This window comes from Triticum aestivum, chromosome 6B (assembly GCF_018294505.1).
Source record: "Triticum aestivum cultivar Chinese Spring chromosome 6B, IWGSC CS RefSeq v2.1, whole genome shotgun sequence".
Taxonomy (NCBI): Eukaryota; Viridiplantae; Streptophyta; class Magnoliopsida; order Poales; family Poaceae; genus Triticum; species Triticum aestivum.
The window spans coordinates 659286969-659359057 of NC_057810.1; the positions used below are offsets into that span (position 1 = coordinate 659286969).

Below are 72089 nucleotides of genomic sequence, written 5' to 3' on the forward strand. Positions count from 1 at the left end.
CATGTTCGTCCGGGTTTTGAATTTCGCTGCTGCAGACTTCATAAAACAGCCGAAACTCCCCTCAAGATGACCTCAGATCAAAAAACGTTCAACATGGAAGTTGTTCATCTCGTCGAAACAGTCAAGATTGCTTTTGGGCTTGTTTCCATCCGAGACCCTTTACTCACCCAAACATGGCCCGCAAGGTGCAGCCAGATTTTACCGAACAGTTTTGGAAAGTTCGGACCAAACCAATCCGAATTGGACTAGGGTTTTGGACATGAATTGAAGCCTTTTCCTTGCACGGGAAGTCAGCCGCCTCTTATATAATTAAGGGGTGACGGCCGATTGAACAACACACAATCGATCAAATCATCTACTAATTTTTCGTGTTCATCTACTTTTTATCCCTCCCTTGTATCTTTCTTCTCGTTCTTCGCTAGTTCTTCATGCTGGAGGGCTGCCGATCCACGAGGATCTAGGGGCGAGCGAATCGACCTAGGGCAGCCCATAGCCGCCGCACTCCCTGACGGGGTCCCTCCCGGGCGTGTGGGGTTTCGAGTTTGCAAAAGCACCCACCGACTGTCTTGCATATCGCGCTGTCGGTCGGGTCTCCTTCGACATGAGCTGCGGTGCATCACCCCCGGCGTCGAGGGTACACGTGACATGTTCGTGTGTCAACCACTTTCAATATTATTTCAAACACTATTATCAATCTCATATTCATCATGGGGCTTAAATAAATTTTCAAGATCATAAAAAGAATCACCCCAATCATGATCATTGCAACAAATAGTAGACATAGCAAAACTAGAATCCCCAATCTTAGGGTTTTGCATATTATTAGCACAATTGACATCAAGAGAATTTGTAGGAAAATCATTGCAATCATGCTTTTTATCGAAGGAACTACCAAGTATGGGTGCAATAGCAACGATCTCATGTTTAACATAAGGGACTATAGCAAATTCGTCTTCATAAATATTGGCATCATGGCCACAAGAATAGGAAGCATCATGTTCGTCAAGGGATATTTCAACCAAATCATCATTATCTATAGATTCATGCATATCATTATTTTCTTCCAAAGCAACAGTCATTCTTTCAATAAATTCTTGGACATAGACATTATGAGCAAAGTGTTCATTGCAATATTTAAGTATGACGGAATTTTCAGACTTGTTGAGAGTAAAATCATACTTTTCAATCAAAGAAGCAACTTCATGAGCACCCTTAAAAATGACAAATTCTTCAATTTGTTCGATATCATAGTAACTATAATCACCCTTTTCATAAGAAGATAAGATTTCATTATCATTGAACTCACATAGGTAGGGAAGGTGTTTTTTAGGGTTCTTAGAGCAACAAGTAAAATCACAAAGTTCACAAAGATTCCAAGCATAGCACAACAAACTATTTATATGATACCATAAGACCTTCCCTTTTTCAGACAAACGATGACGCACAAAGTGAACATGCTCATCTAAAGATTTCCCATCAACTAGGCTAGTTGGGGTTTCAACACGAGAGCATAAGGATCGAAGATGATCCAAATAGAACACTTTAAGTGGATCCATATCAATAGATGTTTAGCAAGCAAAGATGCAAGAACATAGAGGGCACATGGAGACACAAGCAAACAAAAACGCAAGTGAGAGAGAGAGAGAGATTGGGAAAGAGAGGGCGAATAAAACGGCAAGGTGAAGTGGGGGAGAGGAAAACGAGAGGCAAATGGCAAATAATGTAAATGCGAGGGAAATGAGTTTGTGATGGGTACTTGGTATGTCTTGACTTGAGCGAAGACCTCCCCGGCAACGGCGCCAGAAATCCTTCTTGCTACGTCTTGAGCTTGCGTTGGTTTTCCTCGAAGAGGAGAGAGTGATGCAGCAAGTGTAGCGTAAGTATTTCTCTCAGTTTTGAGAACCAAGGTATCAATCCAGTAGGAGGCTCCTCAAAAGTCCCACACACCTACACAAACAAACTGAGAACTCACAACCAACGCAATAAAGGGGTTGTCAATCCCTTCATGGCCACTTGCGAAAGTGAGATATGATAGAGATAGTATGATAAGATAAATATATTTTTGGTATTTTATAATATAGATGCAAAAAAGTAAAGATGCAAATAAAAGTAGATTGAAAGCAAATATGATAAGAGATAGACCCGGGGGCCATAGGTTTCACTAGAGGCTTCTCTCAAGATAGCATAAGTATTACGGTGGGTGAACAAATTACTGTCGAGCAATTGATAGAAAAGCAAATAGTTATGAGATTATCTAGGCATGATCATGTATATAGGCATCATGTCCATAACAAGTAGACCGACTCTTGCCTGCATCTACTACTATTACTCCACACATCGACCGACTCCTGCCTGCATCTAGAGTATTAAGTTCATAAGAACAGAGTAACGCATTAAGCAAGATGACATGATGTAGAGGAATAAACTCATGCAATATGATATAAACCCCATCTTGTTATCCTCGATGGCAACAATACAATACGTGTCTTGCAACCCTTTCTATCACTGGGTAAGAACACTGCAAGATTGAACCCAAAGCTAAGCACTTCTCCCATGGCAAGAAAGACCAATCTAGTAGGCCAAACCAAACTGATAATTCGAAGAGACTTGCAAAGATAACTCAATTATACATAAAAGAATTCAGAGAAGATTCAATTATTATCCATAGATAAATCTGATCATAAACCCACAATTCATCGGATCTCGACAAACACACCACAAAAAGAGATTACATCAAATAGATCTCCACAAGAGAGGGGGAGAACATTGTATTGAGATCCAAAAAGACAGAAGAATCCATCTAGCTAATAACTATGGACCCGTAGGTCTGCGGTAAACTACTCACAACTCATTGGAGGGGCAAGGATGTTGATGTAGAAGCCCTCCGTGGTTGATTCCCCCTCCGGCAGAGTGCCGGCGAAGGCTCCAAGATGAGATCTCGCGGATACAGAAGGTTACGGCGATGGAAATTGTGTTTCGTGGTGCTCCTGGATGTTTTCGTGGTACGTAGGTATATATAGGAGGAAGAAGTACGTCGGTGGCCGCCGGAGGGGCCCACGAGACAGGGGGGCGCGGCCCCCTATCTCGTGGGGCCCTCGGGAGCTTCTGGACTTGCACTCCAAGCTCTCCGGATCACGTTCGTTCCAAAAATCACGCTCCCGAAAGTTTCATTCCGTTTGGACTCCGTTTGATATTTCTTTTCTTCGAAATACTGAAATAGGCAAAAAAACAGCAATATGGGTTGGGCCTCCGGTTAGTAGGTTAGTCCCAAAAATGGTATAAATGTGTAAAATAAAGCCCATAAACATCCAAAAGGGGTAATACAGTAGCATGGAACAATCAAAAATTACAGATACGATGGAGACGTCTCAACTAGCATCACCTGGACTACGTTGACGAGTTTGACGTCCTTGTCAACCACGCTCTAAATGCGCGTCTGGAGCAGTGATAGCTCATCGGACGAGGATCAGTTCGGGCCCTTCTTGGTCCAGGACATGAGCCGCAGTGGAGCTCCGGATCTGAACTCAGGAGCTGCAACCCACTTTTTGCCGCGTGCTTCGGTGATATAAAACCACTGCTGCTGCCACTCCTTGACGGAGTCGTTGAAGGTGCCCTTCAACCAAATGGCCTTGGGCATCTTGCTCACCATGGCGCCGCTGCACTCGGCGTGTTCGCCACTCACCACCTTGGGCTTCACATTGAAAATCTTCAGCCACAGGCCGAAGTGAGGCGGAATACGGAGAAAGGCCTCGCACACGACGATGAACGTCGAGATATTGAGAAAAGAGTTGGGGAAAAGATCATGAAAATCAATCCCATAGTAATACATGACTCCACGGACAAATGGGTGGTGGGGAAACCCGAGCCCGCGGACGAAGTGGGGAAGGAACATGACTCTCTCGTGAGGCTCCGGAGTGGGGACGACCTGTCCCGCTGGCGGGAGATGATGGTCGATCTTCTTGGCCAGATACCCGGCTTCCCGGAGCTTCTTGATATCCTTCTCCCGGACGGTAGAGGCCATCCATCTGCCTCCTGTTCCGGATCTGGACATCTTTGGAAAACTTCTCTTCGATGGAAAAGAAGAGTGCTTGGGCGTTAGGGCTCGAACAGAGGGGAATGAGCTAGCGGAAGGAGAAGGCGTGGGTAAAGAGAAAGAGACCTTATCTCTTTATAGGGGCGGTAAATGCTTTTTGCGCCTCCCCACTTGCCTGGTGGAACCCGTTCGACTCCCACTCACCGCGATTAGCGGTGCGGTTGGATTACCCATACCCGTATTGATGAGAATCCCGTGATAAGGGGACACGATCTTTGCTTCGACAAGACGTGACAAGGAAACCGCCTCGCAATATACGCTGAGGCTGGATGTGGGAAAACGGGTCGGATAATGACCCGACCTTGATGACATGTCACGCTGTCTAGAAAGTTGCTAGCAGATTGCATTTGTGAAATATCATTCTCTCTATGGCGATATGTGAGGATCATTTTGCGGATCCGGACACGGTTGAAGTGTTCGATAATTACCTTGGAGTATTCGGAGAAGGAACCCGCCTTGCAATGCAGAAGACAAGACTGCATGCCGGACTCATCGTCATTGAAGCCTGGTTCAGGGGCTATTGAGGGAGTCCTAGATTAGGGGGTATCCGGACAGCCGGACTGTATACATCGTTCGGACTATTGAAGCATGAAGATACAAGACTCAAGACTTCGGCCCGTGTCCGGATGGGACTCTCCTTTGCGTGGAAGGCAAGCTTGGCGATCCAGATATTGTGTTTCCTTCCTTGTAACCGACTCCGTGTAAACCCTAGCCCTCTCCGGTGTCTATATAAACCAGAGAGGTTGGTCCTTTGAAGGACGATCACAATTATAATCATACCATCATAGGCTAGGTCTTAGGGTTTAGCCTCTACAATCTCGTGGTAGATCTACTCTTGTACTACCCATATCTTCAATATTAATCAAGCAGGAAGTAGGGTTTTACCTCCATCGAGAGGGCCCGAACCTGGGTAAACGTTGTGTCCCTCGCTTCATGTTACCATCAGCCTAGATGCACAGATCGGGACCCCCTACCCGAGATCCGCCGGTTTTGACACCGACACCCCCCTCCCCGTATATAAAGGAGTGGAGGAGGGGGGGCGGCCCTCTCTATGGCACGCCCTAGGAGGAGTCCTACTCCCACCGGGAGTAGGATTCCCCCCTTCCAAGTAGTAGGAGTAGGAGTCAAGGCAAGGGGAGAGAGAAGAGAAGGAAGGAGGGGGCGCAGCCCCTCCCACTAGTCCAATTCAGACTAGGCCTTGGGGGGGCGCCCAGCCTCTCCTCTCTCTTTCCCCTAAATCCCAATAAGGCCCATATACTCCCTGGTGAATTCCCATAACTCCCAGGTACTCTGAAAAATGGGAGCTCCTATACAGCGTTGCACGCGCCCGTTAACGATCCGGCGCCTGCAGCGCTGCTAGCATGGGCCGGCCCACGAGCGTGCTTCTCTAAGTTATTTTTAGTTTTTATTACGAAAATCAAAATATGAAATGAAGAAAGGTTTACAGATTTAAAGAAAAAATTTCATCCATTTGAAAAAATATGTTCATATCTTTAAAAAAGGTTCATAAATTTTGAAAAAGTTCATAAATTTGAAAAAAGTTCATTCGAATTGAAAAAAAGTTCATCCAATTTAGCAAAAGTTCATTAAATTTGAAAAACGTTCATAGAAATTGAAAAAAAGTTCATGTATTTTTAGAAAAAGTTCATGGAACTGAAAGAAAAGTTCATAAATCAAAAAAAGTTCATCCAGTTCCAAGACAAATTTTCATTAAATTTCGAAAAAGTTCATCAATCTCAAAAAAGTTCACAGAATTTTCCAAAAAAAAAATCATCAACCGGCGCCTAGATGGGCCGGCCCATTTACGGACGCCACAGGCGCCAGTTAGCAAAATGCACATTAACTGGCGCCTGCGGCGCCAAATAGGAAATGCCCCGAAAAATACCCGAATCACTCAGAACCTTTCCGATGTCCGAATATAGTCGTCCAATATATCGATCTTTATGTCTTGACCATTTCAAGACTTCTTGTCATGTCCCCAATCTCATCCAGGACTCCGAACTACCTTCGGTACATCAAAAAACATAAACTGATAATATAACTATCATCGGACTTCAAGCGTGAGGACCCTACGGGTTCGAGAACAATGTAGACATGACCGAGACACGTCTCCGGTCAATAACCAATAGCGGAACCTGGATGCTCATATTGGCTCCCACATATTCTACGGAGATCTTTATCGGTCAAACCGTATAACAACATACGTTTGTTCCCTTTGTCACCGGTATGTTACTTGCTCGAGATTCGATTGTCGGTATCTCAATACCTAGTTCAATCTCGTTACCGGCAAGTCTCTTTACTCGTTCCATAATACATCATCCTGCAATTAACTCATTAGTTTCAATGCTTGCAAGGCTTATAGTGATGTGCATTACCGAGTGGGCCCAGAGATACCTCTCCGACAATCGGAGTGACAAATCCCAATCTCGAAATACGCCAACCCAACAAGTACCTTTGGAGACACCTGTAGAGCACCTTTATAATCTCCCAGTTACGTTGTGACGTTTGGTAGCACACAAAGTGTTCCTCCGGTAAACGGGAGTTGCATAATCTCATAGTCATAGAAACATGTATAAGTCATGAAGAAAGAAATAGCAACATACTAAACGATCAAGTGCTAAGCTAACGGAATGGGTCAAGTCAATCACATCATTCTCCTAGTGATGTGATCCCATTAATCAAATGACAACTCTTTGTCCATGGTTAGGAAACATAACCATCTTTGATTAACGAGCTAGTCAAGTAGAGGCATACTAGTGACACTCAGTTTGTCTATGTATTCACACATGTATCATGTTTCCGGTTAATACAATTCTAGAATGAATAATAAATATTTATCATGATATAAGGAAATAAATAATAACTTTATTATTGCCTCTAGGACATATTTCCTTCAGTATGATCCATTCGCTTCCTTATCTTTTCTTTTTCTCGGCCTGATAGACATGTCTTTCACATAAAAAACCTGCGCCACATCATTGGCCAGGACGAATGGTTCGTCTGCATACACAAGATTTTTGAGATCCACGGTTGTCATTCCGTACTGCGGGTCTTCCGTTACCCCACCTTGTGTCATATTGACCCATTTGCACCGAAACAAAGGGACCTTCAAACCACCTCCATAGTTAAGTTCCCATATGTCCTCTATGTAATCATAATATGTTTCCTTTCCCGTGTTGGTTGTTGCATCAAAGCGGACACCACTGTTTTGGTTGGTGCTCTTCTTATCTTGGGCGATCGTGTAAAATGTATTCCCATTTATCTGGTACCCTTTGAAAGTCATCATATTCGAAGATGGTAACTGGGACAGCGAGTACATGTCATCTTCAATATCGCCATCATGCATGGCACGTTTCTGCAACCAACTGGCGAAAGTCCTTGTTTGTTCACGTGTAATCCAGTCGTCAGACTTCTCCGGGTGTTTGGAGTGTAGAAAATTCTTGTGTTCCTCCATATATGGAGCCACCAAGGCAGAATTATGTAGAACTGTGTAGTGTGCTTCAGTGAGAGAATGCCCGTTCATACATATTATTTGATCCCCTCCTAGCGTGCCTTTTCCATCCAGTCTACCCTTATGCCACGATTCGGAACACCAATCGGCTTAAGGTCAGGAATAAAGTCAATACAAAACTCAATGACCTCCTCATTTTCATGGCCCTTCGAGATGCTTCCTTCTGGCCTAGCACGGTTATGAACATATTTCTTCAAGACTCCCATGAACCTCTCAAAGGGGAACATATTTTGTAGAAATACAGGACCCAAAACGTTAATCTCTTCACAAAGGTGAACTAGGACGTGTGTCATGATGTTGAAGAAGGATGGTGGGAACACCAACTCGAAACTGACAAGACATTGCACCAAATCATTCTGTAACCTTGGTATGATTTCTGGATCGATTACCTTCTGAGAGATTGCATTGAGGAATGCACATAGCTTCACAATGGCTAATCGAACGTTTGCCGGTAGAAGCCCCCTCAATGCAACCGGAAGCAATTGCGTCATAATCATGTGGCAGTCATGAGACTTTAGGTTTTGGAACTTCTTTTCTGCCATATTTATTATTCCCTTTATATTCGACGAGAAGCCAGACGGTACCTTCATGCTGAGCAAGCATTCAAAGAAGATTTCCTTCTCTTCTATGGTAAGAGCGTAGCTGGCCTGACCCTGATGTATGTCGTCTTTTCCGTGCATACATTGCTGGTCCTCCTGTGCCTCTGGTGTATCTTTTGTCTTCCCATACACGCCCAAGAAGCCAAGCAGGGTCACGCAAAGATTCTTCGTCACATGCATCACGTCGATTGCGGAGCGGACCTCTAGGTCTTTCCAATATGGAAGGTCCCAAAATATAGATTTCTTCTTCCACATGGGTGCGCGTCCGTCAGCGTCCTTCGGAACAGGTTGTTCGCCAGGATCCTTTCCAAAGATTACCTTCAAATCCTTGACCATATCATGTACATAAGCACTAGTACGGTGCCGAGGCTTCGTTCGGTGATCTGCCTCACCTTTGAAATGCTTGCCTTTCTTTCTTACGGGATTCCTGCTCGGAAGAAATCGACGATGTCCCAGTTACACATTCTTCCTACAACTATCCAAATATATACTGTCGGTATCATCCAAACAGTGCGTGCATCCATGGTATCCCTTGTTTGTCTGTCCTGAAAGGTTACTGAGAGCAGGCCAATCATTGATGGTCACGAACAACAACGCCTTTAGGTCAAATTCTTCCTGTCCGTGCTCATCCCACACACGTACACCTTTTCCATTCCACAGTTGTAATAGTTCTTCAACTAATGGCCTTAGGTACACATCAATGTTGTTGCCGGGTTGCTTAGGGCCTTGGATGAGCACTGGCATCATAATGAACTTTCGCTTCATGCACAACCAAGGAGGAAGGTTATACAAACATAGAGTCATAGGCCAGCTGCTATGGTTGCTGCTCTGCTCCCCAAAAGGATTAATGCCATTTGCGCTTAGACCAAACCATACATTTCTTGGGTCACCTGCAAACTCCTCCCTGTACTTTCTCTCAATTTTTCTCCACTGCGAACCGTCAGTGGGTACTCTCAACTTTCCGTCTTTCTTATGGTCTTCTCCGGCCACTTCATCGCCTTCGCATGCTCTTTGTTTTGGAACAAACGTTTCAACCGTGGTATTATAGGAGCATACCACATCACCTTGGTAGGAATCTTCTTCCTAGGGCACTCGCCCTCGACATCACCAGGGTCATCGCGACTGATCTTATAACGCAATGCACCGCATACGGGCAAGCGTTCAAATCCGCATACTCACCGCGGTAGAGGATGCAGTCATTAGGGCATGCATGTATCTTTTGCACCTCTAACCCTAGAGGGCAGACAACCTTCTTTGCTTCATACATACTCTCGGGCAATTCGTTGTCCTTTGGAAGCATATTCTTTATCATTACCAGCAACTTTCCAAATCCCTTGTCAGATACACCATTCTCGGCCTTCCATTGCAGCAATTCCAGTGTGGTGCCCAACTTTTTTTGTCAGCTTCGCAATTCGGGTACAACAATTTCTTGTGGTCCTCTAACATGCGCTCCAACTTCTTCTTCTCCAAATCACTTGCGTAGTTTCTCTTTGCATCGGCAATGGCCCGACCTAGATCATCAGCGGGCTCATCTTATGCCTCTTTTTCAGCTTCTTCCCGCATTGCCGGCTCAGCTTCTTCCTCCATTGTTGTATCATCGTATTCAGGGAACCCATGGCCAGGATAGCTGTCGTCGTCCTCTTCTTCTTCATTGTCTTCCATCATAACCCCTCTTTCTCCGTGCTTGGTCCAAACATTATAGTGGGGCATGAAACCGGACTCAAATAGGTGGATGTGAATGGTTCTTGACGTTGAGTAATTGTGACCATTCTTACAGCTAGCCAGCACATGGACAAGGCATAAAACCATCCGCCCGCTTGTTTGCCTCTGCGGCAAGCAGAAAAGTATGCACGCCATTAATGAACTCGGGAGAGTATCGGTCATCATACATCCATTGTCGGCTCATCTTCATTACACAACACCGAATAGACCAAATTAATACAAGTTCATACATAAAGTTCATATACAACACTTAATTAAATGCAACATACAAATAACTCTCTATCTAAAGAATTTAAATGCAACAACAAATGTGATTAAGATCGCAACTAAGGTAACAATTGATCCAACAGCATAATGATACCAAGCCACACTATCAATGGCATATTTTCTAATCTTTCTAATCTTCAAGTGCATTTTATCCATCTTGATCTTGTGATCATCGACGACATCGGCAACATGCAACTCCAATTCCATCTTCTCCCCCTCAATTCTTTTCAATTTTTCTTTCAAATACTCGTTTTCTCTTTCAACTAAATTTAACCTCTCGACAATAGGGTCGGTTGGAATTTCCGGTTCACATACCTCCTAGATAAAAATATCTATGTCAACTTGATGGGCATAATTTTTCATAAACATGAAATGCAACAACTAGTTTTAAAAGAGAATATACCACATCCGAATCATAACAAGGACGAGTGCCGACGGGGACGGATATCAAAACCATGGCACTATGTATAACAAACAACGTACGGGTAAGATAATTATACGAGTAACTATATATCCAAATCACACAAACATCAATTTGGTAATGTAAAATATTCATGAACAAGAGCCTCACCACAAGGTGGTGCCGGCGACGGGACGGTGCGGGCGATCGACGGTGGTTACGACGGAGATTTAGAAGGCACTAAGTAAACCACACCTACATATGCAAACTAAGTGTTATTTTTGACCTCAAATTGCATATAAATCAAATACTAGCACATATAATTCCTCCCAAATTACTAAACTCACAAACTAATCACTATACAAAGCATTGTAAGAACTAATCTAACAATGAGAGATGAAGGGACAAAGTTGCTAACCTTTGTGATCATTTGAATGGATGGGGGCCTTCAAATCTTGACAAATTTTGGGCAAAATGTGTGATGAGCTCGAGGAAGAGAGGGAAAGAACAGAGGAGGAGAGGGGAAAGGGGAAGAACAGAGCGAGCTCGGGTGGACGAAGGGTTTATGTACGATGACCTTTAGTACCGGTTCGTGCCACGAACCGGTACTAAAGGTGCTGGAGGGGCCCCAGACTGACAACATCCTGCCACCACTCTCTTTAGTACCGGTTCGTGGCACGAACCGGTGCTAAAGGTTCACCACGAACCGGTACTAATGAGAGCGGTCGGCTAGCCGTTGGAACCGGCACTAATGGACACATTAGTGCCGGCTCAAAATCAAACCGGCACTAATGTGTCTCAGATTTGACCCTTTTTTCTACTAGTGCCCACTCATAAGCGTTGATGTGGCACAATAGCCAACTCCGTTAGATTGACTATTATGTTGACCGCTATGACATGTGGGGCCCACATGTCAATCTCAATAAATTTTCTCAGTTTTTTGAACTTTTTTAAAATTTAGTCAGACTTAAATGTAAACCAATTAGTACTTAGACGATCTGACCACATGGGCCCGTTTGACAGTGACCCATCCAACACTAAACTAATTAATAGTCAACTCAGGAAAAAAATCGAACCCCATGGCTAAGCTCGAGATAGAGTCCGGGCGCGACGAGGCGGCCATGGTAGCTGGCCTTGCGCCCCTTGGCGTTGCCTCAGTAGACGCGGATCCACCGGAACCGCGACGCCCGCTGCTCCAGCGCCGCCTCGGCCACGCTGTCGTCGTCCCCGACGCCGAGCGCGCCGCGGCTCGGCTCCGGCGGCCCCAGCTCCGGGCCCATCTCCGTGGCTGGCATGGCCCTGATGGCGAACGCGGGCTGCTCCGCTACTACCGCCGCCGCCGTGATGCTCATAGTCGTGGCGGCTGTGGCGCGTGAGAGGGATTTGTTTGGGAGGGGGGAGTGGGAGAGGCTACGCGGCAAGTGATGGGGGAGAGGAGGTGGGCTGGCCGTTGGCGAGGCTATATCATTTCTGCATTTTTAGATTGCACAAAACATTGCAACAATGCCAACCAGCACTAGCCTTCTATCATCTTTTGGGAAGCCCTCAATCCACCTCCCAAAGCATTCAGATGGGCTATCAGGAGTATATTACAAATCAAAAGCACATTTTAAAAGACTCCAAATAAGTCTAGCAGCTGAGAACTGAAAGAATAAATGATCAATATTCTCATTGTTACCACATACACACACATTTTACTCGCTTTTCTAGCTAGCTAGTGGTGGGGAATGATTGCGACGGTCTATCCGATCGACGATGTCTATATGTGCAAGGAAGTTGAGAGCTCGCCGTCATCTCAGATGGGGATAGTTCCACGTGTTGTTGTGTGCTCCTGCCACGACATACGAAAATGACGCACTCCAAGGGGGTGTAGTTGTGTCCTATAAGTACATTATCCTTTTTCTGTACTTACTGTTATCTTTAATAAATGTGAAAAGCTTTATAAAGCTTGGCAGCTTGGCCTTTTCTCTACAAAAATGTAAAAGCTTACGCCTTGATGTATTTGTAGAAGAAAATGGTAGTACTCATATCTGTATGTAAGCCAAGCAACACCCTGCAATTTTTTTCGAAATGGTATCACTTAGGGCTTTAATTATTAGAAAAAAGGAGTTGCCCGATTAATATGTGGAAACCCAGGTGAAAACCATTACTCCATCATATGAGACGCCCCGAATTTACAATGCTACACACTTAAGAGCTAGACACTTTAGCAGCGTGTTTAGCCCCACCGCCCCTATGTTCACTATACTTCTTGATGTTAATTTTTATTGGTCCTATGTGGCTCTCTAAACTTGTGCGTGACATCAGCTCTTTGCAATGAGAATAATTGGTTAAAAAAAGAAAAAAAAGATGGGAATCAAGATCTTCTCCTCGCTCCCTTCTTTATGATTCCAAACCGTATTGTTAGGTCGTACCGAAGTTAAGCTACATATGATGTGGCCAAGCATGCCAAGCATACTTTGAAGAATCAAAGTATTTGCCGAAAAACACCTTTAGGATTTTTTTTAACATTCTGTTCGCTAGAAGTCTAGATTATTATATCTCTATGTATATTTTATATAATAAAATATGAAATCAAGCTTTTCTCTGACAAGATATTATGATGTGAAGTTCTTTTGTAAACGGTATTCTAATGGTAAGCTCCATCAGTGAAGGCTAATGCTACACGATAGTGGCAATTCCCAATCATGAAGTCTTATTCAAGATTTCAATGTGCCAGATATGCCAATGATCACTGAAAGCGAATGTGAAATTGCTTCCCAGAGATAAGACAACGGGTTAAACAAAAATCGACAATATCAAACATGATTTGATACATCTGGTGGCCACAACTCCTGTGGCAAAAGTATTCGCAAAGGCCAATAAAAAGAAAATGAAGAGGCTGAAACTTCAGCAAAGGTAGAGCGCATGTGGAGATTTGAGTAGGCATGATTGTTATGGGTTGAACAGTTTAGATGAATACAACCCCGATTTAAAAAAAAAACAAATTCCTCAAAGGAAAAAAGGATTTCTCATAAAAATTTCAAAAAGAAAATAAAGTTAACTCTAGAAAAAGTTGCAATGCAATTAAACTGATCTTGCAACAAGTATGCCGAGCCTAATAATACTTGTATCTTTGGTTGTCATCACCCACGTGTGTCCCGTGTTGCGCTACGTTTTCGCGGTTCCATCCCAACTCTCAACTCCACCACTCATCACTGTCGTTGTTGCCATCCACCCTCATGGCTAAACCCTGGCGTACTAAATCAAAATCTCTAGCTATTTGTGTCTAAATCATCCCGCTCTTCTCCAAGCCGCCTTCTAGCTCTCTACACCGATCGATATATCTACTAACCCTAGCCACCCCTCTCCCCAGAACCGCGGTCACACACCAATGCGTGCGTGCACGCACGCAAGCGCTCCATTCCTTTGCACTAGGGTTCAATCTGAATACTTGCTCGGGCACAGGAGCTGCTCAAGTGATCACCTGTGTGGAGGGCTTAAGGCCATGTACAATGCCGTTGCTTAAAGGGAGAGACTAAAGATGCTTCTCATAACTTTTTGTATCTTGCAACGCTAGGTGCTTTATGCGGATGCTTCAATTGCTCTGATTAGGATGGATAAGAGCTAACTGCAGTTTCACGAAGGGCAAGCATGGGCTGGCACCCGGAGCCAAAGTTTGCTTCCATGCCCCTTCCTATGCACCCATGTTAAGCATCCTATGTCGGATTTCGGGTTCCAGAAGACCCTTGAGGTTCGAACTCTGGGGTGCGCGCGAAGATCTCTTCTCTACCAACTCATGTCCCGAAGCCTCGCAAAAAATCTAGGCTAGAAAGATGAACACACAAGGGACACGAGGTTTATACTGGTTCAGGCCACCATTGTGGTGTAATACCCTACTCCAGTGTGTGGTGTGATGGATTGCCTCAGGGGCTGATGATGAACAATCCAAGGGAAGAACAGCCTCGCGAGGGATGTTCTTGTGGTGGTGTTGTCCCTTTTGGAGGGTCGATTCGAGATGCCTCTATACTGTGGTGGCTAGCCCTATATATACAGAGAGGCCTTGGTCCTCTTTCCAAATATTGAGCGGGAAGGGCGCCAACAATTGGCCATTTTGAAGGGGAACATCTACTACACTTATACTGACTAAAATTGGTCTTCGACTGCCAAAGACTCTGTCAATGACGCCGGCTTGGGCTCCATGGTGACCTCCATCCTGCCGCTCTGCTGGTCTTGGTCTTGTTGCACCAAAACGGTAGCCTTTGCTTGATGCCTTGGCCTGTGCTTGCTCCCTTTGCATCAAAAAGGAAACAAGGACACTGCGCAGGCCGGCGCCCACCTGGCGCCTGCCTGGCCTCGGTCGTCATGGCTTGCGTCACGGGCACCTCGCGAGGCACCCCTGCCTTGATCTCTCTGCCTCCTCGCGAGCCTGCTTGACAAGGCTGCTCCTGAGGAAGCTTCCCATCGTCCGCCCCGCGAGGCTTGGCCCCTCGCGAGGGTCTTGAGCTTGAGCTGACGAAGATGGGCCGTACCGGGCCACTGCTTGAGCCACGCCGCAGGCCGCAGGCAGGCAAGTCTAGGGACCCCCATTCCCAGAACACCGACAGTAGCCCCCGGGCCCAAGGCGCGCCCGGACTTGGCTTAGCAGAGAAGCGAAGGGGCAAGTGCGAAGCGCAACGGGCCCCAACTGCCTGCGGCCTTGGGCGCCGCGTGTCGGTTGATTGGACGTGGGCGTCTCCGCTTCCCCATGATGCCTCGGCAACCGTTCGACATGACAAGTCCCTGCATGCAAAGTGAGTCATGATTACCTGCGTTCGTGGAGGCCGACGGTCAGCCTCCTCCGGCTATAAGTACGGAACGACGCGAGCCCTTCCAGTCCATCCCCCCTTGCTCCGCCTCTTCTTCTTCGCTTCTTCCCCTTGGCTCGTCGCGTCCCATGGTGCCCATGAAGAGGTTTTTAGCCGTGGAGAAGGGGAAGGCCCGCCGGGAGGGGCCTGACTCCCCTCCAGCCAAGCGTGGTCGGGGCCGCCCCCGCAAGCATCCTGCGACTCCTGCGAAGACTGCCCGAGGCCTCGACGGAGGCCCCTCGCTCGGTGTAGGCCACTTGATTGGCGGGGGGAGACGCGTCGTGGCCGCGCGGCCTCCCCGCCCTCGATTTCATTCGGCGGAGGTGTTGCCGGAGTTCGTAGTTTGGTCGGAGGATCCGGCCGGTACTTGGCTTCAGCTCCCTCGCTTCTTCGCTGGAGAGCTGCCAGCTGGTGCCACGGGCAGGCTCTGGCTCCAGGCGGACGGTTGCTGTAGCAGGGCCTCTTGGGTGGCGGTGAAGGTTTCCGTTGCCGGAAACGTGGCACTGACTCGTGGCTGGCAGACGTTTGCCCGCGCACGCGGCCTAGGCCAGCGATGCACTCTTCACTTCAAGTTCGACGGCGATGCCACCCTCTTCGTGAGGGTGTTCGGAGGAGATGGCCGCCGTGTCGGGTGCTGCCCCGAAGGCGACGACGACGGCCGAATGCTTAGCCTTGGCGACAGCAGCGGCGAAGACGAGGGCGGGCATGCGCCTGGCGGTGCCCGCAGCTGGCCAAGCTTCGGTGACTCCCCTTCCGACGGCAGCTCCTCCAGCGGCGGCCGAGACCAGCCACCGCACCGTCGCGCTCGCTTCGAGGGGGGAGGCGGATTGTCTCACCGCCATGCCCTGGTGAAGCATGAGGAGGGGACCGCTTGAGCTCTGGAGGGTGATGCAGATCTTCTCCCTCGGGCTGTCGCTGGGCGAGCAGTGCCCATTTTGTTTTATCTGCGTAGAGAGAGAAGTATGGAGCCCCGCGGGGGCGTGCTAGACTGTTGGTTTTAATTATCATGTTGTTTCTATCATCTCCGTGCCGTGCTACGGTGTTGCGTGCTCATGCGTAGGAACAACTTAGCTCGGTGGGAAGGGTTTGTTGCGGCGCCAGCCTCAGGAGGCTCCGACCAGAGGCCTTGTCATGGGTCTCGAGGCCTGCAAAAAGAAACTTGCCGTAGGGTTAGGCTTCGGCCCCCGGTTGCCGAGGTGGTCAGCTCGGGCCCAGCGTTCGCGTCGCGATGCCCGTGGGGCATTGACCGGGAGGAGTGCTCCCGCTGCAAACTTAGGTCGAGGAACCTCACGAAATTAAACCAGGAGACGCTCGCGAGGGTGCCCGCGCAGCCTCCCTCGCGAGGGTTGCGAAAGGAAAGAAGGTTCATGCGAACGACAAAGACAGAAAACACAGGCCGGATGCCGCACAACACCGAAAGCAACTCCAACTAAAATTTCAAACAAAGAAGAACTAGCCAACTACAGAAAGCAAATGAAAAGCCGCGTCCGGCACCTAATCTAGTCTTCGACGTATTCTCATCAGCGCGGAGCTAAGTTCTACCACTGGGCGTGGGCGGGAGCCCCCGAGGCCTGGGGGCGGCACTCTGGAGACTCCGAGACGTGTACAGCCCCAACTCATTATTACGTGAGAATGTCACGGGCGGCGAGCTTCACAGGCGTTGGCCTTCTTCATAGGCACTGGGCCTTTTCTTGAGGGGGGGGGGGAGCTTCACAGGCATTGGCCTTCTTCACAGGCACCGGGCCTTTTCCCAAAGTGACAAGCTTCACATGCATTGGCCTTCTTCACAGGCTCTGGGCCTTTTCCACAGGCACTGGGCCTCGCTCAAGGGTAGAACCTCCGGAGGTGTTGAATGTTCCATGCGTTCGGGATGGGCACCCCCTCCTGGGTCTCCAAGCGCGCGGAGCCGGGCCTGGAAACATGAACAACCTTGAACGGGCCCTCCCACATAGGAGAGAGCTTGTGCAGCCCCTCCCTGGAGAGGACCCGTCTAAGCACGAGGTCCCCTACCTCAAGAGTCCTGGGGCGGATGTTGTGGCAGTGGTATCATCGTAGCGCCTGTTGGTATCTTGCCGCCCGCAGCGCGGCCTCCCGACGGCGTTCCTCCTCCAGCACGAGATCCGTCCCCCGCATGGCGTCCTGCTGCGCCTCATCGAACGCCAGGACCCATGCGGAGCGACGCCTGACCTCGTGAGGGAGGACAACCTCAGCTCTGTAGACGAGGAAGAATGGGGTTTCGCCAGTTGACTTGGTTGCGGTCGTGCGGATAGACCACATCACAGACTGGAGCTCGTCGTACCAGCCCCTGCCGCAGGCCTCCAACTTCTTCTTGAAGGTCCTAGTTTTGATGCCCTTCAGGACCTCCGCATTGGCTCGCTCAGCCTGGCCGTTGCTCCGAGGGTGTGCTACTGAAGCGTATCATATCTGCGTTCCAAGATTAGCACAGTACATATTAAAGAGATTGCTGGTGAACTGCGAACCGTTGTCGGTGATGATGCGGTTAGGCACCCCGAATCGGCTCACGAGGCCCTTGATGAACTTGACTGTGGAGCCTGCTGGGATGGTGCGGACAACTTCCACCTCAGCCCACTTTGGTGAACTTGTCGATGGCAACATAGAGGTAGCGATAGCCCCCTGGCACCCGAGGAAACGGGCCCAAGATATCCAGCCCCCAAACCGCGAACAGCCATGAGAGGGGTATGGTCTACAGGCCCTGAGCCGGCTGATGGATCTGCTTGGCATGGAATTGGTAGGCTTCGCAAGCCTTCACCAGCTCGACAGGCGTCGTTGAGTGTTGTGGGCCAGTAGAACCCGCTGCGGAACGCCTTGCCAACGAGGGTTCGCGATGATGAGTGGTGCCCATCTGCTAACAGCTCCTTCCCCTGTTCCCTGGAAATGCAACATAGGGATACGTCGTTCGGTCGCTTCCGGTAAAGCTCTTCGTCTTGAATGCAGTATGCCGTGGCTTGCCGCGCTACGCGTTCTGCGTCTTCCTCCTTCTCTGGCAAAGTCCCTTGCGCCAGGTAGCTCTTGAGTTCCATGGTCCAACATCCCTCCTGAGGCTCCAGCGCCAGGAGCAAGCATGCTCCTGAGGTCGGTCCACAGGCCGGAGCTCCCGAGGCAGGTGGCTGAGGGAGCTCCGCCCGAGGTTGAGCTGCTCCTGATGGTGGTGGCACCGCTGAGGGTTTAAAGAGCCTCTCTTCGAAGACTCTGGGCTCCTGAGGCAGCCGCCTGGATGCCCTTTTCGTGATGTCATCAGCTTCCTGATTGGTGCCGCGGGGCACATGCTGCAACTCCAAACCCCAAAACTGCTTCTCAATTTTGTGAACCTCTGCTAGATAAGCCTCCATGTGCTTGTCCTTCGGCTCATACACCTTGTTGGAGAAGTTGACGAGGAGTTGTGAATCGCCTTTGATGATGAGGCGCTTTACCCCCAAGGCCACCGCAGCTTTCAGGCCCGCTATCAGCCCCTCGTATTCTGCTATATTGTTGGAAACCTTTTCTCCATGCTGGAAATAGAGTTGCACGGCGTAGTAGAGCCTGTCTTGAGTGGGGATATGAGCACCGCACCAGCCCCCGCACCATGTCGCGAGAAAGCTCCGTCGAAGTACATAACCCAGTCGTCCGGTGCCTCACTTCCTGGGGAGAGCGACCGGTTCTCGCCCGCTTCAAGTCCTGGCGCCTCTATCCATTCTGCCACAAAATCTGCAAGTGCGGCTCCCTTAACGACCCTAGTCGTGCTGAACTCCAACTGAAATGCTTGCAGTTCGATGTTCCATTCAGCGACCCTTCCCGCTGAGTTGGGACTCCTGAGCACCCTTTCCAATGGGTATGCTGAGACGATCTTGATTGGATGACCCTGGAATTAGTGTTGCAGCTTCCGTGAGGCCACTAACAGCGCGAGCAGGAGCTTCTGAGGCATGGGATACCGCGCCCTTGCGTCCCTCAGCACTGTGCTGACGAAGTACACGGGATGCTTGACGAGGGCGGGCACAGCGACGGAGTCCGCACCCTCCGGGGAGTCGGGCGCGTCTCCTGAGGCGCAAGAGTCCCCAGCTCTTGACGAACTAGTGGAGCCCCCTCAGCCGCGAGGACGCCTCCTTGTTGAGGCTGACTTGTATCTGCTGAGGGCGTGACCCTTGAGGGGCCTTCCTGCCCTGGGGTTGCTGCAACTGGTGCGGTCTTGGTCCGGCGCTCCTCCCGGATGGCCACCAGAGCTGCGCTGGCGGAGTATGGTGTGGTGGCGAGATAAAGCACCAGGGGCTCCTGTGAGCGTGGCGCTACCATCACTGGAAGGCTGGTCAGGTACTTCTTGAGATCTTGAAACGCTTCGTCAGCCTCTTGAGTCCATTCGAACGGGCCCTTCCTCTTCATTAGCTTGAAGAAGGAAAAAGCGCGTTCCCCTAGCTTGGAGATGAAGCGCCCTAGCGCAGTTACCCGCCCGGTAAGCTTCTGCATTTCCCTGAGAGTTTGCGGCGGACTCATGTCTTCAATTGCCTTGACCTTCTCCGGGTTAGCCTCGACCCCTTTGTGGGACACGAGGAAACCCAGAAGCTTGCCAGAGGGAACACCGAACACGCACTTCTCTGGGTTGAGCCGCAAGTCCACTTCACGCAGGCTCGCGAAGGTTTCTTCTAGGTCCTGTATCAGGGTCTTCGCCTCCCGAGACTTTACCACTATGTCATCGACATAAGCCTCAGTGTTCCTCCTGAGCTGCCGGCCTAATGCGATGTGCATCAGCCGCTGGAAGGTTGCGCCCGCGTTGCGCAATCCGAATGGCATGCAGGTGTAGCAGTACACCCCACACGGGGTCAGGAAAGCCGTCTTCTCCGCATCTTCGACCGCCATCTTGATTTGGTGATAGCCTGAGAAGGCATCCAAGAAGCACAGTAGGTCGCACTCAGCAGTAGAGTCGACGATCTGGTCGATGCGGGGGAGCGGGAACGGATCCTGTGGGTAGGCCTTGTTGAGGTTGGTAAAATCGACGCACATGCGCTCCTTCCCCCCCTTCTTCGGCACAACGACAGGGTTCGCCAGCCACTCCGGATAGCGAACCTCGCTAATGACTCCCGCGGCCTCCAACTTGCAGGTTTTTTGGATGATGAAAGCTTGCTTCTCGGTGGACTGCCTCCTTGCCTTCTGCTTCACTGGGCGTACGTTGGGACAGACGTTCAGGTGATGCTCGATCACCTGCCTGGGGACCCCTGCCAGTTGTTTGGGTTCCCTCACGAACACCTCCTTGTTCGCGCGCAGGAACTTCACCAGGGCCTCCTCTTGCTCGGGATCTAGATTGGCGCCTATGGTGAAGGTGGCGCCGGAGGACCCATCCTCGTCGACTGGTACTTGCTTGGTCTCTGCTTTGTCTTGGGTGAACAATTGCTTCTTCTTGGTGGGCGCAGCCCCCTTAGCCTTGAGGGGATCAGCACTAGCGGGTTGTGCTGCTGCGGCTGCCTTGAAAGCGAGCTTGAGCGCCTGCAGGGCATCTTTTGCATCTCTGGCTATGGTGAGGACACCACTGCTCCCGGGCATTTTCATCAGGTTGTAAGCCGGGTGGGTTGCTTCCATGAACTGGGCCAAAGCCGGGTAGCCGAGGATGGCGTTGTACGGGAGGCCGATGTGGGCGACGTCAAAGTCGACCAGCTCCGTGCGGAAGTTGGCTTGGATCCCGAATGTCACCGGGAGGCGGATCTGCCCCAGAGAGCCGGTGGGGCTTCCCCCGATGCCCGAGAAGGGCTGGCTGGGCCGGAGTCGCTCCAGCGGCACGTGAAGGAGGCTGAAGGCCTCGATCCAGAGCACATTGAGACCGGCCCCGCCGTCGACGAGGGTCCTGGTGACGGCCACCTGGCAGATGGTAGGAGTACACAACATCGAGAGTGCGCCCGAGCAGGCAGTGTTGGCGGGGTGATCATCCAAGCTGAAGGTCAAGTTGGCCTTGGGTAATGCCCAACCCGGAGGAGTTGGGCGACGAGTTAGGGCAGCGCCGACCTGGCGGACGAACGGCTTGATGTGGCGACTCGTGGGTGGGGCTTGCGAGCCACCAAGGAGTGCCACGACGATCGGGAGCACCGGCGCTGCGTGATGGGCGAGGAAGAGGCCGCGCAGCTCCTCCCAGGAGTCCACTGAAGACACTGGCAGGTGGAGCAACCACATGCGCGGGACGTCGGTGAGCGCCATGGGCAGCCAGTTGGCCAGACCCGGTCATCGCCCCCGGCCTTGAGGATGGCCTCTTCATATGCTAGCAGGAAAGCTAGCGGATCTGCCGCACCGTCGTAGCGCGGCGGCATCTCTGGTTTGAACTTGTTCGGCCATCGCACCTGTCGCAAGGTGGGGGTTAGAGCTCGGAGCCCCCAGGGCCCAGCGCCGGCTCTTGTGGCCGGAGCGGGCGACGCGTTGCCTGCCATGAGGGCGAAGCGCAAGGTTGATGGAGAACGGGCCGTCGACGGGGAGAGCTCCGGCGCACCCCTATCTGGTGCGCCAAATATCGGATTTCGGGTTCCGGCAGACCCTTGAGGTTCAAACTCTGGGGTGCGCGCGAAGATATTTCCTCTACCAACTCACGTCCCGAAGCCTCGCAAAGAATCTAGGCTAGAAAGATGAACACACAAGGGACACGAGGTTTATACTGGTTCAGGCCACTATTGTGGTGTAATACCCTACTCCAGTGTGTGGTGTGGTGGATTGCCTCAGGGGCTGATGATGAACAATACAAGGGAAGAACAGCCTCGCGAGGGATGTTCTTGTGGTGGTGTTGTCCCTTTTGGAGGGTCGATTCGAGATGCCTCTATACTGTGGTGGCTAGCCCTATATATACAGAGAGGCCTTGGTCCTCTTTCCAAATATTAAGCGGGAAGGACGCCAACAATTGGCCATTTTGAAGGGGAACATCTACTACACTTATCCTGACTAAAGTTGGTCTTCGACTGCCAAAGACTCTGTCGATGACGCCGGCTTGGGCTCCATGGTGACCTCCATCCTGTCGCTCTGCTGGTCTTGGTCTTGTTGCACCGAGACGGTAGCCTTTGCCTGATGCCTTGGCCTGTGCTTGCTCCCTTTGCACCAAAGAGAAAACAAGGACACTGCGCCCGCCTGGCGCCTGTCTGGCCAAAGTCGTCATGGCTTGCGTCACGGGCACCTCACGAGCCGCGAGGCATGGCCCCTCGCGAGGGTCTTGAGCTTGAGCTGACGAAGATGGACCGTACCGGACCACTGCTTGAGCCACGCCGCAGGCCGCAGGCAGGCAAGTCTGGGGACCCCCGTTCCCAGAACGCCGACATCCTAGAAGAACCTTTTTTGTTGTCGAAGCACCTGCTTAAGCACCCGCATTGTATACATGGCCTAATAAAGCTCAGAGAGTGTGTTGGAGCAGCCGGTGATTCACTGAAAGCGAATGTGAAATTATTCCCCGAATGGAACACACCATGACAAATACAAAATCAGCAATATCAAACATGATCTGATACGTTTGGTGGCTGACGGCAAGGGTTTAAAGCCGATAAAGGTAGAGTGTAGAGTTGAGTGGGCACGGTTGTAACGGGTTGAACTATTTGAGATGAATGCAAACCCCATTGCATTTCAGCAAGAAAAAAGTCAATTCAAATTCCTCATCAAAGAAAAAAGATTTCTTAAAATAATAATAATAATAAAGTTATTTACTCTAAAAAAAAGCCACTGTTGGTTGCAAAAGTGTGCCGGGCCTAAGAAAAACAACAACAACCGTTTGAAAACAAAAGGCCCTCACTGTCGGTTGTGCCGCACCGCACCGCACATACTCTGCAACCCCCCGTCCACGTGCGTATTAGACCCAAAATCTCCGGCCATTCTTGTCGTAGTCGTGCCGCTCTCCCGCCGGCCACCTCTGGCCCTCCTCTCTCCGCCTACCGGTATATCCCGGCCACCCGCCGCCTCCCCGCTCCCCGGAACTGCACGCAACCCCGCGCCATTCCTGCCTCGCCGCGCCCTCCATTCTGCCGCCATCCCAACTCCCAAGTACGTACTGCACCACGAGCTCTCTGGGCCGGCCAAACCGGCGAAGTCCTCTTTGCCCTTTTTCTTTTTTGTGTTAAGTTGTGATCGGCTTTGGTGGGCCATTTGGTTTCCCTTTCTCTCCGGCCGGCCGGCCGTAAGTTGTTGTCACGAGAGCTGGCTCGCACGGTGCTGACGCTGCATGCACTCTCAATCAAACTGCAAAAGTCGCCTTCCTTTCCTAACAAAAAATGCAGTCGTTCATGCGAGAAAGCAAGCAGCCACCGATCGATCGATCTTGCGCGGCCAGGCACGGCTCTCGCTTGCCGTGCCGATCAATAGTAGACACTAGACAGATAAGCCGTTGTCAATATCTCGCCGGGTTTTCGTGCCATATTTGGCGGCCAGACACGTTCGCGTTGCGGTGCCGGCAGGGCGCCACATACGCGGCCGTCCGTTCCGATTGTCCGCTAGCTGCGACCTCGCCACGTCCGTCTACGCTTCCGCTCTGAAGCCCGGCTTCGCACGTGCGTGCGAGCGTGACTGTGCGATGTGTCCGTCTGATCCGACCCGATCCACTGAACTCAGCTGGGGCACGAAAACGAGGCGTGAGAAACTCTATCGCCCGTCCTCGTCGGGTTCGATCGTCTTGTCCGAACCATGTGATGCGCAACGGTCCAAGAAAAGCTCTGCTGGGCCGGATAGATAGGAAGCTGTATCTATCTACCGGAAGTTGACTCGCCGGAGCCCCACGTCGGAAGGCCGCGAGCTCACCCCACTCGCCGCCTTTAAGAATGACGGCCAGCGACGACGAGCCCAAGTCAGTCAGTCAGGGTCTTTTTATGCCTATTAGTAGTAAGATTCCCTGGGCGAAATACTAAAAACACGCAGGAATAAATCGGAATATTATTTGAATAAAGCATGCATGCTACCGTGCCACGTCTGGCTGTAATATTTGTCTCCTACCGTGCCACGTGCCTGGTACGTACTTCCTCCGTCCAAAAATACTTGTCATGGGCCATGCCATGCTCGCGACATGGTGAGGCGCCCCTCTGATCCGCCGATCGATCCAGAAGTGAACTGGGGCACGAAAACCTAGCGTGAGAAACTCCAACGTCCTCGTGTATCCGCTTTGTCTTCTCCGAACCCATGTGATGCGCAACAGTCCACGGAAAGCTAGCCGGATAGGCACAAGTACAAGGCAACATGCATGTGAGGTTGAGGTTGACTCGCCGGCCGGAGCCCACGTCGGAAGCCTGTGAATTCACTCCACTGATCAGCTACTTTAAGAACGACGACGACGCGTGCTTATCGATCCATCTTACCTGAGTGCCCTCCTTAAAAAAATACTCCCTCCGTCCAGAATTACTCGTCTAAAAAATAAATGTATTTAGATGTATTTTAGTCATAGATACATCCATCTTTGCGACAAGTAATTCCGAACGGAGGGAGTACTCCGAAAATACTATTGTACAATTGGATATAAATGGATGTATCTAGCACTAAAATACATCTAGATACATCCATTCCTTGATAAGTTTTGTCGAACAGAGGGAGTATAAGAGTAGATTATAGGCACCATCGTAGAGGCTATCGTATCTCTCGAGTCTCACGTGTGAGGCCAATCTCTTGGCAAGAGCTTTGCGTGTCATCTCTTCTCCGTGTTAAAATCTCCTGAAGGAACACACGAGGCAGCACGCCCAGCATTGCCTACCTTCAGTTCCTCGTCGCCATCGCCGTCGCCGTCCATCAATCGTCGCGATAAAACCCCATTTCCACACTCAAAATCTCCTACTATACTCGTGCCCAAATTGTGCTGTTCTTCCGTCGCCTAGCTCTCGCCTCTCGGTCCGTATATATACTCCTCGCCCAGCTGCAGCGTCTCCTCCCCAGTCCCCATTCCCCATTCCCAGGAACCTCACGTGCGCGGGCGCCATTGATTCCTCCCGTCCTCGCCTCGCCGTGTCAAGCTCTCCACGCCTTCGTCCCGCCGCCATCCTTGATTCCCAGGTACGACCAACCCAGCAAAGTTTTCTTTCCCTTGGGTAAATTTTTGGGGGATCGTGGCTTGGGCTTCAGTTTCCGTGGGTTCCGGGACGGGCACGGGCGTGGAGGTTTCCGGCTCCGGCCGCGGGGCAGGCTTCCGATCAGGTCGGCCTTTGCTGCCAGCGCAACCGCGCCGGCGCCGGTCAGCACCCGGGGCAGGCAACGGTGGCCGGCGAAGCTCCATGCGCATTTGCTCGCGGTGCGGGCGGTGAGGCGCCGGGCGCGTGGCACCGCCGGAGCCTGCCTCCCTGCTCACGAGGCACACGCCGGGTTATTAGACGGTTAGGAGAAACACGCAAGAAAGGCAGACGGACGGACGGACGGCGGAACAACGCACGCGGCCGCGTGGCTGGCACTGTCTGCGTGCGTGTCGCCGCGGTGCCGTAGCCCGGTGGATGGACCGCTTGAAAGCGCTGGACAGGCTGCCGTCTGACCAAGCAATTCAATAATGTTGCCAAAAAAGACTGGCACTTTTTTGGGTTTGTGATCTGTGATTCTGCTTTGGACCTTCGATTGTTTGATTGGACATATCACACGGCCGTGCGATGCTCTGCTTCACAAGGAGTAAATTTGGGCTGGATAGTTATATATTTTACCATACGGTCAATCTCTTGTACATCTAGAATCACTAGTTGTCTAATACTACCTCTGTAACAAAATATAAGACGTCTTTGTGCCCTATGCAAAACCAAAAAAAGTCTTACAATTACCTATAACAAACAAAAAACAGTGTTGGACAATTAGTATTTTACTTTTATTTTTATAAATGGAAAAGCACCTTTCAAGTGGCTAGTGGCTTATTACTCTACTTGGCATGTACCTTCCCTTGGAATAAACAGAAGTATTTTATTTTCATGTGAACATGACTACTTTTACACATGTTTGACAAATGAACAACATACAAATAACACATACTCTTGATTAACCACCACTAATCCGCAATGTGGTATTTGTTGAGAATTATATTCGTATGACAGGAAATCTAACTGTAATCTGAATTGTGGTAACCTGAATGTCAGGTGCTCTGTTCATTTCCAGGAGTGGCCGGTGACAGGTTCATGATCGTCGCGCCTTAATTGCGCTCATCCTCTATGGGGTCCGAGACAACTGAAGTGCGTCGCTCTATCCCTTTGGTGTTATTATTGAATTGTCCAGTTTGTGATAATTTCTGACAATAATGGCATGTTCGTTCATTCTCACTAGCAGAGAAATGACACCTTGCTGGGAAATGGAGTTATCGGCATTCTCGCCGAGACTGTCAACATGTGGGAGAGGAGGGCGCCGTTAACTCCTTCCCACTGTGCTCGCCTCATGCTCGGGGGAGGCAAGCATGAATCCGGCGTGAACCGGATCATCGTGCAGCCGAGCACCAAGAGGATCCACCATGATGCTCAGTACGAGGATGCTGGGTGCGAGATTTCAGAGGATCTGTCAGAGTGTGGCCTCATCGTAGGCATCAAGCAACCAAAGGTAACATTGCAACCGCAACCAATTACGTTAGATACCCCACGACTTTGATTTACAGTTTGCGACGGTATCACGGCTGTGAAAACCTTTTGAGAGGTGTTTCCTTGTGCAGCTGGAGATGATTCTTCCTGATAGAGCATATGCGTTCTTCTCGCACACCCACAAGGCCCAGAAAGAAAATATGCCACTGTTAGACAAGGTAGTTATCATATTGCGCATACACATTTCTGAGGGGGAAATGGTGCGCTAAATTGCTGGTTCCTATTTTCCAGATCATGGAAGAAAGAGTGTCCTTGTTTGATTATGAGCTAATTGTCGACGATGATGGGAAAAGAATGCTGGCATTTGGGAAATTTGCTGGCAGAGCTGGACTGATAGACTTCTTACACGGTCTCGGGCAGAGTAAGAACACTGTTTTATTTCTCAATTCATGCCCTGACCTGATATTGCTATGCCTGCGATGCTCCGATTTTCTATCTCAACTTATCATGAAGGGCGACTTGCTCTGTCATAAGCAACTGTTAGTTATGCATTCTGCTAAAGTATCTCCCTTGCAATTTCAGGATATCTGAGCCTTGGATACTCGACTCCGTTTCTGTCTCTGGGGCAATCCCATATGTATCCTTCGCTCGCTGCAGCGAAGGCTGCAGTCATCGCCATTGGCGAAGAGATAGCAACATATGGACTTCCATCTGGAATTTGTCCAATTGTATTTGCATTCACCGGATCAGGAAATGGTAATTCCAGTGTTTACTTTCATTGCCTTCACATTCAGGTTACTGGTTGCAGCACACTTACTCACACTTAACTTCATATGTCACAGTTTCGCAGGGTGCACAAGAGATATTCAAGCTATTGCCACATACCTTCGTTGATGCTGAGAAACTTCCCGAGCTCTCTGCGGTATTACTCCTTTTCTGCCAGAAGTTTTCGTTTTGTCCCCATTGAAATGAACGAAATCTCTGCCACCTGCGCGGATGCGTTATCTATGCTAGCAAATTTGGTTACTGATTGAGTGGTTATGGGTCGGTATTTGATTATTATTTTTGCAAGTATAGCTTCTTATATATCTCAGTTTGCTCTATTTCTGAAATTATACAGGGAAAGAGTCTGCCTCCACATCATCAATCAACCAGGAGAGCATTTCAACTATATGGATGTGTTGTCACATCTAAAGACATGGTCGCACCCAAAGATCCCAACAGATGTTTTGACAAAGTAATGCACATTTCTTAAGTTTATCAAATAATTGTTGGTTTTTTAGTTTCTAACAGGAAATGCTAAGGTATAATAATATTAGCATAGATCATTACTCTTAACTGAAATAAAATATCTTATCCTGTCATAACACGATACCCTTTTCTCATAATACAATTTCCATCGTTCAACTATTTTGCTGCAAAGAGCTGTTCAAATGTTTTGCCTGTTTACAGTACATTGATCATGCTCTCACGTTCCTAATCCTGTTAACCAATCCACTACTGATCTTTTTCGCTTCTCTTAGTAAATTTTGAACTATGGTGTTAGCCAAATAAAAGTTTCCATCTCTTCTGTTTTATTAGTATTTCTTCGCTTTCCAATAGCCTGACTGTAAGAAATCTTTCATTGACATTGTCTGTAGGCTGACTATTATGCTCATCCGGAATACTACCGCCCTGTTTTTCATGAAAGAATTGCTCCATATGCATCTGCCATTGGTATGGTCCACAACTCATTGCTTCCATTTTATATTGTTCAGTTCTGTTACGTTTCTGTATTTTTGGCACAATCTCTAAAACAAGTCTAGACCATAGGATTTTCATCATCTATGTTATTTAGTTATATAAACATACTAAGCATTGAACTGCATAGCACAGAACAGTGCTGGTTCTAAACTGATGCTGGCATTGATAGAGCTGCTAATGTAATGAGGTGCCGGTTGCAGGGTGTATAGTTTACACTTCTAAATCATGGAGATTTCATAAAAGATCTGCTATGTGTCGCAGTAGCAATACTAGTCGTTTAGCCATTACATTCTAATTTGTATCGGTGCATTTCTACAGTTAACTGTATGTACTGGGAGAGGAGGTTTCCACGACTATTGAGCATTGATCAGTTACAACAGCTGATGAAGAATGGGTGCCCTTTGGTTGGCATTTCTGATATAACTTGTGACATTGGAGGTTCCATAGAATTTGTGAACAAAAGTACATCAATAGAGAGGCCTTTCTTCCGGTAAGAATTTGGATATTCACTACGGATGCATAAATTTAAATTGCTTGTAATCTTCTGCACATTGCCTATTAATTATAAATAAATAGAACCGTCTCTGGTAAGTACTCTGGAGTAGTACCACACAGATACTTGGTTCTGCTTCTTCATAATTGGCGGTTTTTGCTTAACCAGTGACCTTTTGACAAATTGCCTTGGATGTGCAAATCTAGGTATGATACTTCGACTAATTTATACCATGATGATATGGAAGGCGATGGCGTGATCTGCTTAGCTGTTGACATTCTGCCTACAGAGTTTTCCAGAGAGGTGAGAAATTTATGATAAGACAAAATAAACTATTTTTGTTGCAGTTCCAGTTTGTTGCTATGAGATGACTCTTATTCTCTTGAACTCAAACTCTGCAGGCCTCCCAGCATTTTGGAGACATATTATCTAGATTTGTTACCAGCTTGGCCTCAGCTAAGGGACTGCTGGAGCTTCCTTCCCACTTGAGAAGAGCTTGCATCGCATATGCTGGCAAACTCACTCCTCTGTATGAGTATATTCCTCGGATGAGAAAGACTATGATGTAAGTTTCAAATATTTCTCATCATCGCCGTTGGAATTCTGTGTGATAGTTTTGGAGGATATGTATTTCAGTATTTCTGTTCATTCCCTGAATCCTTGAGATCCCAGATATATTTTATAAAGGGAACAAAATAGGTAATCATACTGGAGTGGGCAGGATGTAGTTCCAGTCTGAAGTGATATGTCTATCTTTCTATCATGTTTCAGAATATTTTCGAACACTGTGTTTTTTATTTTATTTTTGCTGTTTGTTAGCATTTGTTATGTTTACAGCACCACAGTTTTCTGGTCATGACTGATGACTGGTACTGTAAATATTTACCATCACCGAGCATGTTTACTGCCCATAATGTTAACATTTTGTTTTGCTCTTATGCAGAGAATTGCCACCAACTCCAGCGAATTTATTGCCTGATAAGAAGTACACCACCCTGGTTAGATATATATATATTTTTAACTAAATATTTTGGAACTTGCAAATGCTCTGCTCTATACTGACTTCTGAGTTGCCTCCTAACAATTTGTCGATCAATGAAACAGGTATCTCTCTGTGGCCACCTCTTTGATAAGTTCCTTATAAATGAAGCTTTGGACATCATTGAGACAGCTGGGGGTTCTTTTCACTTAGTTAAATGTGATGTTGGACAAAGCATCGACGATATGTCCTATTCGGAGCTTGAAGTAAGCAATACAACTTCTTACCGATGTGAACTATTTTCAGTACGAAGTAAACACAACATTCTGTCTCTAGTTTGGTAGTTAACATTTAGCTTTTTTTAGAGAAATTATTTTCTACAAGCTACATCAAAAGACTTATAGTCAAGGAGGCTAAGATGGCCTAGCAAAAGACATCTCGTCAGTTGTCACAGAATTAGACTTCTGATTCTCTTTTTCATCTAGGAAAAGAGTGGTGATCATGCTAAACTGATAGTGACAGATGGTAACTTATGCTTAAGGAATGATGGATGGTAACTTTTGGTGTCCATTTTTGATCAATTACTGAGCATAATATAAAGTAAATAGTACAAATAATTGAAAGGTGTCCAAGAACATCAAAGGAAAGAAGTTGGATCTAACAGCTCTTGGACCACCCTTGCCTATCCCTATCGGGTCATCACCTAATAAAAAAACAAAAATCAGAAGAAGAGACCAGTACGTCTGGGCAAACATAGCCCTTTAGATATTTTTCACTCAATCATTGAGTAGGTTATAAATGTTCAATTTCCCTTCCCCTTCCTGAGCCTACCACACTACCACAGTCTGCCAAGCTTCCACTTCAACTAACTGGAGGTCTGGACTGCCATGAATCAGTTTGTGATCCCTTCCTTTTCTTTCGTTTCCTTTTTGAACTGTCATCTTTCTTTCAACAATTTTTGGGCATTCTCTTTGGCGTGCTAGTTTTGCAAACATTTTGCTACCATGGCTTCTCTGGTGATTCAAGGAAGGAAGAAACAGAAGGGCCCTGTTTCTGGGAGCGTTTTTATTTCTTTTCAGAATTATACCTTTGATTTTTAGCTCCCTTCTTAGTATGCATGGACAGATGGACTATGTTTTGATCCCAGTGATATGGCATTTGTATATGGCAGCTGTTATATCAACATATTGAAATTTCTCTTTTCTAACATTAGGAACTTTTCCACAGAAAAAAAGTATATCAGGACCTCACAGGTCTGATACATCATATAAACATACCTTAATAGTTAATGTACTCGATGCAATTGCATGTTAGATTATAAAAGATAAAGATGTATTTTAACTTTTAGCATCCCTCACCAATTCATGCCTTTAAACACAACCTTTGTTTGATTTTGTACTGAAAAGTATGATGCATTTCATTCTACAGGTAGGAGCAGATGATACGACTACATTAGACAAGATCATCGATTCCTTGACTTCTATAGCTAATGCGCACCGTGGAGATCCTAATGCCACCGAGATATCTCTAAAGATAGGAAGAGTCAGCGAATGCGGAATTGATGGCAGCATGGATAAAGTAGGACCAAAGGTTTTAATCCTTGGAGCTGGAAGAGTTTGTCGGCCAGCTGCTGAGTTTCTAACATCTTACCAAAACATCGACCAAGTACATGTTGTTGTGGCATCTCTGTATCAAAAAGATGCAGAAGAGGTGAGTCTCACAGTACAGTGCTCCTTAGCTCTTATGCAAACTTCAGTTGGAAAAAATTGTGTGTCAATTTTATCATGTTTGTCGATATTAATAAGCTTTGGAAAATTCACTATGCTGTCATTTTTGTCCAAACTGAATATGTATTTGTAGAATTCAACCATTAGTCCGTTACTTTTCTCATGTTTTTGTTTCTCTGCATTCAGACAGTTGATGGAATAAAGAATGCAACAGCAGCTCAGCTCGATGTTTCAGACACTGAAAGTCTTTCGAATCTTGTTTCACAGGTATTTTAACTCTGACATTTTATTTCTCTAGTGAACAAATACTCCTACTACTTTTCATAGTGTCTTACAGTGAGCATAAGAGGCCAGACTTCTGTCACAAATAAATATACCCAACTCTGTCGGCATTCCTAGGTTAACTTTTCATGTACAAACCTTAAATGTTTGCAGTTCAGGATAGAGATTTCTACTCTTTCTTTTCAAGAGAATGCATAAGTTGTTGCAGATTAATGAATGATTGGAGTTCCTCTTACAGGTTGATGTTGTAGTCAGCTTGCTGCCTGCTAGTTTTCATGCTGCCATTGCAAGAGTATGCATAGAGGTAAGCTTAAACCACCGCTGGTGCTATATGGAAATTGAGGAATTGCTTCAGCTGATTGAGTTACATTTCTCTATGATAGCTCAAGAAGCACTTGGTCACAGCAAGCTATGTTGACGATTCCATGTCAAAGTTGGAGCAAGCTGCGCAAGGAGCAGGTGTAACTATACTCTGTGAAATGGGCCTTGATCCTGGCATAGGTACTTGCTAAATATAACGGCCAGCATATATATATATGTAGACACCTCTAAAAAGGGTCATTGTGTATTATGTGATGAAGAAAAAGTTTTTTCATCATGGAGCAACTTTACATGACGGAGCATGTTGTAAAAATATATTTCCGTACAGATCACATGTTGTCGATGAAAATGATTGATGAAGCACATGCTCGGGATGGAAAGATAAAGGCGTTTACATCTTTCTGTGGTGGACTTCCATCTCCAGCTGCCGCAAACAATCCACTTGCTTATAAGTTCAGGTAAATTCTACAATCTCTGACTAGCAGTGTGACAAGGTATCCAAGTCTGGAGCTTGTGGCACAATATTGCATGAAACAGTTTTGACCAGGAATACTAATGGTTATTTTCCTCGTTCTTAGTTGGAGTCCAGCAGGTGCCATCCGAGCTGGAAGAAATCCTGCTGTCTACAAATTTCTTGGAGAGATCATCAATGTGGACGGTAAGTTAGTCTCGCCTCTCATCAATGTGTACATATAAACAGTTGGCAATCCCTTTCCATGTCAAGGAATGTGACAAGGTATTGCAGCAGATAAACAATGATATATCCTGCATGCAAACTGTCTAGTGATATAGTGAATACAGATTCAGTCACTACCTTTTATATGAGGAAAAGGGTCCTGTTTTTTTGGGGAATACAGATTCAATTATTACCTATTAGTATATATCTTCGTTGACATCATTTACTTAACACTTCAATAGGTAGTAAATTATACGAGTCAGCAAAGAGGCTCAGATTACCGGAACTTCCAGCTTTTGCTCTGGAACACTTACCAAATCGAAATTCCTTGATGTATGGAGACCTGTATGGGATCTCCAAAGAAGCATCTACCGTATATAGGTCCACTCTTCGTTACGAAGGTAAGTATTGATATATTTTTCTTCACCGAGGCATTCCTTTTGCACTGGGTAATATTTTGTTGCGTTTGCGCAGGATTTAGTGAGATCATGGCTATCCTGGCAAAAATTGGGTTTTTTGATGCTGAAAATCATCCACTGCTACAAGAAACTAATCGTCCAACATATAGGAATTTTCTCAATGAACTCCTTAATGTCAATAATATCTCCACATCTAACACAAAGATAAACGGTGAAGAGTCTGGAGGACATGATGATGAACTGGTTTCAAGACTCATGATGCTTGGGCATTGCAAAGAAAAGGAACTAGCTGTCAAGATACTCAAAACAATCAAGTTAGTTTCTGATCCTCTGTGCTCTATGAGTTATGCCATTAGTTTTCAAATTCCATCTCTTGTACAAACCGTTTTAGTACCATTTTGATCATGTCCCCTAATATATATGCAGTGACTACTATTGCAAGAAATAATTTAAGAGTGTGTTAGGAACAACCATCAATGCTTCTGAAATTCTGTGTTAGAACTGACAAATCACATAATTGCTCTTACGTCTGCTAGGTTCTTGGGGCTGCATGAGGAGACACAGATTCCTAAGGATTGTTCAAGTGCATTCAGTGTTATTTGCCAACGAATGGAACAGAGAATGGCCTATGGCCACAATGAGCAGGTGAGGCTTATATCTCATGTATTGCATAAAGCTAATATAAGAGGAGCACTACTCTGTTTTTTCCTGCCTCAGTGACCTCTGTTTTCTTATCAGAGAAAAGAATCACAGAATGTTAGTTAAGAGGCAAAGATCTCAAGACTAATAGTTTTATTCATCATTTTTGACATAATCAACCCAGAATCTGGCAGCACCAAATTGCACCAGACTTCAATGCACCAACCTGTACTTCTACATCTCACTTGCTTTCCAACGCCACATCTCAATCATAAGCCACTTTCATCAAGCTTGCAGAACAAATTAGAAGAGAAAGGCTTACTTGGACCATGATGCACTAAATGTTTGCTTTGCTTCCACAATTCAGGATATGGTACTGCTGCACCATGAAGTCGAGGTGGAGTACCCCGATGGGCGACCCACCGAGAAGCACCAAGCGACGCTGATGGAGTTCGGAAAGACTGAGAACGGCAGGTCGACCACCGCCATGGCCCTCACCGTCGGGGTACCGGCAGCGATAGGAGCCCTGGTACTACTGCACTCCAATCACAACACATCACACAGAGACATCCTGCACCTGCACCTGCACCAGAAAGAAACATGTGTTGATTTATCCCCATCTTCTGTTGCAGCTCTTGCTCCAGAACAAGGTTCAGAAGAAAGGGGTGATCCGGCCTCTGCAACCGGAGATCTACATCCCTGGTGAGTGCAGAAGCAAATTAACAACTCTGGTGATGCTTATGAGTTATGACTAATCCTGAGATTCTGACATGTGTGTTTGCGGCTGTGAAGCGCTGGAGATCTTGGAAGCGTCGGGCATCAAGGTGATAGAGAGAGTGGAGACCTGAGAGGATGTCAGGATGGGATGAGAATCCACCGAGTATATATGCTGCTGCAACAGAGGCAGCGAGTAAATAAAATATGATGATTCTCGCTGTTGTAAGTCCAATGAGCGAACTGTATGTATGTATGTGCCTATCTATTGTGTATATACCGAATCTGTCGCCGGTTGATTCGGTTGGTGAACTTCCCACTCTTCATTGTACTACATTGCCAACGAGAGACCCCGACTAGGTCTTCTTCTCCGGCGGCGGCGACCGCGAGCACGCCGTTCTGGCGGCGCCGGGCGATGGCATACTCGTCGGCGTCGACCGGCCGGAGGAACCTCCGTCCAAGAAATGGGGAATGGGGGTAGTAACCTGGATGCCGGACTTGGAGGGGCCGGGGGAAGCCCTATGGAGCCGACGCGCACGCCCCGGGAGCTTCCACGTTGCCCGCCGATGCCATGGGCGCGTGGTCTACGCCGCCGCCTCCACGGTCAGCTGGCATCTCCCTCCGCCGCCGCCAAAATTTCCTTCTCGGCTCTTTCCGGGAGGCGTGCCTGTGTCTGATACAGAAGATAAAATCATCACGGAAATTTAATTTGGCTCCCGTGAGCAGAACTGGCCAAACAGGCCGGCCCGGCACGGCATGGCACGGCCCAGCCCATGCTAATGCCTGGCAGTCGGGCCGTGCCGTGCCGGCCCACGTGCGTCACGCCTCGGCCCAGGCAAGGCCTGGTTATCAAACGTGCCGGCCCGTGGCACGTTTAGCTGGGCCGCATATTTTCTAGCGTAATGGGCTGTATTTTAGGCATATTGGGTTGTAATAAAAAATTAAACGGGTCGTGTCGTGACGGCCTGCGTGCCCAGCCTCTAGGCCCAGGCATGGCCCAAGGCGTGCCGCGTGCCGGGCATGGCCCGTTTAGCCTGTGCCGTGCCTAGCCCATGGCAGACCTTGCCGGCGTGCTCGTGGGCTGGCTTGATTGCCCGGCCCGTTTGGCCAGCTATACCCGGGAGCACATGCTACCGGACCCAATTTTTTTCTTTTCAAATGTCAAAAAATTCAAGACAAATTTTTTATGTGATCTTAGACACACCCAAATGCTAGATATGAATTTTGAGACAAAAAGGTTAAGCATTTTGACCCGTGCAAAAATAATAATTTTGAAGACCAAATGTCACCTCAATTTTATTTATTTTTACCAATGAAACAACGTTGCACCGTTTCACATGAAATTTGTCAAACATGCTTGCGACACTAACATGAACATCTAAAAAAATCAAAAAAAAAATTAGTTTACTGTTCATCCAAGAGCATATGCTCCCGGGAGCCAAAACGCCCCTCTCGAAATTTATGATGATTTGAGAGGGGTGTTTTGCCTCCCGGGAGCATATGCTCCTGGATGAACAATAAGTTAAAAAATATATTAAAAAATCGGATTTTTTGGTAGATGTTGGTGTTAGTGTCGCAAGCATGCTTGACATACTTCATGCGAAACGGAGCAATAGTGTTTTGTCGGTGAAAAAACAAAATTGGGGTGACATTTGGTCTTCAATTATTATTATTATTTTGCGCAGAGCAAAATGCTTAACCTTTTTGCCTCAAAATTTGCAGGTAGCATTTGGATGTGACTAAGATCACAAAAATTTGTTGTCTTGATTTTCTTGACATTTGAAAAATTATTTTTGGGCCCGGGAACCAAATTGAATTTCCGGCAATATTGCTGCTTTATCTTTCCAAACCTACACCATACATAAATGCTATTTTCAGAGTCGTGGAAGTGCTCAAAATAGGTTTGCTTCCTAGGTTAAAATGTTGAGGTTCATTTACCAATTATTCACATGCACAATAAGAAGGAACACAAAATTGACAGTTGTTATGATATTTTTGACAATCGCTCCATCAAAAGGATACAAATTTACTAAATTCACAAGTAACATTATCAACCCTGCCTATTTTATCTTCAGAAAATACATTTTTAATCAACCAATAATTTCCATGGACCATAAGCCATAACTTGCTCGAAAAGAGGACAGAATTTTTCATTTTACCAATAGAATCGTTGTGCCATACCGTGTGTATTATGTAGGTGATGATGTTGATGAGAGTTCTTGTAGTTACATGTACACTTCCTCTTCCTTGGAACCGCTAGGGTAGCTATCACCTTATATATATATATGTTGCCTGGGGTCCACCGTGCCACCCAAGTGCTCGACGACACTAGTGTTGGTGGTGACAATATTAGGATGACTCGAGTTTCTTGAGGCGCATGTCAAGCCCATTGTGAACTTGTATTGACGGTGGAGGGGTGTGCACAAAGCAGGAGTAGTGTTAGCGGCTAGCATGGAACATCCTAGCTAGGTCGACTATGAGGCATACCAAATCACTGCAAAAGTTTGATTAATTGCATCCCCACCGCCGCCAATCTTGTTCGATTTTGAGCCGCTCATGAGATCCACCATTGAACTACATCAAATGATTGGATATGCACACACGTATGTCCTGCTTGCTATGGTCTCCCGAATGCGTTGGAGTGACTCGCCTGATCTTGGGCACCCTCATCCGCGAGGGAAAGAACCAAGCAACAGATTACATCTTACCTAAAGAGTATACTACTAGGTATCCACATTAACAGGGTAATCTAGAATACAATGTGAACTACAAAGTAATGATTATTATCCAGCTATGACATTTATTCCAGCACATTAATGACATTAATTAATCGTCAGTGTAAGATTGGGGAAAACTACACGTTGTGGTGCCTTGTATTGATCAATATATAGAGGTTACAAGGCAGAGTTCGTATCGTACAATATACGGACACCTATACAAAGACTACACATATACAACCGTATATCTATACACATAATACGGTTATATATTCTAACACCCTCCCTTAGTCGTAAACGGGCGTCGACGAATGTTAAGACTGTCCCGAAAATCCAAGAAGAGAGGGGATGGCAATCCTTTGGTGAAAATGTCCGCAAATTGAGAAGAACTCGGAACGTGAAGAACCCGGACCTCGCCTGTGGTGACACGGTCGCGCACAAAGTGCAAATCGATCTCCACATGCTTGGTGCACTGATGATGAACGGGATTCTGTGTCATGTAAAAGGAGCTCACATTATCACAAAACACCACAGTGGCACCAGTCACTGGTCGATGAAGCTCCTGAAGAAGTTGCCGTAACCAACATGTTTCAGCCACGACATTTGCAGCTGCCCTGTATTCGGCCTCGGCGCTAGACCGAGAGACCGTGTGCTGCCGCTTAGCAGACCACGACACCAGGTTATTGCCAAGGAAGACACAATAACCTGAGGTAGACCGGCGAGTGTCAGGGCAACCTGCCCAATCAGCGTCAGAGTAGGCCAGCAATTTGTTGGAGCTGCGTCGAAACAAAGTGAGGCCATGGCCGGTGGTGCCGCGGATATAGCGAAGCACACGCTTCACAAGTAGCAAATGATTAGCCCGAGGATCATGCATATGAAGACAAATCTGCTGCACTGCATAAGAGATGTCCGGCCGAGTGAACGTGAGGTACTGAAGACTGCCTGCAATACTACGATACTCGGTGGGATCTGCAACGGGATCACTGGACTTGGCTGAAAGTTTGGAGGTAGTATCAACTGGAGTAGAGATGGGTTTGCACTGCAACATGCCAGCTCTGTCAAGAAGATCCAATGCATACTTCTCCTGTGAGAGGAACAGACTGTCCTTGCTGCGTGTGACAGAGATGCCCAGAAAATAATGAAGATTGCCCATATCCGTCATACTGAATTCGGTACGAAGAGTGGCAATCAAACTGTGCAACAATGTCGAGGAAGATGCAGTCAGGATAATGTCATCCACATAGAGCAGGAGATAGGCCATGTCAGCACCACGCCGATAAACAAACAGCGACCTGTCGGACTTGGAGCCAATGAAACCAGCCGATGCAATGAACGAAGCAAACCGCTGAAACCATGCACGAGGCGCCTGTTTCAAACCGTAGAGTGATTTGTTGAGACGACAAACCTTGTCAGGGAAGCGAGGATCAGTGAACCCAGAAGGCTGACGAGCATAAACAGTCTCGATGAGAGTTCCATTGAGGAATGCATTCTTGACATCAAGTTGGTGGATGGACCAGTCACTGGAGAGAGCAAGAGAGAGCACCGTACGAATAGTGGCTGGCTTGACGACCGGGCTGAAAGTTTCATCAAAATCGATACCTTCGCGCTGAGTGAATCCACGGAGCACCCAACGAGCCTTGTAGCGATCCAAAGAACCATCAGACTTCATCTTGTGACGGTAGATCCACTTACCAGTAACAATGTTAGCATTGCGAGGTGGATCAACGAGGTCCCAAGTGTTGTTGGAGAGAAGAGCACCATACTCCTCAACCATAGCGGAATGCCAATTTGGATCCTTGGGAGCACCACGATAAGTCTTCGGTATGGGAGATAAACCCTCAACATGAAGATCAAATATCTTTTTAGGCTGCACAATGCCCTGTTTAGCACGAGTGGCCATGGCATGAGATGGAGGCGGTGGAGGGGCCCGTGTCCGGCGGGTCCGGGGTGGATCCACAGCGACAGGAGCTGGCAACGGCGTTGCCGGTGGTGACGCGGCTGTAGTAGGAGAAGGACTCCCAGCAGGGTCGCCATCGGAGCTCCCAGCAGGGCTCTCGGCAGTGGCCCGGGACCCAGGCGACCGAGGCGAGGTCGGTGGCGGCGACCAAGGCGAAGTCGGTGGCGGCGACCGTGGAGAGGACCGTGGCGGCAGCGACAGCGACCGTGGCGGCGACGGTGTAGTCGCATCCGGGGTCAACGTGCCTGGCACGGTGAATGGCATCGACGAAACCGGCTGCTCAGCTCCCTGCAAAAAATCATAAGTGTGCAAGGAAGGAGTAGGAGTTGAAGAAGATGTAGAGGAGACGAAGTGAAAGGTGGACTCATCGAACACTACATGACGAGAGATGATGATCTTTTGGGTGGAACGATCAAGGCAACGATAGCCATGATGCCGTGATGGGTACCCTAGAAACACGCATGGCACGGAGCGAGGCGCAAGTTTGTGCGGAGCGACGACTGTGGTGTTGGGGTAACATAGACATCCGAAAACCCGAAGACCAGCATATGCAGGATCTACGCCAAGTAAGGCACGAAAGGGAATACGATCTGAGATTGCCTTTGAAGGCAGCCGATTATGCAACATAACGGCGGTGTGAAGAGCTTCAACCCAAAAGCGAGGTGGCATACTAGCTTGGATAAGGAGTGTACGAGTAATGTCATTAAGAGTACGAATAATGCGTTCGGCTTTACCATTCTGTTGCGAAGTGTATGGACATGAAAAGCGGAGTGCAATTCCATGGTGCTGGGCAAAGGAATGGAGGAGAGAATTATCGAACTCACGACCATTATCACACTGAATAGCCTGCAAGCGTGCACTAAACTGGGTGAGCGCTAAAGCATGAAGGGACGACAAGTGCGAGAAAGCTTCTGACTTAGACCGTAGAGGATAAACCCATGCATACTGAGTAAAATCATCAAGACAAACGAGATAATACTTAAAGCCAGAAATACTCTCAACAGGAGATGTCCACAAATCACAGTGAATTATCTGAAAAGGAGTAGTGGTTACACGACTGGTAGAAGAAAAAGGAAGACGAATATGACGACCTAACTGACAAGCATGACACAAACTACTTTTATTCTTTTCCCTAGGGATGATCGAAGAACGAGCTAATGACTCCATAACGGGCCGCCCAGGGTGCCCAAGCCGACGGTGCCAGAGTGCTGCATCGGCGACGAGGAAGGCGTGTGGCTGACTGGTAGTGGAAGGATGGATGGAGTAAAGAGCTCCGAAGCTATTGCATCTGAGAATCTCGGTCCTGGTTAGAAGATCCTTCATAGAAAAACCGAGTGGGTCAAATTCGACGGATACACGATTATCAATGGTGAATTGACGAACAGATAAAAGATTTTTAACTATGTTAGGAACTACTAAGACATTACGAAGGTAAAGAGGACGAGAGGTGGTGGAAATAGGAAGACGTGCATGCCCGGTACCGGTGATCGGAAGGGTGGAACCGTTATCGACAACGACAGCACGCCGAGAGGAGGAGGGGGGGACACGGAGTTGAGCATACCGGGATCGGACGCGAAGTGGGAGGAGGCGCCGGTGTCCATCACCCACTCCCTGGTGGGTGCTTGCAGCCCCATGGTCTGGAACTGATGCATGAGCGCGGCCTGGTCCCATGAAGCGGTTGTTGATGCCGGTGATGACGGAGCCGGACCGGGGAGTCCGTAGGAAGACTGTCCAGGGGTGTAGCCGTAACCGTAGGGGGCAATGTCGTACGAGTTCTGGGCATAGAACGCATGCGGCAACGGGGTGTGCCGGGGCGCGTAGCCGGGAGCGTAGGCGGGCGGCGCACGGCCGAGCAGGCCCCCCTGGCCATAGGGCCACATCTGGATGGCACCGTTCCAGGGGTGCTGTGGTGAAGGCCAGGAGGGAGTGGCAGCCAACGGGGTCGCGGGCGCCGGGATGATCTCCTTGGCGACGCCAGTGGCAGCCTTCTTCTTCTTCTTTCCTTTTCCAGAGGCCTTGCCCGGGTTGCCGGTGTTGCCAGGGTTGCCGGCGGTGTTGGTGAAGAGGGCCGTGTCGGAGTTGCGGGCGCGGCGATTTTTGCGCTTCATGTCCTGGAGCGCGAGCAACGAGCGGCACTGCGCGAAGGTCATGCCCGGCATGAGGGAGATGAGATCAGCGGCCGCCTCGTATTGCTCGGAGAGGCCGTTGAGGCAGTGGACCACCATCTCAGCATCATCAACGGGGGCGCCAAGATCCGCAAGCCCATCGGAGAGGGATTTGACCTTCTGAAGATAGTCGGCCATGGTCATCTCTCCCATCTTGAGATCGCCGAGCTCGGCCGTGAGGTGGAGCTGACGATTGATCTTGTGGTCGTTGAAGAGACCGTTGATGCTGTTCCAGAGATCGACGGCGAGGGGATCGTCACCGGGCGTCATGACGGCATCGAGGATGCTGAGCGAGACAGACCCATAGAGCCAAGAGACGACGGTGGCGTCGAGGAGAGACCACTCCGGGTTCGGCGCGTCGGGGGCGTCAAAGTCGAGATGATCCAGGAGGGCGTACTTGCGGCAAGCGGCGCGGAAGAAGGTGCGCCACTGACGGTGAACGCCGGTGTCAAGCGCGAGCTCGACGGGAACGTGTCCCTTGATGGAGTGCAGGCCGACGGCCTGGGCGTGCAGCAAGGTCAAGGAAAAAGACCCCGTGCTCGTCCCAGATCCATCGGGGGCGGTCGCGAGAGGTAGCTTGGCCTTGGCGGCCTCGGCGGCCTCGGTGTCCTGGCGCTCCTTGGCCGCGGCCAGCGCCTGGTTCGTGGGGTCCGTGTCAGGTTGCGACATGGAGGCGGCGATCGGGGCACGGCGGCGAGAGGGGTGGTGGCTTCGGTGGCAGCGGAAAGAGGAGGAGGGCGGCACAGGCTAGGGTTAGGGTTTTAGGCTCTATACCATGTAAGATTGGGGAAAACCACACGTTGTGGTGCCTTGTATTGATCAATATATAGAGGTTACAAGGCAGAGTTCGTATCGTACAATATACGGACACCTATACAAAGACTACACATATACAACCGTATATCTATACACATAATACGGTTATATATTCTAACAGTCAGATATAGATCTTATCATACATTTCCTAGGCAAAAATTAATGCAATATTAATCAGGTTTAATTGGATAATATTTCTTTTGATATATTCAACGATCTTCTATAAATATACGCAAAGAGCGCTCAGCTATATATATATTCTGATCCATTGGAGGCAGACCAACAAGGTCATTGTTAGATACCCCAGATCTCTAATCCTCCTTCGATAAGCTCCAGACCTTGATCATGGGAAGGAAGGCTTGTATTGAACAGAAAAAATTACCTTCATGGTTTACTGTTACAGAGTATAGACGGGCTACAGGAATTTACAAGGTTTCTCCTTCCTACAACTTTTTGTTATATCTGTTTAAAGAATATTGGATCTGATCCAATAGGGTAAAGTAATCTTCAATTTTCTGTGGACGTATTGTAATAACTTCTTGTTAATGTATTGTTGTGTGAAGCTTGTTTGTTAGACCAAATTGTTCCTTAAGACTGGCGATAGTTTAACTGCCTCTTCTATATATACTTCTCCGGAAAAAAAAAACCAAACTATGTTATTTGTATAACAGTACCTTTGAAGAGACTTGCTGGGTTTGCAATAGACCTGCACAAAAGTGTCAACTGGCTGCTTATATGATTTTGATGAATAATTTAATTATGTCTCACAAGATAATATTCTAGGCTGAAATTTTGTTTACGATTGTTTCAGACATATTTTGATACATACAATAAACAGAAGTACCGATCAATAGAGGGAGTGGCAAGGGCTTTTGGACTTGGTGAGAAGGACGAACCTGCTTGTCCGAAGCCTCTGAATATCAGAAAGGTTCGAACACATTGTTTACATGGAATATCTTATCCTTAACCCCTCGATTAAAATGTTTCTGGTATTTTCAAAGACAAACTACAGAAGCAAAGTAATTTTTAACATGGTTTTCATAATTAATCATACTTGTAGGAAGATGGCTCATCTGGATCATTACCTATGGGGCCTTACACTAAAATCCCTGGTGAGATTAACCTTTTGATGACCTATTAAGTGAAGCTATTTGCCTTACAATGGAATTAATAAAGTAGCTAGTTCCTGATATATATGTATTCCAATGTTGTATGCTTTTTGGTCCAGCAATCCCTGAGTATGTTGGAAAGGACACTGCTAGTGATTCGCTCAATTTGGAACAAGGTATGTAAATTGGATTGTATCCTGTTGTAGGAATAAGACTAGTGTTTAGAAGAAGAAAAACAGTTTGGCTGATGATTCTTATTTGTTGTCATAGAAGAACTTAAAAAGTTCCCGTCAAAAGAAAAAGAACTTAAAGAGACTGGGGATGTTGCAAGCACCATGAAAGGAGGTACTTTATCCATACATATTTTTTATAAGATATACGTGTATTACTCTTGAAAAGAAGGGGAAATTGATGTTTTACCCTACAATGTGACCATTGGCCCTCGTTAGTTCTCACACACAAATAATCAACCCTTCTTTCCAGTTCTTAGCATAGGATCTTATTTTATCCGATGATGGAATAGATACAAAATAGTTGCTCATAAGTGTATGATGGGTCAATCTCTAAAGATAGGATTCTCAAAAAAAAAAAATCTCTAAAGATAGGGGTGACATGTTCGATCTTGTTCATGTGTCAAAAGAGCAAAAGATACCATCATGTGTCAGTTGCTTAATCAGTTTGTACCAAACTACATTATGCCATTTTTTTTGCCCAATCTGTACAGATTCAACAGATATATGTCTTAACTTTTGGTTAAACATGCTCAAGTTGGAACCCCATGCTGACTAGAATTTACCTCAACAAAGTCCAATTTTGCTAATGGTCAACTTCCTTCGATAATTAATAATAAAATTAATCAGCTGAACATGAACTCCTTGTGGAATATTGTAAACTGAGACCAGGTTACAAGAAAGTAACGCATCATACTTCTTGTTGACGCACCAGGCAATTGGTTTTATTAACTTATGCTTCCGCTAAAAAATGCCCAATTTTTGCAGAAGAAGAAAAAGACAACGAAGAAGTTCGATATGCTGCAAGCAACTTGGAAAATGGTATGTATTGTGTACCAAACGATGTACACTGCCACATGACTATATGAACGAGCAGCTAGTTCGTTTTCCAATGTTTTTTTTTTGATATTTCTTACCACTTTATGTTCTTGTAGAAGAAGAAATGGCTAAGAAGATCAATGCTCCTTCTGCAGATGCAGCAAGCATGCAGGAGGAAGGTAACATGAAATGTCATTTTTTTTATTACTCTACTTAATTGCCTTTTGATTTTACTAAAAAAGAATTCAGATGTTGCTGCAGAAGTAAAGAATCGGGACCATGCTTAGATTCAAGATCAAGGCTTGACATATATATGGCATATGCCTCCTTCAAATAGGATCTATGCCATCTAATTATCACACAGTATAATTACTGTGTTTGCGTTTCACAATAAAGTATGCACAGTGGCGTGCCACTTTTTACATTGTTTTATTGTCAAGGACAATTGTTCAAGTCAGAGCATGAATTATGTTATTGTTTGGATAACTAGATCAGTGACCTGCACATTTGCAAGTCTGGATTTACTAAATATATTGTAATAGTTTCTAGTGTTCCTTTATAGTAGATATTTGCGCACATTGCCAACCTTAATTCCCCACCACAATCGATATGCCATAAGAATAACAATAATAACTTTGTAATTTCTCAGTCGAGTAAGAAATAACTAACTATTTTTAAGCCACACAAAGAAATTATCTAATCTGTAGACTGAGCTTCACTGAAGCACAGAAGATATGATAAAATCTTCATTGAATGGCCATCATGTTTGAGCGGGAAATAAAATTTCTAAGTTGGTGAGCTATGGGAACTCCCATAAAAATATTTTGTCCATGTTTTCTGGGAAAAAACATGGCCAGGTTTTAGAAGAAATAGAAATATGTGGATTAAATGCATTATTTCTTAGTGAATATGTTATCATTGTTTTTATTGGTTCGTCTTGCAAAAACATAAACTTAGGTATTACTCTCCGACTTTAACCTTCCTCTCATCTCTTGTTTTCGCAAATATTTTTGTACCATTCCTTTAAGCGTTGACCGCCCATTCATATTTTTCTGCACTATAGTCGCCCTTTAAGATTAATTTAATGTCATGCATCCACAAGATGCTTGCAACATGTTCATGTATTTCAAATTGCCTATATTGTCTTGTTTCCATGTAAGGCACGCCATTATATGTGTCTATATGTGACTGTTCAATGTTGAAACATTCTCTCTCGACCATCCTCCTTGTAGCTTATTTTTGTCGTGCCCATGATATTTTTCATTAAACTATACTTTTGGCACAGCTAAGATATCATATTATATTCATGAAATGATGTGTTACTTTCAGCTTGAAGACTACATTATTATTGGTTTCTATGCTATATGCTTTGCTTGTGCCATGGTGCAGTTCTTGCTCAAGGTCATGCATTCCATGTACATTGTCCTAGCTTACACACGCATAGTCTTCGATTCCTACAATTCACGGTTTGCTATTGCTTCCGGTTGCGTTAAAGTCTCTAGTTACCACCACTTCTTGCATGTCTCCGATCGTGTAGTCGTATCAACCTTTTTCCCCCTATATTATCGAACAAATGTGCATGTTGATATGTCTAACATGTTACTCCATCGGTGGCCAGCACAATTTTATGTTGCTGAACATGTCATCACTCTATGGCATTGTGTTATACCACCGTATATCATTATAATCTGATGCCACAAAAATAAATGGTGTATAGTGTTTTGTGTATAACTAACATGTGCCGTTACATTGCTGCATCAAAATTGACCGATCTATGTTTATAATCTAGCATGTGTTAGGAAAATAAGTTAGTATAGCTCAAAAAAAAAGGAAAATAAGTTAGTATGTAGATACTTTTATTTGCTAGAACTAATCTAATAATTTCACGTTAAAATTAGGTGTATATTCCCATTTCATCAAGAAAAAATATATCATTTTTTCAAGAAACCAATATAAACATCGCCCATTCAGTAAGTCAAAATATATCTACAAAATTCACTTTTTAAAGCATGTTTAAAGATACATGCCTCGGAAGCATTACCTACGCGATGATCGCTTTGATAGCATTTACAGTTTGCTGATTAATGTCTACACAATTTCTGCAAGAACAGTAGCCTGTGGTACAACTTAATTCAGATTTGTGGTTTTTTCTCATCTGATCTACTTAATTGAGGTTTTGGGGGCTCTTATGTTCAAGGTCTCCACAAAAACGGCTAGTATCACCTCAGTGTTCTGTGTATATATTGTTTTTTAGCTATGTTGTTCAAGTGTTTGCAGGCTCGGACTAATGTAGAGAAGTATTCTATTCGAATAAATTCTGCAGTGACTGACGAAGAAGCTATTAGCACAATGTCAATGTGACAAAATCAAGCATCACTTAATGAAGTAAGGAAATGGTAGAATCTGCATTCTAAACCACTTGAAAATAATTTATAGGCGCAGCATATGGGCAGCCTAGTCCTTAACAGGTGACATGTGGATGTGGTAGCCAATTGGGTTCAGGATTATTTTTTCTCCGCACGAACATAGAGAAACATTCTCCGACTTTTTACGGAGTACCTAGCTTGCAAAAAAAAAAACATAGCCTATTCAGGTGATTGTTTTGGATATTTACAAGGCGTTTGGGTCTCTAGTTTTTTCCAGTAAACTTACCAAAAGCGTCTTCCAAAAGTTTCAGCTCAGTTTCATCAGAGGTTGTCTGTTGGCAAATGCTATCGAAAGTGTTACCGCGAGTTTTCTGACAAATTAATCATGCATGTTTTACAAACTATAATTACTTTAATAAGTTGAGGCAGAAGCATATAGAAGGCCATCATAAAAGTCATAGGTCATAAAAGTTTACAAGAGAGTAGCTAAATAATCCTCCAGATGAGCAGCAGCTTGCAGTGCTAAATAAACTTCCACTAATTCTCTATATTCATCAGAGCATGAGAGACTATGAAGGTACATGAGCTTGTTGTTAGAGTTGTATTCTCTGTGTATACGTGTACGTGTTGTATACCCGTTGTATTTCCTTGTTGTACAAGTTGATCTATCAATATAAAGATATGCCAGCCGGTTGGGGCTAACCACGGCAAATAATTCCTTTTAACTTGGTATACAGAGCAGGTCGACCCGACCTAGGGTTTCTGCCCGCGCACTTCCGCCGCCGCCGCCGTCTTTCCCGCTGCCGCCGCCGCCCGCGTGCCGCCGCCGCAGCACTCTGACGCGATGGCCTCCTCCGCCGCATTGCAGCTCTCCGCTTCCACCAGCACCTTGTCCCAGCTCTCCGCAATATCCATCACCGCCAGCGCCATCATCTCTGCCCCTACCGGCCACCACATCAACACCATCACGGTGCGTCTAGATCACACCAATTTTCTTCTCTGGAAGATGCAGGTCGTCCCCAACATCGCCGGTCAGGGATGGTAGGCTTCCTCGACGGCTCCTACGGAGCACCTCCGGCCACGATCACCGAAGGAGACGGTGCCAAGGCGGTGACCAAGCCCAACCCGGAGTACGCCTTGTGGTTCGACACGGATCAACGTGTCCTCAGCATCCTCGTCCGTTCCATGAAGGAGGAGATCCTCGGCCATGTCGTCGGCCGCACCACCGCATCCTTTGTGTGGGCGTGCCTCGAGTCCATGTTCTCGGTGCAGAACAGGGCAGGGGTGCGCCATATGCGGCGTCAACTCTCGACGCTGAAGAAGAACGACCTCATCGCCGCCGCCTACTTTCACAAGATGAAGGGTTCCGCGGATGCCATGGCCCAGGTGGGGTCGCCTCTCTCTGATGCTGAGGTGATCGACTACATCGTCGCCGGTCTCGGCCTCAGTATGAGTCCCTCCAGCACTCTCTCACGGTGTTGGTTGCCGCCAGCGCTGGCAACCTCAGCCTATCGGACTTCTACTCCATGCTCCTCTCCTGCGAATCCCTCAAGGAGAAGAATGCCTTCGCCCCCGAGTTCTCCACCTCCGCTAACGTCGTGGCACGACAAGGTGACAACCGTGGAGGGGGGCGCACCTTCACCGACACCACCACCGACGTCCGCTCCGGGGGTCGCCCTACTGGCCCGCAAGGAGGCGGCCAGTACAACGGTGGCCAGCAGCCCCCCCCGCGGTAACAACCGCTCCAACCAAGGGGGCGGTGGTGCGGGCAACGGAGGAGGAGGACAGGGCAACTACGGTGGCAGGCGCAACAACCGATGCGAGCACCCCCGCTGTCAAGTTTGCCGGTACTGGGGGCATGAGGCTCTCTAGTGCAAACAACGCTACAACCATGCGTTTCAGTACGACAAGAATCGTGTTGGCAATTCGGCGTCTTACCAACCTGGCCCCAGCCAACCTTGGCTCTTCGACACCGACGCCACAGATCATATCACCAACGACATGAGCCGGATGAACATCTAGGAGCGCTACACCGACACCGATCAAGTGCAAGTCGCCAACGGTACAAGTTTGTCTATTACGCATGTTGGCCACTCTCGTTTACCTGGTTCATCCACTCCAATAGAACTAAAAGATATTCTTCTTGTTCCTGAACTTAGCACTAATCTGCTCTCTGTCTATCGCCTTGTTTCTGAGAATAAAATCTTCGTTGAATTTCATAAATTCTTTTTCTATGTCAAGGACAAGGTCACGAAGAAAATCCTTCTTCGTGGTAGGAGTCGTGGCAGCCTCTACCCTCTTCCGTTCAGCCATGCCATAGCTTCTGTGTGTCATGCGTCTTCAGGTGTTAGGCTGACTACCGAGCAGTGGCATCGGCATCTTGGTATGAACTATTGTATTCGAAGGATGACCAATAAAATAGTTCCAATAAATTGTTGTGCTCTCCAAACATTGAGTCTTCCATTTGTGATGCTTGTCCGCGTGCTAAGAGTCACTAATTACCATATAATTATTCTACTCGTGTCTCTGCATCACCACTTGAGTTTATTCATACCGATGTTTGGGGGCCTGCTTTGCCATCTTCCGGGGGTTTTAAGTACTATGTCAGTTTCATTGATGACTATAGTCGTTATTGCTGGATATACTTGATCAAACATATATCTGATGTTGAGAGCATCTTTTACACTTTTCAAAACCATGTTGAGCGTCTCTTGAATGCTAAGTTTCGTTCTGTTCAGTCAGACTGGGGGTGAGTATCACCGTCTCCATGCTTATTTTTAGCGCACCGACATTGCTTATCGTGTGTCTTGTCCACATACCTCCCAACAAAATGGTATAGCTAATCGCAAGCACCGTCATCTCGTTGAGACGGGTCTAGCTTTCCTAGCGCACTCCTCACTACCTCTTCGGTTTTGGTACGAGGCATTTCTTACTGCTTGCTATCTCATCAATAGGATGCCTACGCCTGTTATCAACAATGCCACGCCCATGTTTCGCCTCCTCAACATGCTTCCTGAGTATTCTTTTCTCCGCACCTTTGGTTGTGCGTGTTGGCCTAGTTTACGTAAGTATAATTCACGTAAACTCGAGTTTCACTCTAGGATGTGTGTGTTTCTTGGTTACAGTCCCATGCATAAAGGCTACAAGTGCCTTGATCGCTCCACTGGTCGCATTTACATCTCTCGTCATGTCGTATTTGACGAGACGGTGTTTCCCTATGCCACTCCCAGTGCCACTGTTGATGTCTCCAAACTCCTTTCTGTGTCGTTTCCGTCAGATGAGCCAGTTACTCAGAGTACCGACACAGGTAATTATGACATTACCTTGTTACCGGCTAATGCACCTGGTGTTGCTATTGTTAGTTCTCATGTGCAGGTTTCCCCCGCGTCACCCTCGCTCAACGCCCATGCATTGTCGGCGCCACCGCCTTTGCATGCCTTGGATGGCAAGCCCGGGTCCCTTGCAGGCCCGCAGGCCACCCCCGGGTCGGCACCGCCTCTGCATGGCTTGGACGGCATGCCCACGTCCCGCCTGCATGCAGGCATGACGGCCAATCCCGGGTCGGCCTCTTGCGCTACTCCTGGTGTTGACCCCGCCCAGGCCGACACGCTGGTCCCGGTCCTTAACCACGGCCCGTGTTTTCGCTCTCCGTCGCCTGGGCGGTATTCTGCTCGTGATGGGTCTCCTTAGCCCACCCCGTCAGCGCCTGCGTCTCCGGCTCATGACGGGTCTACCTCGTCGCCGCCCGCTTCATCACCCTCGTCGCCGCCTCTAGCAACTCCCCCTGCTGAACCTTCACGGGTCATCGTCACGCGATGGTGTAATGATATCTCCCGTCCCAAGGTGTATCGGGATGGCACGGTTCGGTATGATCCATATCGTTGCCGGGCGCTCATGGTGGATCCAGCATCTCATTGCACCGCTCTCTCTAAGCCAGCTTGGCGTGCTGCTATGGAGGCTGAGTTCGAGGCTCTTCAGGCTAACAAGACATGGATATTGGTACCCCGTCCACCTGGCACTAACATTGTTGGTAAAAAATGGATCTTCAAAACGAAGTTCCGTCCTGATGGTTTAGTTGATAAATACAAGGCGAGGCTTGTGGCTCGAGGTTTCACACAACAGTATGGTATAGATTATCATGATACTTTCAGCCCTGTGGTTAAACGAGTCACAGTTCGCCTGGTGCTTTCTCTTGCTATCTCTCGCGGTTGGTGCCTTCGTGATATTGATGTGAGTAATGCCTTCCTTCATGGTTTTCTGTCTGAGGACGTATACATGCAGCAGCCTCCTGGTTTTGAGGATTCCCGGTACCCTCGGTATGTTTGCAAACTGCAGTGTGCTCTCTATGGTCTCAAACAGTCGCCTCGTGCCTGGTATGCATGCCTGAGTGACAAGCTTCATTAGCTCGGTTTTGTTGCTAGCAAGGCCGATACCTCTCTGTTTATCTTCGATCATCAGGGGGTTGTCATATATATGCTCGTCTATGTTGATGACATCGTCTTGGTTGGATCCTCTTTGTCTGCTGTTGAGAAGCTGGTTACCACCCTTTCTGGTTCTTTTCCTATCAAGGACCTTGGGCGTCTGGAGTATTTTCTTGGTATTGAGGCCACTTACATTTCTGAGGGTATGGTTTTGACGCATCACAAATATGCTCTTGATCTCTTGCATCGGGCCAACATGGAGCAATGTCGGCCTGTTACTACTCCCATGTCTACTTCCGACAAATTGTCTCGAGATCAAGGATAGCCGCTTAGCTCCGAGGATACTTTCAAGTACATGAGTCTTGTTGGGAGTCTCCAGCACCTAACTCTGACACGTCCTGACTTGTCATTTACTGTTAACAAGGTGTGCCAATACTTGTCGCAGCCTACTACCGCTCACTATGAGGCCGTGAGCGAATTCTTCGATATATCCGAGGCACCGTGTCCACTGGTTTGTGTTTCCGGTGCTCTGCTTCTATGGGGCTGAGTATTTTCACTGATGCAGATTGGGTGGGTTGTTCTGATGATCGCCGGTCTACGGGTGGTTTTGCCATTTTTCTTGGATCCAATCTGGTTTCCTGGAGTTCTCGCAAGCAACCCATGGTTTCTCGCTCTAGTACTGAGGCAGAGTACAAGGCTTTGGCCAATGGCACCGCTAAGACTATATGGATACAGTCGGTGTTGAAGGAGCTTGGTGTGTTTCTTCTCCACCCTCCTGTTTTATGGTGTGACAATGTTGGCGCCACATACTTATCTCCCAATCCAGTTTTTCACGCCCGCACGAAGCATATCGAGGTTGATTTTCACTTTGTGCGTGAGCGGGTTGCCTTGGGTGCTCTTGTTGTTCGGTTCATCTCCACTGGCGATCAGTTGGCTAACGTATTCACGAAGCCTTCTACTCAGCTCACACTTCGTCGATTCCGTTCCAATCTCAACCTTGTTCACGACGGTTTAGATTGAGGGGGGTATTAGAGTTGTATTCTCTGTGTATACGTGTACGTGTTGTATACCCGTTGTATTTCCTTGTTGTACAAGTTGATCTATCAATATAAAAATATGCCAGCCGGTTGGGGCTAACCACGGCAAATAATTCCTTTTAACTCATGTGAGTATATCATTGCAGAGAGTCGTCAAATTTGACCTTATCTACAAAGTGTTGGATTCTAGTTGAAACTAACACATCTCAGGATGTTTACGACTTGATCAGGGGCATATCTACGCTCAGTAGCATGTGTTATGCCGTTTTCGTGCTTCAAAGAAACTATATTTGATGCACACAAAAAGCCAAGATGACCGAAAAGATGGTATGTTATGATTACAGAGATGATATTTAAACCGGGGATAGTTAAAACCAACAGAATTGGCATTCATGTCCCGGCGAGAGGTGTATGCTAATATATATGGATCTTCATGGGCTGCAAAAAGTTTAGATATGGATTGCTCTCAAGACATTCCAGGGTTCCGGTAAAGAAACAAGTTCAAGAATCATTATTCTCATCGATAAGGACTATCTGGTCATGGACCATCTCGATCCACAGAACAAACTGGTAGACCGATGAGCTTGACGGGTACATGCATACAAAATATTAGAGGAGAACAGTTATGATGACTCTTTGTACTGTGGATCCAGATGGTCCATGACCAGAAAGTCCTTATCGATGAGAATAATTATGGTCTAGTGCATGTACACAATTTTTATACTCTCTTTTTGTGCGGGGTCACAAATTTTATACTCTTGAAAGGGGTTCATGCACACATAGGGTTTATATACAACACCGAGAAGGATCTCTATTTATGCAAGAATATTTGAATTCTTATGCTTTCACGAGGAGTCTTTTTTTTTGGAAAAGGAGGTTAACCCCCGCCCCCTGCATCAATCGATGCATTCAACCATCTTTATTAATTATTCCAACAAGGTCTGACAAAAACATACATCAATCCACCCGAAACCACCACTCACACCTACAAACTCAATAATGTGGAGTGCTCTTAGTCCTCATATCTAAAATCGGTGTCGTCGCCAATCCATCCACATAACGTATCAGGACCAACAACCGGCGCAGCAGACCTAAAGCGCACACCACATGCACACGCTTTAGAAGCCGCCATCATCATCGGACCACTGACCCATATTCAGGAGAGAGATCCGCATCATCCTTGCCAATCTGGACATCCATCGACGCCACCACGGCGCCACCGCCCTGCGCTCATCTGTCCAGACGCGAAGACTCTAGAAGACTGTTGTGTGTAGCACCTACCAACCAGGCATGACTTAGCGTAGCACCTGTCGGCCATGCATGACTAGACAGCTCCACCAAAGCTCCGTGCAAGACGAAGCCGCTCCACCTCCTGCCTTTGCCATCCAACACTGCTCCACAAACAATACTCCCAAGAGAGAAACGTCACCGAAGTACCGCCATCGTCCGATCTGAAAGACAAGATCCTAGGGTTTCCCCCGAAATAGTGCCCACCACCAGCAACCGTCAAGGACCCACACAGTGCCCACCACCACTCAGCCCGCAAAGCGACGCCTTCAGGAAGGTCACGACACCAAGGCCGCCGCCGCCGCCCACGGAGTTAGGATTTTCACCCGAGAGGCAGGTAGGGGGAGTAGAGGAGCAAACGTAGACCGACGTCTCCAAGAAGAAAAGCGGCGCCCTTGAGCATCGTCGTCAGCGCGGCCGGCCAAGGCCCACCAAGGGGTTTCCCCCAATCAGGATCTCCTCCACCAGCTTCACCCGTGGCCACCGGCCAGGGTCCCGGCAAGCCACACCGGCATCGTCGGGAACCCGTAGGATAGAAGCACACCGATCAGGGCCGGAGGACAGCGGCCAGATCATGCGCTGCTAGCCGCCAGAGCAGCCACGCCAGGCCCTGGTTCACCGAAGACCTGTCAGTTGTCCGACCAGACCACCGGCACCACGCCAGCCTCGCCACTCGCTGTAGCATGTAGGGGCCTAGCCGGAAGGTCCGCCGCCCTAGATCCAATCGCTCTCCAGCGCAAGGTGATGCAGCAAGGGCCCCGCCGCCGCAGTCCCCGGCTGTGCCACGGGCTTGCCTGGCGCCAGCCTCATGCGGCGGCGAGGGAGGGAGGGAGAGGAGGTGGCTACATAATATGAATATTTTGGCTCGAAGCCAGAAGCCTTGAAGCAACCCCAAGAACCACCCAGAAAGTATTTTGCTCATGAAAAATACCCGTGGTGGTGCTCTCGATAATGGTCATGCTAGGGGCAAGGAGTTTAGTATGGATAATGTGACTTAGCTCGGTGCATCACCGAGATTAAAAAATCTTAGTAATTATATGTAAAAGGCCGTATGCATCCCTAGTTCACTAGTAGAAAACATGGCATTAGTCCCGGTTCTAAGGGCCTTTAGTCCCGGTTCTGCAACCGGGACTAAAGACCCCCACTTTTAGTCCCGGTTGTGTTACGAACCGGGACTAAAGGAGCATCACGTGACTGCTTTGGGGCGCCTAGGCAGGAGGACCTTTTGTCCCCGGTTGGTAACATCGACCGGGACTAAAAGGCCGCCACGCGTCAGCATCTGCCAAGCGCTGTTTTTTTTTGAAAGGAGGGGTTTAGGGTTTTGGAATGTTTAGGGGTTTCATATTGTGTTTCCCCCTTTTCTTTTTGTGTTTACCATTCAGTTCTTTTACATTTAGGGTTTTCATTTTCATTTTATATTTTCCATTCAACTCGACGCTAGCTATTACATATAGCAACGAATGAACCATTACACAACATCGTCATGAATATATAGAGAGAAGTGTGACCTCTCTTTCTCCGTGCTTGGTCGAACAACAAGTTTTCATATATCTATTCGACGCTACTACATATAGTACATGTTCATGCATATATACAATATAACATCTCTTAAGATCCCTAATATCTAATTACCAAAATCACATTGCAAATTCCGATGGTATTCTCCGTCTGTAGGTATGACCTCTTTAAGAAAGAATCCCGCCAATTCCTCTTGAATTGCTCGTATGTGATTATTTGGTAGGAGTTCGTCCCGCTTACATTGGATCTAATTTAAAGAAGGGGGTCAATATATGTATGAATTAAACTCAACACAATTGATGGTAATAAAATAAAATTGTGAATATTGTTTACGTACTTCAACTTGTTGTAAAGATCTGCCCTGCTCATAGGCCGTCTGGCGAATGAACTCGCAAACATAGTATCCACATAAATTTTTCCCAGGTGCCTGCCTCAAGCACTTCACGAGAATAGAGTTCAATCAAAATAATAATCAAGCATGATAATGGTATTGAAACTAGAATCAATGAGAGATACGCGGAACTAGCTAGTACTACTTACTGTGGGGTGTTGCAATCATAGCTCCTTTTTCCATTCACCCCTAGCCTCCTTGGTGAACTTTTTCCAAACCCTGCCGGCAGAGAAAATGATTACTTGATATCAAAAAATGAACGAAAGTCGATACAATGGGATAATGATTGAACTTACTTCTGGAGCATTTCACTCATGTCTGCCCACTCCTTAGGCTCTTTACATCTCGAGTCAAAGACAATTACTACTCCCGCGTCAAGCTGAATGACTAGCAGAATAAAGTGGAACCTGTGCACGCATAACTCATCAATTACACCTAACCTCGAGTAAGCGAAATAGAATGTACACAAGACAATAACACTCACTTGAAGTTGTAAGAAAATAGTATTTCCCGTCTGGTTTGCTGTCCAATTAACGCCTTTAGCAAGTTTTTCGATGTATCCTCGGTGTTGTGTTGTACCGTATATTCATTTACAGTATTTGGGTTAATGAACCCAATGTCATATATTTGTCCTCTTTTGCATTCAAGAATCTTCAATCTGCATAATATAGTGAGGATAATTATACATGCAATGAATGAGCTGAGCTAGATACTTAATTACAGAAATAATACTTACATACAATAGTAGCTGACGATAATTTTGGCGAGGGCATCTTGATTATATAACTGAAATAATTCTTCAAATTCAATGTACATCGCTTCGACTCCATTGAGGTAATGCTCATCTTTAATTCCCACATAGATACTGTTGCTCCCTTTCTCGCAGGCTTTCGTGTACCACTGATGCAATCTTCATATTTGTGTTAGTAGATGCGGGAGCTCCTCAGGTCTGATGAGAGGCTTCCCGTGCTCGTATCTAAAGGCTAACTCAGCCATGGGGAACTCTCCATGCTCGCCTAAGTATTCACCAAGTGTGAAGCCAAGATCATCGGCCGCTACCCCCGGATCATTAGCGATATAGGTAAACACCTTGAGTGGGGGGCATGATTGGTTTTTCTATTCGCCGAGCTGGGGAGTTGTTTTCCCATTTCTTGCACCACTACTACTTCCCGACCGCTTCACTTCATTAAATGTCTTTACAACACAATGGTCATAGTGTGATAGCGGCGGAGGCGGTGGTGGTCGCGTAAGGTTATCCAGAAAGCGATTCGCTTTCACCGGATCTATTTTCTCCTTTGGATCTGGACTGGTCGGTGCAATCTGGAGTTTCACATCGGCATCCATGACCTTGTCGAGTTTGTCATCACTCAGTTCGTATGTTAACTTGGCAGGAGCCTTCTTGACGCTTCTATCTGCTATGGATTTCTTCGCAGTTGTACTACTAGCCGCCGGAGCGATGGTCGTTCTCTTCCACCGGGGCTGAGGAAGCGGAGTCTGCTGGCGTGGAGGAGATGACTGAGGCAACATAGTCTGCTGACACGACGGAGAAGGCTGAGGCAGCGGAGTCTGTTGACGCAGCGGAGACGGCTGAGGTAGTGTAGTCTGCTGACGCAAGGGAGACGACTGAGGCGGCGGAGACGACTGATGCAGCGTCCAGCGTGGAAGCACGATGTGTTCCTTTTTCCATAGAATGGTAGTCCTTATGCCATCTCCCAGATGAGTCTCCCCTTCATCTGTAGGGTACTCAAGCTCCAGCTGCTCAAATCCGTTGGTAACTTCATCCACCCCAACAACAGCATAGCCATCTGGAATCAGAGAGAAATGGTAAGAGCATCTCTGGCAGACCTCGTATAATGCCGACCCGCAAAACACATTTACAGTTCATGGAAACACGTCTTTGCGGGCCGGCACGGGCGAGGGCAGAGTCAGACCCCGCTAATGGACCCTAAAAAAGGATATTCGTAGAAGATTCTCTTACGGGTCGGTTACATGGGGTCTGCTCAGGCGCCGCCGCGTCAACCTGCAAACCGAAAACTCCCAATAAGCAAATTTGACAGCGATTCCGATAAATGAGTTCAAATTCAAACAATAAAACATAGTTCGCGTGCAAATAAAAGCATAGTTTTGTAGGACAAACGCAAAAGGACTTGTAAAAGCGACGACCACGTCCGTCATCATCTTGGTCGCTCTTCACTCCGCAGCACCTCCATCGAGGTCATTGCCGCCCCCAAATCCATCGCCAACACTTGTTCCAACTCCGGCACCGAAATCACCGGCCGACGCATTGAATGCATCGACGATATTGGTTCCAAATCCCGATGAGAAAACATCGTCGGCACTGTAACAAGCACTGGCTGACGCAAGCATCCTCCTCTTCAAGATGTCTCTCCTTGCCATATCATGCCATTCTTTGGTGATGTTGTCCTTGTCATCGCGGTTCATTGTCATGATCCTATTCTCTTCAGCAAGAATCTTGGACATGGCTTTGTTCTTAGTGGCACGTGCTCTTCTCTCCTCAATGGCCACCTTGCGCAACCCCTCGTCCTTAAGCAATTGCCCCTTCTCTTGCTTCTCTCGTGCCTTCTTCTTGGCCAACTCTTTCTTTGCCTCCAATGTCTTCACTAACATCAACTCATTTGATTGCACCATGGCATCTATCTTGTCCCACAAGCTCGATGCTTTGTGTTCCCTCTTGATCTTCTCCTTTGTCTTCTTGTCACCATCAGGCTTGTTCAAGTTTCTTGGGCCATCATCATCTTCATCTTCATCCATGTTCGTAAGTGAACCTCTCTTTGGTGGGGATTCTTTGTCAATCGACTTCCACTTCTCACACTCTTTAAGCATATCCCAGCAATGCTCTAGTTTAAAAAATTGCCTTCGGAAGCTTCCATGTCTTTGTATCTTTGTTGGGCAATTCTGTCCTACACAACTAAACAAAGTCAAATGATGCAATTACTTCATATGATGCAAATGATGTGCACGACTTGGGACGTGTAAACAAACTCACATAGTAGGATTCCATGGTTTCACTTGGAGGTGCATTGCGAACTTGTTCCAAGCAAGCTTCCCAATGGCTACAAATCGGCTTGATCATGTTCCAACAACCTTGGAGTGACCGAAAGGTCCATGGTGTCCTATTGGACTGATTGGCCATCATGCAGAAGTATTGATCTTTGATTCTTTGCCAATATCTCTTGGAGGTTTGAGACGTACCCGTGCAAGCATCAAGAGACACCGCACTCCAAGCCTTGATCAAGATTTGATCTTCCCAGATCGTGTAGTTCTTCGACCTCATGCTTTTTTGCTTGCGCTTTCTCATACGCCCCCTCAACTATCTCCTCCGCTTCATCTTCACCACTGTGATCATCCACGCTGTTGGGGAACGCAGTAATTTCCAAAAGTTTCCTACGATCACGCGAGATCTATCTAGGAGACGCATATCAACGAGAGGGGAGATTGTGTCAACGTACCCTCATAGACCGAAAGCGGAAGCATTATGATAATGCGGTTGATGTAGTCGTACATCTACATGATCCGACCGATCCTAGCACCGAAGATACAGCACCTCCGCGATCTGCACACGTTCAGCTCGGTGACGACCCACAAACTCTAGATCCAGCTGAGGTCGAGGGAGAGTTTCTTCAGCACGACGGCATGGTGACGGTGATGATGAAGTTACCGGCGCAGGGCTTCGCCTAAGCACTATGACGATATGACCAATGTGGAAATCTATGGAGGGGGCACCGCACACGGCTAAACAATCAACTTGTGTCTCCTAGGGTGCCCCTGCCCCCGTATATAAAGGAGCAAGGGGGAGGCCGGCCGGCCATCCTTGGGCGCGCCCCCAAGAGGGGAATCCTACTAGGACTCCACGCCCTAGTAGGTTTCCACCTAAAGGGAGAGAGGGGGAAGGAAGGAGAGGGAGAGGGGGAAGGAAAGGGGGGCGCCGCCCCCATCCTTGTCCTATTCGGACTCAAGGGGAGGGGGCGCGCGGCCTGCCCTGGCCGGCCCCTCTCTCTTTCTCTCCACTAGGGCCCATCGAGGCCCATTAGTTCCCTCGGGGGTTCCGGTAACCCTCAGGCACTCCAGTTTTATCTGAAACTTCCCCGGAACACTTCCGGTGTCCGAATATAGTCGTACAATATATCAATCTTTATGTCTTGACCATTTCAAGACTCCTCGTCATGTCCGTGATCACATCCGGGACTCCGAACAATCTTCGGTACATCATATCACATAAACTCATAATACCAATCGTCATCGAACGTTAAGCGTGCGGACCCTACGGGTTCGAGAACTATGTAAACATGACCGAGACATGTCTCCGGTCAATAACCAACAGCGGAACCTGGATGCTCATATTGGTTCCTACATATTCTACAAAGATTGAGGGAGTCCCGGATTAGGGGGTGTCCGGATAGCCGAACTATCATCATCGACCGGACTCCAAGACTATGAAGATACAAGATTGAAGACTTCGTCCCGTGTACGGATGGGACTTTCCTTGGCGTGGAAGGCAAGTTTGGCGATACGGATATGTAGATCTCCTACCATTGTAACCGACTCTGTGTAACCCTGGCCCTCTCCGGTGTCTATATAAACCGGATGGTTTTAGTCCGTAGGACACAACAACAATAACAACAATCATACCATAGGCTAGCTTCTAGGGTTTAGCCTCCTTGATCTCGTGGTAGATCTACTCTTGTAATACCCACATCATCAATATCAATCAAGCAGGACGTAGGGTTTTACCTCCATCAAGAGGGCCCGAACCTGGGTAAAACATCGTGTCCCTTGTCTCCTGTTACCATCCGCCTAGACGCACAGTTCGGGACCCCCTACCCGAGATCCGCCGGTTTTGACACCGACATTGGTGCTTTCATTGAGAGTTCCTCTGTGCCATCGCAATCAGGAAGGATGCCTCTTCCCGTCTTCAAAGACGGTACCATTTCCAAAGGAGCTTTGGCCGCCGGTCAAGCTATCCGGCTGGATGGTTTTCTTATGACCGCCTGTTCGGCCACCGCTTTGATGATGACCTCTCAGGTCATCAAAAGCGATCTTCGCATCAACTCGGAATTCGCCGAGCAGCTGGATCTGATGGAGCTCTCTTCCGTAAACGAGCTCTTGGATCGCATCGCCGCCCTGGGAGTCGCTACAGACTATGATCAGATTGGGCTTAAAACCGATCTGAGAGAAATTAACTCTCCCCAGGCTACCCACCATGTTGCGGTGGTAGAAGAACAACGCGGCGACTCTTCTTCTATGTTAAAAACCAGTTATGTCCGGATTCCCGATCCCTCCATGCCGGATTCCCGTGGAGGGACGGACGTCAATCGAGTACTGAACCTAAAGTCAGGCAGCGGACTAGATTCGTTGGACGACCTCCAGCAATCCAAGCTTCCAAATCCGGAAACTCCTCGGCCTTTGAGCCTCAGTTTGGGCGGGGTTCCGAATTTAGTTCCACCCGCCCACCCAAACACAAGCGATCTATATCAAATATGGCAAGAGCCCGATGAAACAGTACATCATTATTGGGCCAGATTCCTCCTGGTTATGGACAGGATAAAGGACTGCCATGAGGAAAGCGCAATCTCTATTTTCTGCAATAATTACATGGACAAGGGAATCATGAACGCCATAAGTCGTCGCAAGGTCACGCGCTTCGCCGACCTGGCGACCATAGTACGAAAATACTGTGCGATGGAGAGTGCCTGGAAAACTGAAACTAGATTTTGGGACAATCTGGCCCTGAACACAACCTTAGTCCGGAATAAAAGGGTGCACCATGCTCAAGCACCTGGGTCAAAAACCAAAAAGAAAAAAACCCCCTAAAGGGTATGGAACCGTACTGGAGGGATGGCTCAGCGGACCCTGCAAAATCCATAATGCAGAAGGCACCACTCCAACACATAGCCTCCGGGCATGTTGGATACTACGGCAGGTGGCCAAAAGTGGCGAAGGGCTTCTAGCCCCAGAAAACCAGCCCAATAGTACCAGTACGGTATTAACAGTCTTCGAGACTTTTGCATCAAATAATATGCGGAAATGAACAATCCGCAGCCTCGCCGAAGTCTACCAAGTAGCAACAACAAATCCATGGAGCGACACGGCTATCACCTTCAATGCCAGCGACGAACCGAAATTCTGAACAGCCTGAGCACCAACCGCATTGGTCCTCAGTCCCATAGTGGACGGCTTTCGTCTTACCAAGGTACTCATGGATGGCGGCAGCGGATTAAACCTCATCTACGAGGAAACCCTCCAAAAAATGGAAATAGACTGGAGCCGCATTGAGCGAAGCAGCACAACCTTTAGAGGAATAATCCCTAGTCAGGAAGTACGCTGCACAGGAAAAATCACACTAGATGTGGTGTTCGGCTCGCCGGACAACTACAGGTCCGAGGAAGTCATGTTCCAAGTGGCCCCGTTCAGCAGCGGATATCACGCTCTATTAGGGCGAGAGGCATTCACAATTTTCCAAGCCGTACCCCATTACGCGTACATGAAGCTCAAAATGCCCGGGCCCAATGGAATCATCACTCTGGTCAGTGATCCGGACATAGCACTCCGCGCCGAAAATAAGACAGCCGCACTAGCCCTAGAGGCACTATCCGAAGCACTAGCGGCAGAAGAACTCACTGCACTACGCTCCACGGTGAATAGGGACGATGTGATACTCGATAAGAGATCTAAGTCCACATCTTTTAAACCAGCAGATGAAATAGTCAAATTCCAGGTCCATCCAACGGACCCCACAAAGACGGCCTCCATTGGGGCACAATTAAACCCTGATGTAGAAGCCGCACTACGAGAATTCCTTCGGGAAAATTGGGACATTTTTGCCTGGCACCCTTCAGATATGCCAGGAATCCCACGCAGGCTGGCAGAGCACAGCCTAAATATCTTAAAAGGATTCAAGCCAGTCAAACAGGCTCTTCGATGATTTTCTGAACCCAAATGATAGGCAATGGGAGAGGAGCTAGCCAAACTATTAGAAGCTGGATTCATCAGAGATATAAAACATCCGGACTGGCTAGCAAACCTGGTAATGGTACCAAAAAAGGACAAATCCTGGCGCCTTTGTGTGGATTTTAAAGACCTTAATAAGGCCTGTCCAAAGGATTCTTTCCCCCTTCCCCGCATCGACCAAATCATCGATGCTACCGCGGGGCACGATTCATTGTGTTTCCTCGACGCATACTCCGGATACCATCAAATCAAGATGGCGGAAACAGACCAGGCTGCAACGGCATTCATTACTCCATATGGACCATTCTGCTTCAACACAATGCCCATCGGACTTAAAAACACCGGCGCAACATATCAGCGCATGATTCAGACATGTCTGGCTACCCAGATCGGCAAAACAGTGGAGGCATACGTAGACGATGTGGTCGTTAAGACCAAAAATGTGACGCCCCCGATTTAATCATACACTAATCATGCACGCAAATGTGTGCGATCAAGATCAGGGACTCACGGGAAGATATCACAACACAACTCTAAAACATAAATAAGTCATACAAGCATCATAATACAAGCCAGGGGCCTCGAGGGCTCGAATACAAGTGCTCGATCATAGACGAGTCAGCGGAAGCAACAATATCTGAGTACAGACATAAGTTAAACAAGTTTGCCTTAAGAAGGCTAGCACAAACTGGGATACAGATCGAAAGAGGCGCAGGCCTCCTGCCTGGGATCCTCCTAAACTACTCCAGGTCGTCGTCAGCGGGCAGCACGTAGTAGTAGGCACCTCCGGTGTAGTAGGGGTCGTCGTTGACGGTGGCGTCTGGCTCCAGGGCTCCAGCATCTGGTTGCGACAACCAGGTAGAAGGGAAGGGGGAAAAAGAGGGAGAAAAGCAACCGTGAGTACTCATCCAAAGTACTCGCAAGCAAGGAGCTACACTACATATGCATGGGGATATGTGTAAAGGGCCATATCGGTGGACTGAACTGCAGAATGCCAGAATAAAAGGGGGATAGATAATCCTGTCGAAGACTACGCTTCTGGCAGCCTCCGTCTTGCAGCATGTAGAAGAGAGTAGATTGAAGTCCTCCAAGTAGCATCTCCAAGTAGCAACTCCAAGTAGCAACTCATAGCATAATCCTACCCGGCGATCCCCTCCTCATATCCCTGAGGTAGAGCGACCACCGGTTGTATCTGGCACTTGGAAGGGTGTGTTTCATTAAGTATCCGGTTCTAGTTGTCATAAGGTCACGGTACAACTCCAAGTCGTCCTGTTACCGAAGATCACAGCTATTCGAATAGATTAACTTCCTTGCAGGGGTGCACCACATAACCCAACACGCTCGATCCCATTTGGCGGACACACTTTCCTGGGTCATGCCCGGCCTCGGAAGATCAACACGTCGCAGCCCCACCTAGGCTCAACAGAGAGGCCAGCACGCCGGTCTAAACCTAAGCGCACAGGGGTCTGGGCCCATCGCCCATAGCACACCTGCACGTTGCGTACGCGGCCGAAAGCAGACCTAGCCTAGTGGCGTTCCAGTCCAATTCGGCGCGCGCTGCTCCGTCGCTGACGTCTGAAGTGCTTCGGCTGATACCACGATGTCGGGATACCCATAACTACTCCCACGTAGATGGTTAGTGCGTATAGGCTCGTAGCCAGACTCAGATCAAATACCAAGATCTCGTTAAGCGTGTTAAGTGTCCGCGAACACCGAACAGGGCCAGGCCCACCTCTCTCCTAGGCGGTCTCAACCTGCCCTGTCGCTCCGCCACAAAGATCCACACAGTGGGCCGTCGGGACAAAGGTCCTTTCAGCCCCCAATCCGTGAATCACTCGCGGGTACTCTTCGAGCTGACCCGACTTTAGTCACCATCTGTACAGTATGTATGTATGTATAGTATATACCCGTGATCACCTCCCAAGTGATCACGGCCTGATAGTATAGCAAGGCAGACTGACAAGAATGTAGGGCCAATGATGATAAACTAGCATCCTATACTAAGCATTTAGGATTGCAGGTAAGGTATCAACAGATGTAGCGACAATGTCAGGCTATGCATCAGAATAGGATTAACGAAAGCAGTAACATGCTACACTACTCTAATGCAAGCAGTATAGATGAGAATAGGCGATATCTGGTGATCAAGGGGGGGGCTTGCCTGGTTGCTCTGGCAAGAAGGAGGGGTCATCAACTCCGTAGTCGAACTGGGCAGCAGCAGCGGCGGTCTCGTAGTCTACCGGAGAGAAGAGGGGGAAGAAACAATGAATACCAAGTAAACAGATGCATATCGATGCATGACATGTCAAGAAGCGATGCTAGGCGTGCCCTAACGTGGTATGAGGTGGTACTGGTTAAGGGGGGAATCATCCGGGAAAGTATTCCCGGTGTTTCGTGTTTTCGGGCAGAGGAGCCGGAGGGGGAAAGTTGCGGGTTCGATAGGTTAGGGGGGTGTGGCGGACGAACGGACTGCGTATCCGGAATCGTCTCGTCGTTCTGAGTAACTTTCATGTTGAAAATATTTTAATCCGAGTTACGGATTAAAAGATATGATTTTCTAAAGATTTTATTAATTTCTAGAATTTAACTAATTATTTAATTTAACCCGAAAATGGAATTATGACATCAGCATTATGTCAGGGTGATGTCAGCAGTCAACTAGTCAGTTGACCTAGTCAAACTGACATGTGGGTCCCACTGTCATTGTCTGTTAACTAATTAACCATGTTAATTAGATTAATTAACAGATTAGTTAGGTTAGTTATTTAATTAGGTTTATTAAACATAATTAATTAAGTTAATTAATTAATTAATTAATTAATTAATTTAATTATATTTTTATTATTATTAATATTTTTTTTGACGTTCTGGGTTGGGCCCCAATTGTCATGGGGCCAGGGGAGCCTATGCGGGCGTGCGGTTACGGGCGCCGCCCGAACGAGCACTCGCCCGCAGGGCGGGACGAGGCCGCTGGGGCACCAACGGCGCGGCACGCCGGCGCGGCCAACCGGGGCCACGGCGGGCGGAGGCGAGGGGTGGCGCCGATGCGGCCAGTGGCGCGCGGGCGGGCGCGGTGGCGCGGCCGCGGGAGGAGGGCAGGGCGGAGAAGAGGCGCACCGAGGCACGGGGCCAAGGGGGGCCGACCGGAGCGGAAGCGGGCGACGGCAGGGATGGCGCAGGGGCGCTGGGAGCCGCCGGGGTTGGAGGCGAGGCGACCTGGGGGGAAGAGGGCGCGGCCACGGGCGCGAGGGCCACGATGAGCGCGACGAGCGCGGGGAAAGGAGGAGACGGGGGCGGGACAGTCCGGCGCGGCAGGGGGGGAAGAGGCCCCGGCCGTGGCCATGGCCAGCTAGGCGCGAGGGGAGGGGGCACGCGGGCGCGGCCGTGCGGAACGAGGCCGGCACGGGCACGGCCGCCCGGGGAGGAACCGACGACGGCGTGGTCGGAGCGCGGGCGGTGACTGCGCGGGAAAAGGGGAACGAAGGGGAGGTGCTCACGGGGGGGAAATGTAGGGCACGGGCAGCGGGCGTGACGGCGGTCGGGGAGGACCGGTGAGGAGGAGGGCGGGGAGGCGTTCGGCGGCGACGGGGCGGTCCGGCGCGTGGCGGCGGTCTCCTCCCGATCTAGATCGGGGGGGGGGGAGGGAGGATATTTCGGGGGGGAGTGGGGGAGGCTGTCGGTGGGGAGTGAGGGGGGGGGGTGGATAAGGGAGAGGAGTGGGGGGGGGGGGGGGCGACCTGGGCCGGCCTGGTTGGCCCGATGGCCCGCTGGGCCGCGGTCCAGCAGGGGGGGCTTCCCTCCTTTTGTTTTTTTTTCTGTTTTGCATTTTCTTTTATTATTTCTCTTTTCTGTTTTAATTCATTTTAGAATATTCAGGCACTTTCAAAAAAATATGGTTTCTTTATTATAATTACCCTTGTAATATTCGGCAACCACCGAACATTTTTGTTTCAACTTTGAAAACGTTTGTTGTTTGACATATTTAGAATTTAAATTTTGAAACGGTTTCGAATCATTGCGAGGTTAGCAACAGTAACCGAGGTGATGTGGAATGATTAGCGTGGGATTACTGTAGCATGATTATCCGGGCGTCACAATTCTCCTCCACTACAAGAAATCTCGTCCCGAGATTTACGAGGGGAGTAAGGGGGGGGGGGGTTCTGGTTATTCTAATGGATCTTCTTGAAGAAGTTAATCCCTTTCGTTGATGCCTTCAATTCTTTATCCCAAAGCATCATGATGAAGTTGTCGTCCTTTCTTCGGGGAGCTCCATCATACTTACAAATAGGTAGGGGGAAGCTCTACAATGATAGGATGTTATAAGGGAAATTCATCTGGGGTATCCCAGGAATAAACATATGAGTAGCTCTCGAGTTGAACAAATGACACACATCAAGAGCAAAGTAAGACGGTGTAATAAGATGTTTCAAGCAGATAGGCAATCGTTCATTGCCTGAAGCAGAGTGCGAAAGGGGTCAGAGCAACGAGAATAAGTATTGTGTCCGATACCAGAATAGATCAACAGGCAAGTGGCCCGTGAATTACATACAAAGTCAAGCACGAGGAATAACTCTGACAACAGGGTGTACAGGAGAGTCAGGTTTCGATCCTGTGGAACTGTGGGTTATGGGCCCACCATGTGGGTTAAAAGCAGGAAGGCGCTAATATTTGCACGGTCAAGATAACAAGGTATGTCAGAGGATAGCCTGTCGGTTTTGTTGTCAACAATGTCGGTACCAAGGGCGAGGGACGAAGAGAACCATTTTCCTGCTCGTTGAACGAGGCGGACCAATAGGCAAGGTTCTCGTCCATCGGCGGTTACCGGAAGTCATCAACAGTAGAAACAGGGTTACACCAGACAGGAAGGTACACCGAGGTGTTTACCTAAGCAGGGGATTACCACTGCTCGGTTAAGTAGTTTACAAGTAAGTTTGAACAAAACAACGGGAAGGAAAATGTGCTTAAACACGTATATCAGGGGTATATCCTTCCCAAGGACAAGCAGAGCATGATATCCATGACATGATATTATGTAGAAAACTCCTTAGGTAGGGGAGAGAAATTTCATGATATTACCCATACAGCGGTGTTTGGATAATTGAGTAGGAAACATTTAACATTGGGCTTCAAATGTTCTTGATGAAAATTGGAGTACCATAGACATGCTTCGAGATAGCATTGACATGGTCTTCAAGCAAAAGGTCAGACTTTGGATATAGGAAGGATCCATTAGGAACAACTTGTAGGATAAGTCTTACAATTTCCTCAGGGAAGAATGGCTAAACTTGCTAAAAAGGATACTACGATAATAGGTCGTCCACCCAGGGGGGGGGGTGCTAGGCATGACATCATGTTACCGGGGTCAGCAAAGGACCAATGTTATAACTCTTGAAAATATGTTCCAACCATCATATCTGATGGAGATTCAGATATGATGGGTGTCAGGATACCTCAGGCTCAGGATGCCTGAGAAGAAAGGTGTAACACAATTTGACGGGATGACACTGTAAGATTCTCGGGAAATGAACTAAGAAGTGATTTCCGTTAACAAGAGTTCATCATTAACCCAAGGAAAGGATGATGAGGTGGCTGATGGACTCAGCGATAATTCAACGAGGTATCCAAAAGATGGATCTCCACAATTATGTGGATAAGGGGATAACATCTGTCAGATTAAACAATAAAATGGGATATGCTCGAGGAAAACATACATAATTAAACATTGGTTGAACGGTGCGCCCGAAATACGGGTGGGGTTGCACGACCAATGTCGGAATGGTGATTCAATAATCAATAGACTAAGAATGAACGGCCGACTAATAACTTCAAAGCAGAAGTGCAGGATCCAAACAACACCGTTCACTTGTTGGTACCCCGGTTGGAATCAACACGAGGACCATGAAAGAGTGGTGATGGTGAGTAGTATCACTATACCAAGAACTCTTTAAGAGGTGGAGCAGTCCTCACAACATCCTTGATACTAAAAGATGGTAATACTCCAAGGTAAGAAAGAACAATTGCTGGATAGTAGGGATCTCAAGGTATAACTCAAAACACGAACAAGTTTGTGTTGAACGGAAGGCAAATAAGTGGTCAAAGGTAACGCAAATCATCAGGTGCAAGGATGGTATTTCTCATTAGGAATTCAATTGATATCCTGGAAGAGCTCATAAGGTTGATGATGATCACGACGCATTTGTCGAGAGATTTCATGAAGATGTAATCAATCAGTGATGACATCAAGTCAAAGGAATAATGAAGCAAAAGGTTATTGGAACCATGGGTACGACACAAACTTGAAATCAAGCTTGTTGTTCAAGGTGAAATGATATGATGAGGAAAATCGACGTAAGCTTAGCTCATCATCGAAAATTGTGCTCCGGGAAGAAAGGACCAGGTAGCATAGTTAAAATTTAGCACAAAATGATATAGCCGATCAGGCTAGGATGACGTGATGGAGTATTAAACTTCTCATCCACAATGTACTAGGAGTACTGAATCACAGGGGCGATTCGATTCGCTAATCGGTGTTCTCGGTTGACGACAACCAAGAACCCGTGGAGTGACTAAGACGGGGAAAGGCACTACTTCATCAGAAATGCATAAGATGTAGGGCAATCGGTTGATATCCTCGAGATACTAGGGGGTTAGTACTCGAAGGTAGATCAAGATAGAGGTTGGATGGGTGTATTGATCTGTAGAGGACAAGTGGTTTAACTTGTCCGAGAAATGGAATCAAGTAGAAAATATGGTCGGATCCATGATTGCAAAGGATCAATTTACAGATTCCAAATGATACTATAACAAGGAAATAGTTATTATTACAAGAAGCTTCCATGATAGGATCTACATCGTGTCCATGGGCATGAACACAAAGTTCAAGGTCGACTCCCACTTCTCCAATGTATAACCTTCCATTCACGTCTCGCTTTGATAAAGGCATTAGTGTTGAAAGTTTTACCTGGTGAAATACCAGATGAGTATGACTCGTGAAAACTTCCGAGTTCACACATATAAAGGAAGGCATAGGTTCCACCCGTCAGGGTATCGTGGAAACATATACCACAAGCTTCAATAGTAAGTACCACCAGCTCGAAAGCAGAGCATGGTTGGCCAAGCAGATGATACAATTTACCAAAGGCACTATGTATCAGGGGAAGAACTCACCAGGTGATTGAATATGAAGGACACTGTCGGATAACAATCCAACAATGGATCGGGTGATCCACAACGTAGCTGATGTGAGTATTGGTACTCCATCAGAGAAAGAAAAAATGCACGAGCATCATATTATAGAACATCGGAATAATTCGATGCTTAGATAACAAAGGAATTACGATTTCCAAAACAAAGGATCAGAAGCAGTCGCTCCGATCAAGGATGGATAAGTTGGACAGACCAGAGGCACAATTGGCGACAAATAGTTTGGTCAAGAACCAGCTCATGTTCAAAAATGATGTTTGAGTCGGAAAGATAATTTAGAAGGGTTGATAGATGATTGTGTGCATTCGCACACATATTGAATCAATAGGATCAAAATGACGGTGTCAAAAGATACTAGTGAATATTGCCAGATATATGGGAAGCATCCATAATGCTAGTAGACAAGTATTTGCAGAGCAATAAAGCTGCTAAGGATTTTCGCAGGATTGAATATTATTTCAAAGACTTTTGTGAAACACCTGAACAACTGGGATGAGCGGATACATGAAAGGTGCGAGAAATTTATTCTTAGGGGTATTCAGGTGACAAAGAACAGCAAGGCGATAAGCTCAAAGGATTATCGAAACAACAACGAGTGTTTCGAGGTATCTGGTAATAACAAGACCAACTGGGGATGAATGTAATAATAACAACTGCAAGTGGTTATCCATAAGGGTTGACGGGGGAAGGGGAATTGCAAATGCGACGAACATAAGTTCTCGGGTTAACAGTGGAGAGTATCTTCAGGGTCTTCACGTGCCGCAGACGACCATCATTAATAAGGGGCTCTCCGGGTGAAAGCGATAACGAGATCCTAATGTTAGATTTAGCAAAAATCATTTAACCCGAATAGAAGAGATGTCAGAGTCCCAAAGCATAGGTCGAGGAATAAAAGATCCTACTACCACCCAATGGCGACGTGGGCCCGTAAGGCACACAGCCAAGTTAGTAAAAGTTTTGCAATGACTAGACTCAACTTCGGCCAAGGAGTTGGAAAGGGGGATTCCTACAGGCAGTCGGCTCTGATACAAACTTGTGACGCCCCCGATTTAATCGTACACTAATCATGCACGCAAATGTGTACGATCAAGATCAGGGACTCACGGGAAGATATCACAACACAACTCTAAAACATAAATAAGTCATACAAGCATCATAATACAAGCCAGGGGCCTCGAGGGCTCGAATACAAGTGCTCGATCATAGACGAGTCAGCGGAAGCAACAATATCTGAGTACAGACATAAGTTAAACAAGTTTGCCTTAAGAAGGCTAGCACAAACTGGGATACAGATCGAAAGAGGCGCAGGCCTCCTGCCTGGGATCCTCCTAAACTACTCCAGATCGTCGTCAGCGGGCAGCACGTAGTAGTAGGCACCTCCGGTGTAGTAGGGGTCGTCGTTGACGGTGGCGTCTGGCTCCAGGGCTCCAGCATCTGGTTGCGACAACCAGGTAGAAGGGAAGGGGGGAAAAGAGGGAGAAAAGCAACCGTGAGTACTCATCCAAAGTACTCGCAAGCAAGGAGCTACACTACATATGCATGGGGATATGTGTAAAGGGCCATATCGGTGGACTGAACTGCAGAATGCCAGAATAAAAGGGGGATAGATAATCCTGTCGAAGACTACGCGTCTGGCAGCCTCCGTCTTGCAGCATGTAGAAGAGAGTAGATTGAAGTCCTCCAAGTAGCATCTCCAAGTAGCAACTCCAAGTAGCAACTCATAGCATAATCCTACCCGGCGATCCCCTCCTCATATCCCTGAGGTAGAGCGACCACCGGTTGTATCTGGCACTTGGAAGGGTGTGTTTCATTAAGTATCCGGTTCTAGTTGTCATAAGGTCACGGTACAACTCCAAGTCGTCCTGTTACCGAAGATCACGGCTATTCGAATAGATTAACTTCCCTGCAGGGGTGCACCACATAACCCAACACGCTCGATCCCATTTGGCCGGACACACTTTCCTGGGTCATGCCCGGCCTCGGAAGATCAACACGTCGCAGCCCCACCTAGGCTCAACAGAGAGGCCAGCACGCCGGTCTAAACCTAAGCGCACAGGGCACTGGGCCCATCGCCCATAGCACACCTGCACGTTGCGTACGCGGCCGAAAGCAGACCTAGCCTAGTGGCGTTCCAGTCCAATTCGGCGCGTGCCGCTCCGTCGCTGACGTTTGAAGTGCTTCGGCTGATACCACGACGTCGGGATACCCATAACTACT

At 47.7% G+C, this 72089-nt stretch overlaps 1 protein-coding gene and 1 long non-coding RNA gene across 3 annotated transcripts; one reads left to right on the top strand and one right to left on the bottom strand.

Moving 5' to 3' along the window:
- Positions 1-25037: 25037 nt before the first annotated feature.
- LOC123138725 (alpha-aminoadipic semialdehyde synthase) lies at positions 25038-35179 on the top strand. 2 transcript variants are annotated; one of them, XM_044558632.1, is made up of 26 exons: positions 25038-25390; positions 26446-26538; positions 26630-26896; positions 27006-27092; positions 27166-27295; positions 27457-27630; positions 27717-27796; positions 27995-28111; positions 28515-28590; positions 28936-29107; positions 29317-29413; positions 29512-29675; positions 30054-30108; positions 30215-30355; positions 31518-31799; positions 32003-32083; positions 32337-32402; positions 32482-32599; positions 32748-32877; positions 32998-33077; positions 33338-33496; positions 33570-33828; positions 34051-34159; positions 34521-34682; positions 34786-34855; positions 34946-35179. In XM_044558632.1, exons 2-26 carry the CDS (start codon positions 26518-26520, stop codon positions 34999-35001), a joined length of 3153 nt encoding a protein of 1050 aa, XP_044414567.1. In that variant the 5' UTR covers positions 25038-25390; positions 26446-26517; the 3' UTR covers positions 35002-35179. The 2 variants fall into 2 exon arrangements, with proteins under 2 accessions (XP_044414567.1, XP_044414568.1); XM_044558633.1 differs by having other exon boundaries at positions 25040-25390; positions 26633-26896.
- LOC123138726 (uncharacterized) lies at positions 34288-35069 on the bottom strand. Its single transcript, XR_006469289.1, has 2 exons — positions 34924-35069; positions 34288-34730 (listed from the first exon to the last, which is right to left on the bottom strand). It is a non-coding gene; the product is annotated as an uncharacterized lncRNA (long non-coding RNA).
- Positions 35180-72089: the final 36910 nt, after the last annotated feature.

What these genes read in the sequence shown, in the direction of transcription:
- LOC123138725 (XM_044558632.1), top strand. Translation starts at nt 26,518, where the DNA reads ATGGGGTCCGAGACAACTGAA. An exon ending in CGGATGAGAAAGACTATGAT is followed by an intron (nt 29,676 to 30,053) that starts GTAAGTTTCAAA and finishes GCTCTTATGCAG; the next exon opens with AGAATTGCCACCAACTCCAG. An exon ending in TTTCGAATCTTGTTTCACAG is followed by an intron (nt 32,084 to 32,336) that starts GTATTTTAACTC and finishes TTCCTCTTACAG; the next exon opens with GTTGATGTTGTAGTCAGCTT.